This window comes from Xenopus tropicalis, chromosome 9 (assembly GCF_000004195.4).
Source record: "Xenopus tropicalis strain Nigerian chromosome 9, UCB_Xtro_10.0, whole genome shotgun sequence".
Taxonomy (NCBI): Eukaryota; Metazoa; Chordata; class Amphibia; order Anura; family Pipidae; genus Xenopus; species Xenopus tropicalis.
In genome coordinates, this window is record NC_030685.2 from 37,072,583 (window position 1) to 37,144,671 (window position 72,089).

The 72,089-nt window shown below is 39.0% G+C and overlaps 2 protein-coding genes across 4 annotated transcripts; one reads left to right on the forward strand and one right to left on the reverse strand.

The window, feature by feature from the left end:
- Positions 1-3,422: 3,422 nt before the first annotated feature.
- Positions 3,423-18,177, forward strand: atf7ip2 (activating transcription factor 7 interacting protein 2). Of its 3 annotated transcripts, none has more exons than XM_002939188.5 (13): positions 3,423-3,591; positions 4,499-5,243; positions 5,341-5,459; positions 6,912-7,046; positions 7,676-7,777; positions 7,923-8,086; positions 8,437-8,507; positions 9,801-9,847; positions 10,663-10,756; positions 11,143-11,306; positions 12,431-12,485; positions 15,364-15,512; positions 15,928-18,177. In XM_002939188.5, the coding sequence occupies exons 1-13, from the start codon at positions 3,565-3,567 to the stop codon at positions 16,309-16,311; spliced, it is 2,256 nt and encodes a 751-aa protein (XP_002939234.3). In that variant the 5' UTR covers positions 3,423-3,564; the 3' UTR covers positions 16,312-18,177. The 3 variants fall into 3 exon arrangements, with proteins under 3 accessions (XP_002939234.3, XP_012826364.1, XP_012826363.1); XM_012970910.3 differs by lacking the exon at positions 3,423-3,591 and adding an exon at positions 3,631-3,833; XM_012970909.3 differs by lacking the exon at positions 3,423-3,591 and adding an exon at positions 4,043-4,339.
- Positions 18,178-29,680: 11,503 nt separating this feature from the next.
- On the reverse strand, positions 29,681-56,043 carry emp2 (epithelial membrane protein 2). The gene is given in 5 exon segments (NM_001030386.1): positions 29,681-33,061; positions 33,719-33,865; positions 34,506-34,605; positions 36,462-36,577; positions 55,946-56,043. Coding segments are annotated over 4 exon segments (498 nt in total). The 5' UTR covers positions 36,540-36,577; positions 55,946-56,043; the 3' UTR covers positions 29,681-32,888.
- Positions 56,044-72,089: the final 16,046 nt, after the last annotated feature.

Sequence of the window (72,089 nt, forward strand, 5' to 3'; positions counted from 1 at the left end):
TAAGATGAAGTCACCCAGTGACAAACAGTGGGCACCCTGGCGTAAATAGTGTGAGAATGACAGCATTTTAAATTTAAACCAATAAAATTCAATGGATGAAATTTGATTGGCTGTTAGTGGCCCAACCCACTTTTCCTATTTTTGAACTGCAGTCCCCCATTGACCAACTTTGCAAAGTTTGGGGACTCAGGCATAAATATTTTGAGACTGACAGCATTTTACTTCACCATTGAAAGTAAATGTTGATCGCTCTGCCCACTTTTTTCTAACTTTTAACGACAAATACCCAGTGAGTAACTCTGGAAGGTTAATAACCCTGGAATTAATACTTAAATAATGGCACTAATTTAAATATAAACCAATGAAATTTAATGGGTGGAAATGGATTGGCTGTTGGTGGCTCCGTCCACTTATTCTAACCCTGAATACGTAGTCAGCCAGTGACTGACTGTGCAAAGTTTGGGAACTCTGACATAAATAGTGTGAGAAAGGCAGCATTTTAAATTTAAACAAAAAAAATTCAATAGTTAAAATCTGATTGGCTGTTTGTGGCTCCACCCACTTTTTCTAACTCTGAACCGCAGTTACCTGGTGACTAGCTCTGCAAAGTTTGGGGACCTTAGTATTAATATTTAAAGAATGGCAGCAGTTTAAATGTAAACATATGAAGTCTATAGGCAGCAGTTAAAATTTCCCCACTGAAAACAATGAAAGAAATGGGATTGGCTTTTGGCGGCCCGGGCAACTTTTTGCAACCTTGAGTATGTAGTCACCCAGTGACCGACTGTGTAAAGTGTCTGAACCCTGGCATCAAACCAATAAAATTCAATAGGTAAAAATCTGATTTTGTTGTTGGTGGCTCCGCTCACTTTTTCAAAACTTAAACTGCAGTCCCCTATTGACCAACTGTGAAAAGTTTAGGGACCCTGGTGTTAATACTATGAGAATGGCAGCAGGTTGAATTTCCGTTTTGAAAGTCAATGGGTAAAATCTGATTGGCTGTTGGAGGCTCCCCCACTTTTTCTAACCTTAAACCGCAGTTACCTGGTACCTAACCCTGCAAAGTTTGGGGACCCTGGTGTTATTACCGTATATACTCGAGTATAAGCCGATCCGAATATAAGCCGAGGTACCTAATTTTACCTAAGAAAACTGGAAAAACCTATTGACTCGAGTATAAGCCCCTCAATGGTGCAGCATGAAAAGCATCCATATATACAAAATCTTTAATCCCATAACTAAATATGGCATTTCTGTATTCTTTAAATACAGAAAAATTGCTGTTCTGGATGTCAATGAATACAAAATTATTCTATATAAATTTGATAAAACAACTACTGTGCCACTAGCCATAGAGCTTAGCAAGTTATGTAAACCTCTCATAATATAGAGACCAGTACATCTCTCTCTCTTTTTTATTTTTTCATTCGTGACTGTACATAAGCCTGAGAAGAACTGCATGTGGGTACTTTTGATTTAATTAGGTGAGCAATAATTATGTAAAGAGTTTCAGAGGGGCCTCTTGTGTCAAAGACATCAAAGCTATAACTTCATACCAAATTACACTGTGTGAGGCCTCTTTTTTATAACCCTACCTGCTGCTCTCCAGCTGTTGTTACACTACAACTCCCGATTTGATGAGGTTTTGGCAGTCAGTGGATTACAAAAGTTGTATTCATAAACAGTTGGAGGCTGCATGTTGGACATTTGCTACCCCTTCTCAGAAAATTTTGGATGCAATGAAGTTACATTCTTGACTTTCTTTAGAGCCTTAAGTGATATATTTATTTTATTAAATTCTCTATACTATAAACTTGTAACAGAATGGACTTAGATTTCAGTCTTCCCCCAATATTAATGTAAACCTTGAGTTTTATTATTTTTTGTTACTTTTGGATCTCTTGCCCTTGGACTATATATGACCTGTAACCATGGAGCCTGACTGATTCAATCTGCAGCATCAATGGTTGTTTGCAATGTGACCCTAAAGCAAGACATTGCAAACAACACAAAAGTGAATATAACCAGCACGGCAGGCAAGGTCTTCCCGGGGGGGGGGGGGGGTGCTCAATGGTGCACGGCGTGACAGCAAGGCGGGAAAGGTCGTCGCTGCTTAAGGCCGCCCACGGGGGGGGGGGGGGTGCGCAACGATCGCATTGCATGTAGTTTGAGTGCAGTTACCGTATATATCCGAGTATAAGCCGAGGGTTACTCTTTAAGCACATTTTTAGTGCTTAAAAACTCGGCTTATACTAGAGTATATACGGTTCTGAGAACGGCAGCAGGTTGAATTTCCACCAAGTTTGGGCATCCAACAATCATCATATTTTCATTCAGGCTGACCCCATCACTATATGATTCAACTTTGGGGAGTGTAGCCTCAAAGCTGTAAGATTGGCAGCAGTTTAAATTTCCCCAAAGGGTGAAATTTGATTAGCTGTTGTTGGCCCCTCCCACTTTGGGGTCATCCAATAAATGTTGCTATTTCATTTGGGGTAACCCCATGATTATGTTATTCAAGTTTGGGGGGTGTAGCTTCAAAGCTGTAAGAGTGGCAGCAGTTTGAAAATCTTCCCTGTCAAAGTCAATGGGAAAACTGGGGTGTTTGGAGCGGTGCCACAAAACAATGGGTGTGGGATCGCTTAGAAAAGCACAAGCAACCTGCTCTGCTATAGAGAAAAGAAGTGTGGAGAGTTTGGGTGTTGTACCCCTAAAACTTTACAGTGGCGGTATAGCGGTATTTTTCCGCTTGCCGAAAGTATATGCCATAAACCACGTCTGACACCAGCCTAAATGCACATGCTAAGCCGTAGTTAATACTAAATGGCTTTGCCAGAACATTTTTTTTAAAATAAAGTAATAATAAAGTTTAAGACACCAGCACAGGCAGTCCTTTGGTTAAAAGAAATTGGAGGCAAATATAATGTAACTAAACAAGAGCATACAATGCGCAGGTGCATTTGGGAGTTCAGGGCATAACTTTGGGGTCCCAGCCCCTGCCAGAAATCTTAGGTTTAGAAAAAAATCCAAGACTGGGTTGATAACACCCTAATGACACAGGGTTAGCTGACATCTGGGCTTGCTGCTAGTCTTATTAACACTACTGCACCTCACTGCATTTGCTCTAAATATCTCGGAACTGTTCCAGCTTCTGCAACACACTTGTGTATATAACCAGGCGTTATGCAGGATATAAACATGTATTAATAGTTTTTGTTATTGTCTCGAAAGCCTGCTGTTCCGTTCTATAAAACAATAATATGGTGTAATTTCTGAAGAGCGATTTCCGACCGGCAAAAGACCGCAACAGCGCAAACCACACATTCCTTTTAACTCCCTTCAAATGCCAAACTAAACCCTAACTCGCGTTCAAGTTAGAGATCGAAAGCGGCTTTCCTATTGGCTGGCGGGACGGAGCTCTGATTACAGTGGGCGTCTCAATTCCCTTGCCTGCCGAAACAGTAGTGCGCAGCGATGCCGATTGGTTAGACGCGGGTAGAGGGAGAAGAAGCGTTTCCCGGGGAAACATTACTGATAGAGAAGGGTTCCGTAAACAAAATATTTATGAACTTGGCGCCTGAAGCAACAGAGGTAGGTTCAGTAGACATAGTGCAGTTTGTTTAACTTTTCTATAGTACATAGAGCAGGCACCGGAAGTAGTGTCGGTGCATAGCTGAAGCGTGCGGCTTCGTCTCAGTTGCAAACTCTCTCATTGCTTAGTCTGTCCGTGTCGCCCCATGAGGGAGAATGCTCAAGCGTATCTTTAACTGCATTCCCCGATTTTCAGCACTTGGTTGTGTTGGAAGACAAGAGGCTAAGGAGAGCTTTAAGTGGTCTGTCTGTGATTAGATAGAGAGTACTATACAGGTTAATTGAGAGAGAAATTGCAATCTGCTCACTGCATTTCCTGATGCAAATTACTCATACTATACAGAACATAGCTTGCAAAACTGCAATCCAAAGTCACCAGCTTGTAAGCATACCCCACTGGGTCTAATATATATATATATATATATATATATATATATATATATATATACATACACAAGAGGAGTAATTTGCATCAGCAAATGCAGTGAGCAGATGGCAATTTCTAGCTCATCTGCCACGTTTTTCCCCACTATGCAGCATTTTTCTCAGAATTCCAGCATTGTTACAGTCACAAGGGGTGTTGTTTGCAGGCGATACGTTAAAATTAGCAGAACCATAAGTGCACTGTTGGTGTTACTTCCAGTGTTTGACGTGTGAGTGACCTGTGCACTGGAGTCCTTGGATGCATCTGCACCGCGTTTCTGTTTGCTGTGCTGTACAACATTTAATATTTCTCTTCTCATGCTCTGTGGGTTTGTTATTGTTATGTGTGCCTAAAAGCAAATCAGAATCATCTGTAACATTATAATGCTTATTATGACCCTAGGTTTACTAGTTTGCTTACATTTTGGATATCGAGGTTTCATGTTTTTGAAAATTAACCTTGGTTTTCATTTTCCTCTCCAAGGTAAAAATGGCTGACTGTTCAAATACCTCAGTGAAAAAGATTTTTAGAGCCAAAAAGACGATGACTGCAAGTTGTCGGCAACAGATAGCCATCCTTAATAAGCTAAAGAGCTGCACTAAAGAAGGTATCGCTGTAGAAGGACTTACTTCATTATTACCTACAGATGGAGTTCAGCAGTCGGAAAGAAGCAGCAAAGCAAACTGTCCTGAACAAACCAATTCCAAATTAAGTAAATCATTGGAGTCTCTTAATCAGAACATTTTCTCTAATGAATTAAAAGTTTCAGTAGCACAAATTAATTCCCGAAGTAATACTGGATATTCCTACAAAGAAGCATTTGGTATTTCTAGTGCAAGTGAAAAGAGCCATGGTCATTTTTCAACTTCTATGGTGACTGCTGATGTTTCTCACAATGCAAATTCTGGATTTACAAAACAAAAAGCTGATTATTCATCCCCTAAAAAGCCACCCTTACAAAGCTCTCCAGTATCTAAAGGACTGCAGCATTTAAAAAGCTTTTCTGAAAAAATAAAAGAAAACAGCAATTCTAAAAATGATCAGAATCCAAATTCTGATCTTGCACTGCCATGTCATATAAAGGATAACACTGAAAACATTAAAGGTCAATCAAAAAAAACCTTCAGTACAGTCCATGTTCAGAATTCCACTTCTAGCATTTTTGGGTTGAACAATTTGAGTGAATCTACCACACAAGATCTATCAAATAATTGTGATACTAGTATTGGTAAGTGTTGATTTAATGTGTGCTGGTTCTTTTTCTAAAAATTGGGCAAGCAAAGTAATGTAGAATTCTTGTCAAAAAATTTGTGTTTTGTATTTAGGTGCCAACCAAAGGAAGAGAGTTCATTCGGAAAGCAATGATGTTTCATGCTGCAAACGAAACAACGCTTCATTAAATGTCTGTTCAGAGCCTGAAAAAATTAATGTGATTTTAGAAAAGGTATGTGATCATTCTTATGTATTTAGAAATACTAATGTAGGTAATTTTAAGGGGGCTTACAAGGTGTGTCCCTTCTGCATCTTCATGTTCTTGGCATTGTGGTGCATGCAGTTACATTGTGACATGCATCTTATGTCTGCAGCATTTGTGAGCATGGGGGGTTTTCTTTGGTTCTTTTGTATTTCCCTCACCTTTTTGTACCAATTTTCCCTTTACATTTTGCTTTGGATTTCTGTGCACATACTCCGTAGCGTAGTAATTTGTGATAAGCTTTTGCATACAGAGCCCCCTGTCAGCGTATTATGTGCCGTAACCCCCCCCAACTCTACAGAGGCCCCCTGAAAACCATATATTTTTGTTAAGTACACATTCTGATGAATTCAAAATAGGTAAAGTTATTTTTGTACACCAAAGTTACACATGGCAAAGCTATGCTAAAAACAGATCAGGAACACTAATACAGGGATAAAAATGCAAGAAAACCACAAAAATTGTTCAAATTAGTGAAACGACAAAATAAGTCACACAACAGTGTAATTAGTGATCAGAATATCTGATCCAATAGTCACGCTGTCAAAATAAACAGTTTTTAGGGAAAAGAAACTAAAAACAAAGTGGTAAAAAAAAAAAGTGTTTGTGTGAACATGTGTAAAAGTTGTGTGACAGTTGTGTTAGTGTGTATTTTAGTGTATATAGGTGTATATAAGTGTGCAAAATGAAAAAAAAAATTGTGCTGTAAGTGTGTGTAAGTGCAAAAAAACCCCACCTTACCTGTCCTGAAGCGGGGATCGCAGTCCTGGTCCTCCTGCTGCAGTCCTCATCCGTGGGCCGGCACTTGGGGGGAAGCAGGAAGCGAAGACAAAGCAGCAGACGCGATTCAATCGCGTCTGCTGCTTGGGGGTCGGCCCTGTGATGGAATCGTTGCCCAGGGGGCATCCCTAAAAACTCTCTGCAGAAGCGGCATGTGCAGAGAGTATCTTTATCTGCCAAACAACGTACGGCGCACGTCAGATAAAACCTTTTACTGCAACAACGTACACCATACGTCATTGGCAGTAAAAGGGTTAAAGTAAAAAGTTCTGTGGCACTTGGAGTCATCTGCACTTTTGTTGGAAATGTCATTGAGCTCAGTAAGAATGGATCAGCAAAATAAAGACTCTTTACTTAAGAGTTTTTCTGATAAAAAGCCGAACATATAAATAGTTATATGAATGTGTATATGTAGGGATCCACCAAATACATCATTTGTATATTCTGTGATTCACTTATCCTAATCTGAACCATAATTTGCATATTTAAATATTGTTATACCCTTCAAAGATTTTTAAATGTTTAAGAAAGATTTGATATTCTTATTATTTTTTTTTTTTTTATAAAGGCTTAGTAGTGGTAGCTTTTTATATGCTGTGTGACAAAATGAATGAACATTTTTTCACTTCTATTCGCATACAGATTCAATGCCTAATTGAAAATCGGATACAAAGCTTCTTCAAAGAATCTCTTGATCAAAGAATGGAAGATCTTAGTCGGCGTGTTAGTCTTATTAAATGCATGGGAAACCACGGGAATGATATTGCTCGATACCGTGTAAGTTTGGTATAGGTCTATGTTTGTTTAAAATATAAAGCTGCCTTTATGCAAAATGGATATATGTATATATTAATAAATTGGATTGCTTTGCACCAATATGGATGTATACTGGTTTAGTTACTATGTTGTACATGGTACTTGTTTTGTTGTTAAAGATAAAAATAAATGATTCTGTGAAAGAGGAGAGATCCCATATCTATTCATATATTTTCTGCAAAACAGACCTTTGTTAGTCATGAGACTAATATAAGGCAGCAATGTAAAACCCCAAAACACCTGCTTCCCCCATTGAGTATAATGGAAACTACCTGTTATTATTGGCACAGTTGGTCATTGCTCTGTGAAGACCTTAATGTGTTTTTTTTCTTTGTGCATTAAGGTGTCCATACACGTAGCAATTACCATAGGTCATAGGGCAGATTTTGCTTTTTACCCAGTTTTAATTTATTTTTTAAAATTATTTCTACATGTATATACCTATGTAGCACAAAGCTATCCCAATGTATAGAAATACTGCTGACACACAAATTCATAGTTGCCATGCCATGACTCAGTGTTGTTATGATGCTGTGATACTTTTTATTCTGTGAGTGACAGAAATGAAATTGTTATATTTGCTTTTACAGAGAAAAGCACGGAAACTCGAAAGACGCATCAAATCAGTATTGAGTGTTCAGAAAGAGGCAGAAAAGCAACGCAATAACTTGCATAACATTAAAAGAGAAAAGGTAGAAGACAAAATATTTTTTAAAAATTGCTATGCTGCAATGTCAGTATTTAAATTTCACCTGACTGCTGTTTCATTTCTTGGCCAAACACAATATATCTTCCTCCGTAGTAAGTACAAGAATGAAGAATATATTTTCTTTGCAGGTTGCCACTGTAAATGACAAATTAGCATCTGATCAGAAACTGCTATCAAAAGAGTCTCTAAGCTCATCCCCTAAAACAGTGATCACAACAGATTCACATGAGAAGATCTCAAATATATTAAATACCAAAGACATACAAGGGACAGAATGCAATTATAAAACAAGGTAATCTGTTAGTATTCTTCTTTTGGTAAAACTATAAGTGTTCACTAATGTGCATGGACAATAAATAAAACAGTTTTCAGGTCAGATGTGTGTGTCAGCTAATTGATTTTCTGTTTGTCAGTCCATTGATTTTTCATTGACTGTCAAGAATGGTTTGATAAATAGGGAAATATTGTTGAGTGCTGAGAATCCTTCAGTATTCCTATATTTGATAAATCAACCACTAAGTAGTAATATTATTATTTTATTGGCATGTCGACCATATTCATTAGCTGGTAATATAGGTCCATTTACATAAATGCTCCTTCTACCTATAATTCATTTGTGTATTTTGTTTGATTTTATGACAGCGCAAAAAAAGAAAGTTCTTCACTATTTTCAGACAGTGTTTTACATGCATCCGAAGGATCAGTCTCTTTAGGTATGTACTAATGTATTTAGCACACTCAGTACATTTTATTTTTATTACAGTACTGCTAGACTGTGTTATGCCCTGCATTCTTAAACCATTATATTAATATATACAAGAACACAGCACCTAGAAGTCCATTGTCATGGGGCAGTAAACTATTTTTCTCCATTGTCAGTGTGGACTGCTTGTTTTCAGTTATCAATTTACACCCCTTTTAAAGAAAAAGATACACCTCTTTAAAAAGCAAACACTACATCCTTATTCAAGATTCATTTAATATAGTCCCATCAAATGTAAAAGTAGCATGCACCTAAAATAATTAAAATTTAGCTTTTTGTTGCCAAAATACTGCCCCTTATCTGTCCAGAGCTCCGAGCAAAGATGGTATATGTTTAATGGAACTGGTAATAATAATAATAAAGAATGGTGTACGTTGCATGGACTCATGCTTCTACACAGCTTTTTATTATCCACATACAGTAGAACCCCCATTTTACGTTTTTCAGGGGACCATGGAAAAAAAATTTTAAATCAGGGAAAATATAAAATCAGGGAAATGTGTTAAAGACACATAAATGTAAGCTATTTAAAGGAAATAACTACAGTAACCATTTTTTATTTGCAACTGACACCCCATTGCTACATGACACTGACATAGAGGCACCCCTTCCTCCCTTCTACCCAAAGAGCATTCAGCACTGACACCCCATTGCTACATACAGTAACACTGACACAGAGACACCACATAACATCGACTTCAAAATGTACATCCATAACTCAGCACTGTATTGTTCCTAAAACAAAAATCTGTACCATTTTAAAGAAAATCCGCACCTTGTAACTTGTACCTTTAATGAAGGACTGGTGTTTCTGTTTCCCCCATGCTTGTGCAAATCTCGCAATATTTTGTAAGCTCCCGGATAGGTGCGCATGCGCAGTGTGTATTATGAGGCGATAGTGGTGACGCTGACCTTCCCAAGATGGCGCCTGCGATCGCAAGACATGGGGAGACTTTGCTTCCTAAAATAAGCACCTTTTTCAGATTAAAATGAAGCGATTTGCTAGGGCGAGGCATGTTAAAAACAATGTAAAATGCGGGAAATACAAATGTAAAATCCGGGAAGAGAGCCCATAGAAATGCATACAAATTGGTGGGACCACAACAAAATGGTGTAAATGGCGGGAAAACGTTAAATCCAGGGACGTAAATTCAGGGTTCTACTGTATATGAAAGCATTATTAAATTCAATAGTTTTCTATAGTTTTATGTTTAATTTTACTCTGTCTCTGTGTCTCTGCCAGTTCCACCGCTGAAACCTATCTGTCGGAGGGAATGTTATCTAAAAGAAGTATGTATCAAACTGAACTACGCAGGTTGTATCCATGCTTATGCAGAAGTTACCTGGAAAAGATAAGGATCATGTTGAACATGACTCCTAGAACAGTTTTTAACACAGCCTGACTTTGACTGCTGTATGCAATGGGAATGATGTATCAACTGGATGTTTACAGTATTTTGTTTTATACTCTGTAATTCTGTTTATCTGGAGAGTCCATACCGTAAGACATCAAGGATGCTTTCTGCTAGGCAGGCACATAAAAATATATGAATAGGAAGAGCACCTCTATGCAGTGTTTCAGTATAAAAAGTGTCAAAAAGTAGTACAGGTATGGGATCCCTTATCCGGAAACCTGTTATCCAGAAAGTTCCGAATTACAGAAAGGCCATCTCCCATAGGCTCCATTATAAACAAATAAATCTAATTTTGAAAAATTATTTCCTTTTTCTCTGTGATTATAAAACAGTACCTTGTACTTGATCCCAACTAAGATATAATTAATCCTTATTGGAGGCAAAACGCCTTTTGCGTTTATTCAATATTTAAATGATTTTTAGCAGACTTAAGTTATGAAGATCCAAATTACAGAAAGATCCCTTATCCGAAAAACCCCGGGTCCTGAGCATTCTGGATAACAGGTCCCATACCTGTACTCGGATCATTGCAAACATCTTGGGAGCCTTATGCCTCCGTGGGCATAACAGACAAACCAGTCTGGGGTAAACTAAAATTTACAGAACCCTTGTCAATGGTTGGCTGTGTGTTGGCTTATTTATCATGAATATTTTGTATTATTGAGGCTCCATAATTTTTTCTTTTGGCAGAATAAGAAAAGTAAAAGTATAATAGATCTGACTAAAGATGAAGAAAATGATTGCAAAGAACATAATTCAGTGTGCTTGTCTCACCTTACCAGAAGTAAGTGCAGATCCCGTTAAAGCCATAGATTGTTAAAAGCATATTTTGTACCCTATTCATCTCACTACTTTACCATCTATGTATGGTTGCACAGGTGCCATTTGGGACACATGTTTGCATATCTCTAACCACTAGAGAGGCAAACAGAAAAAGGACCTTTAGGGGGTGATGCAACTTCTGTACCTCCAGCCTTCTGCCGCTTCCCTGAGAATGAGATGCAAACTCTGGGAAAAATTGGCTACTCAGCTTTAGTTGCCCTTCAACAACATTTTTCAAAATGTTTTTTGTAGCTATTTAATATGTTATGAACAATACACTCACATCATGGGTTGTTTCACTGATCTCTGTAAAAAGGTTTTGCTGAGAAAAGCATTCTTTTATTTTAGCACCAGATATAAAGGATATTAAATTAGAAGAATGCGATGCCTGTTTGGAGCAAAAAAATCCAGCATTGTCTGACACAGTGAAAATGCCATTTGAAAACAAAGTTTCTGGGATATGCAATGAATCTTCGGCGATGGAGCTAAGTCCTAAACCTTTGCACACACAGGTAAGAAAAGGTGAATAATTTGTTATCTGGGTTTAAAGGAACAGTAACACCAAAAAAATGAAAGTGTATAAAAGTAATTACAATATAATGTACTGTTGCCCTGCATTGCTACTACTGGTGTGTTTGCCTCAGAAAGACTACTATAGTTTATATAAATAAGCTGCTGTGTAGCCATGGGGGCAGCCATTCAAGCTGGAAAAAAGGAGAAAATGCACAGGTTACATAGCAGATAACTAGTAGATAAGCCCCATATAATGGGGGTTTATCTGTTATCTGCTAAGTAACCTGTGCCTTTTCTCCTTTGAATGGCTGCCCCCATGGCTACACAGCAGCTTATTTATATAAACTATAGTAGTCTTTCTGAGGCAAACACACCAGTTGTAGCAATGCAGGGCAACTGTACATAATATTGTAATTACTTTTATACACTTTCATTTTTTGATGTTACTGTTCCTTTAAGACCCTGGCTTTAAGGAAGTGATACAGTAGGCGATTTATGATGTTTTGTCACAGTTTCCAGACCAGCAGCCAACAAAATAGTTCCTAATGATTTCAGTGGCAATCGTAGGTGTATATGTCAGACTTATGATGCGCAAAAAATATCATGGTATATTGCGGTAAATGGATTGTCCATTTACATCAGTGGCACAAAAGGCAATTTAGGGCAGATGATGAAAATGTCACTTGAAAAGCATGAAGTACACTGCTGCAGTGGTAAGTGTTCCTTAACAAGTACAGAATTCTGCATCAAACAGACCTCTAAACCTGTCTGTAAGGCACTAAGCACCCTGACAATCATGCACTAAATATTGATGAGATTGGTAATCAATCTCATCAATAGATAATAATAAGATTGGTCCTTGTTTATTGCTACAGCTATGATAATTATGTCTTAGTTGTAATATAAATGCTTGTTACCTTAAAACTAGCCAGTACATGGGCAGCTTTGGTATGTCAGTAAAGATACTCTGACCCTGCTAAAATAAGTGCGCTATGCATTTCATTAATTTTGTACAATATGACAACCACTAGGTCCAAACAGTCCAGCTGATCAGAATCTGGACTGCCCCAATCGTATATTTACTTAGTGAGTCTCAAGAGATTTTTTTTTTTTAATTATTCAGTGTAAGAAAACAAAGACTGGTCCGATAAAGGCTGAAGAGCAATATTCTAATAAAGGTAATTAAATTAAATTATGTATTATTTATCTTCTTTGGTAACAGATGTTCTTTAGTGTGAGTGCAACATATAAAAGCACAAAGCCTATAGAAACTTTGGGTGATTTTACATACTTGGATATGGCCAGGAAGAGGAAATGAAAAATGTTCATTCCTAACATTATAATGTGATTGGGAGTAACTGTCAACTCTTTCCCCACCAGGATGCTGCCCCTCCTACATGAATATCTGCCAGTGCCCAACATGGGCACTAGCAAACTGATTTTATCTACCTCTTAAGTTACTTCACATATCATTGTCCATTTTCACATAGGAATTATTAATTCAAGTAACAAACATATTAATAGAGGGCTGTTCACTTTACAGACACTTCGAAACAGTTTTCGTAATCTTTTTCTTAATCGTAATTTTCAGATGCACCAGAAATACTTTTTTCAGCAGCCTTTTATAAAACTCAGGGATTATGCTCCAGAAATAGTGATGTGGCGCTCTGGAAAAACTTAACCTGCACCTGACTGTAACGTACAAAATCTTAATCTGCACCTGTCGCTAACCCACATTGTAGTACCCACACCCAACTCATACCATGTCTTTTTGCTCGTTATGCTACTTCTGTGCATGCCTCTAGTTCCAAAAGGGAATCTTTGCCAGATACGGAGTGTACTTCCCCGGTCCGACATACACCCAACCTGAACCCAAAATGGTTGCCCCAAATTTTAACCCAAACCACCTGACCAATATAAAACAACAAGTCTAAAACGCAGGCCCTACCAATCAATCTACCACCCCAAACTGATTACCAAAAATGGAAATCTCAGAATATCCCCTGGTTGGGTAGAATAATTGCTGCTAAAATGAATGCATTACTGAGAATATTATACTTGTTTAGAACAATACAAATCCAGCTTCCCTCAAGATATATTAAGCTATAACAAACACAGATGAATGCCTTCATCTAGCAAGGGAAAAACCAAGAATAGCGAGTAAAGTATTACAACAACCAAAACTGCATAGCCCTATTAAACATAAAAAGTGGATAACAATAGAAACTAGCTTTCTTCATAATTTGACACTGTCAAACCTGCTATGGCTACCACCGAAAAATAGACCAAATAACTCATTATTGCTGCCTACGACCAAACTAATCCTACTAAACTGGGACACTCACAACAACAAAGGAAAACTAGGCAAATTTCCCTCACTAATGGCTCCAATTACCAACTTACAGCTATTAATACAAGACCTCTGCCTACAAAACTGGTCTGAAAAGGGCATCAACACAATTGCGGATCTATATACAATTAGATCATACCAAACATTTCAAATACAAGAAAAATATCAACTCTCTGATAAGGAGCACTTCACATACCTCAGAATCACAATTTTTTTTAACAAGAACATACCGGATTACAAAACGCCAGCTCACTAGAATTGAGCAACTATGCAGAATTACGGAAAGCGGAGTAAAAGGAATACTATCCACATGCTACTGCTTCCTATTGGAATAGCCACCAGAATATAAGCATCCATTCATGAAAAGATGGGAGACAGACCTGCGAATGGACCTAACTCCAGAGCAATGGACAAATATCCTAGAAGTAAAATCAGGAGCAACAAGATGTACAAATCATTTGAAATCACACAAAAAACTATTCTACAGATGGCATCTAACACCAACCAAGATTAACAAAATCTCAAATACACACTCCCCTCTATGTTGGAGAGGATGCGGTCAACAAGAGATGCTCCTACACATGTGGGGGCATTACCCACCGGTTGCTGAACAACAAGTGTTTAAACTAATAACAAAAGATCTCCAAAGGTCATTACCAAAACAGCGCTACTTTTACATTTCTTGGAAAAGACTTCTGCTCCCTGGAAAAAACTTTTATTCCATATATTCAACACTACGACAACGCATATAGCGAAACACTGGAAAACAGGAGGCCTTTATGATATACAACAAATCATACAAGGATTAGACTTGAGAGCAGCAATGGAAAAAATCGTACCAATAGGCTAAGGCATAAAGCCTTATTAACCAATAACCCTCAGCAGAATATGTAACTGACAAACCTGGTGTCTGTATAAGATATGCATGTTTTAATCTTATTACTATATACTATTTTTGCTTTCACTTCTCTTTCTTTCTTTTCACCTTCACTTTGTTTTCGCGGTAAGGTCTGTACTGTGATATCTTTCCTTCTTCTCTCTCTGAAATGGTTATAACTATTGTTATAGAAAAACAAAACACGAGCTAAGAGCAATATCATTGTTAGCTAGAGCAGTGTTTTTCAACCTTTTTTGGGCAAAGGCACACTTGTTTCATGAAAAAAATCACGAGGCACACCACCATTAGAAAATGTTAAAAAATTTAACTCTGTGCCCAGCAGCAGTGCCCCCCTAGTACACTGGTGCCCAGCAGCAGTGCCCCCCTAGTACATTGGTGCCCAGCAGCAGTGCCCCCCTAGTACATTGGTGCCCAGCAGCAGTGCCCCCCTAGTACATTGGTGCCAAGAGCAGTGCCCCCCTAGTACATTGGTGCCCAGCAGCAGTGCCCCCCTAGTACATTGGTGCCCTGCCTACGGCACACCAGGCAACATCTCGCGGCACACTAGTGTGCCGCGGAACAGTGGTTGAAAAACGCTGAGCTAGAGAAAAATACCAAAAATGTGATATAGCTGCTTATGATCATTAAAAGATATTATAAAAAAACAAAACAAAAAACAAGTCTTTATTTGTAGTGTACAGTCTGAAAACAACTAAAAAAAGTGTTTGGAAGGTGAACAACTCCTTTAATTATGTGACAGAATGAATGATTTTTGTTCTTGTAAAACAGTATGTGTAAAATATTTATACAAATATTCTATATGTTTCAGCAACAGATCTAAAGTTAGAGGGAAAATGTTCTGTTACTCAAGATAATGCATCATTGTTGGATACAACTCAAATGTTATATAAAATCAAAGCTTCGGGATGCAATGAGAGTGAAATGACAAAGTCAAACACCAACCCTCCACATACTCAGGTAAAACACAATCAAGAAGAGAAAATGTCATATTAAGGGTGCATGTACTCGCTCAGCATAATAACAAGCAAAAGAAGACAACATACAGATATAATATAATATATAATATAGGTACTTTTACATTTAGCGGTTAGTCAAATAAAGTTTTTTTTTTTTTTTTTTAAATGACTTTGCTCTAGAATGTAACCACTTATCTCTTTATTGATCATGTCACAGTGATGTAGAAATAGCCATTTCATGATAGCGTACAGTACATTTTGGAGCCTGAAACTGTGCAACTGATAAGCATCTGCCACCAGCTCAAATTTTGTCCATCAATCACCTGCTGAGGGCTCATTGCTGTACTTCCCATTGCCTTCAATGGCAAGTGACCCAAGGCAACAGCTGTCATTCTTTGTTTATCTTTGTCATATAGGTGACCTCATCAAATTGTGATTCTGGATCTAAGAAGCTTCAGCCTCCTCAAAAGCCTGAACTGCGACTGACTCAAGTACAAAATCCAAAGGGAATTGCCCTGTCTTGGAATATTAACAAGACAGATCCAAACTGTGCTCCTGCTGAAAGCTACTGTTTGTATGTCCATAAAGTGGATGCAAGTGTCAAGAAAGTACTATGGAAAAAGATTGGGGAAATAAAAGCATTGCCATTACCTATGGCTTGCACATTAACACAGTTTGTGGATGGCTCCACATATTCTTTTGCTTTGAGGGCTAAAGATCCATCTGGGCGTTTTGGACCTTTATGCGATATTCAGTCAGTTACCTTACAACCTTCAGTAAAGGCTGCAAAAGGCAGTTAATTCTAGTGTAGATGTCACAAGTATACGCCCATATATGTTAGTACATCCACTCATATTGAGTTTGGTTTTAGGTTCTTGTAAGGATTGTTTTATTCTTTTTTCTGTCTGTTACGCTAAGCATTGCACTTGTTTTAGTGGCTTTTTGGAGAATTGGGAGTTTTAACTTAGTAGGTTGGGGAGAGAGAAGTAAAAACCCTAAGGTGAGGACAACAGTAGCAAACCCCATCAGATGTAGTATTCTAAAAAGCTTTTAAATACCCTTATAGCCTAAGCACTACTGAAAAATAACCACCACTACACTTGATGATTTGCTTCTCACTTGCACCATTGCGGATTAGAAAGCCTAATGCTCTAAACCAGGGCTGTCCAATTAGAGGCACAAGGGCCAGATGTTGGCCCTCCAGAGAATTTCTGTTTATATGAGAAATAATGGGCCCCACCACAAGTAATAAGTTGGACAGCACTGCTCTAAACTGTAGCCTTATCTCCAGCATAAATAGTTCCAGTGAGCCTTCTCTTAACATCCAGTGTTTTGCCGTGTTTGGTGAAGGAGGATTATAGTTTTCCTAACCATCACTGGAAAAATTTGGAGGTAAATCACCATTTGATGTGCAGTGTTACACTCCTGACTGATGTTATATATTATAAGCTGAGTGCTTGAGCACAGAAAATACTTACATGCGAATGGGTGGAATTAACCACATGGTGTGCCACATGGTTTTTAGTAACTGTACAACTATTGCTTATTCATTCTTGTTTTATATTCTCACCCTACATTACTGTTTTAATATTGTTGGCTTTGAACACATGGCCCTAAGGGTAGAGACAAGCTGTAGCTCAAAATTTATGCTGTGTGGTTTTGCTTCTGATCTGCACCTCAGACCCCGCCAAGAAGCTGTTATTTGTTTTAATGCATTCTTGTGGTTAAAGGGGCTGTTTACCTTTGAGTTAACTTTTAGTATGATGTAGAGAGTAATATTCTGAGACTATTTGCGCTTGGTCTTCATTTTTTATTATTTGTAGGTTTTTGTTCAGCAGCTCTGTTTGGAGTTTCAGCTGCTATTTGGTTGCTAGAATACAAATTACCTTAGCAACCAGGGTGTGGTTTGTAAGAAAGACTGACGGATGAATAGGAGAGACCTGGATAGAAAACAAAGTACTTAAAAGTAACAATAACAAATTGGTTTTTGGCTCAGGGGTCAGTGACTCCCATTTGAAAGCTGCAAAGAGTTAGAATACGAAGGCAAATAATTTAAAAACTATAAAAAATAATCAAAAAAAAAATTAATTTAAAGGTGAACCGCCCCTTTAATACTAATCGGAAAACAGACTCACAGATAGCAATAAAGAGTAAGTCGGCTTAGTTCATTTTGAGGAAAACAAGACAATTCAACTGCTTTGATTTACTTATTTAGCTACACGGTTAACTTCATATGTCACTGAATCAATACAATCACCACCCCAGCAAATATTATAAATCTAAAATGAAATATATGTACAGTTCTGATATTTTTATAGATTTTAAAAGGAAAATGAGCATTTACAAGTCATTGATTGCCAAAAGTTTATTAATGAACTCTCTGCTTGTAAAACAATGGTTTTAAATGTTTTTTGTTTTTTTTAGGTAAATCTAAACTAGAAAAACTTTTTTTTTTTTTTTTTAAATAGTGTCTGTATACATGAGTGCATACAGTATTTTGCTTTGTATCACAATATGAAGATAACCTACTACCTGCTCTGGGGAATAAGGTGGGTAGAAATGTATATATTAGCAAGCTTTACTTTGATATACCTCCCTTACAGTACTGAACTTCAGCCAGTTTATATGTGAAAAGCAACATCACTATTTTTTAAGAAAAGTTTGTATATTTCTAACAGAATTAGCTGCATCGATGGTTACAAGTAATGCGGCCACATATCCACACTAGGGAAATGTGAGTTTAGAGCTTTCAAACTTACCCACATTCTATTCATTCGTTGGATTTTTAGAAGCATATCTATCAATGGTTGAAAGTTATAACTCGCCATTTGATAAATAAGCTTCTAAAAATCCCATAAGAATGAATAGATCATGGGTGAGTTTTTATGTATTAAGCTCTAAACTTACATTTTGATAAATCTGCCCTTTGGTCATCAAAGTGAGAGCTGTATGGCTGTTCATTGTTAAACTTTGCATCCCCTGGATATTGTTAGAGATTTGAACCCCTGTCTTACTGAGCTTTTTGAGTAGCAAGAAAACAGGCAGGAAACATTTATTTAAGTTAAAGGGATTTTTAGTTTAGGGGTGAACATTTTGCTTTACCCATCTGCAAGCCTGGAAGGTGGTGTGCACATTCAGCATAATAAGGGATTAATAAGAGGTTCTCTACAAATAAATGTAAATGCTACTTATGTTACAGCTGGGTTCTAATAGTTGTTCAGTATTATAGTTGTGCCTGCATATAACAAAGAAACAAACGAAAACATTTACTTACCTAGCCAAAGCTTAAAGGAGAAGGAAAGGCTAAGTCACTTGGGGGTGCCAAACCTTACCTTTTACCCCGGGCTGGTGCCCCTGTACGGAGAGAATAGCACCAGCCCGGGGTAGCAGCGAGCGCTTCCTCTTTCCTATTCGCTTGCGCGCGCATGCGCAGTAGAGTGAAAAGCTGAACTTAAAAACAAAGTCGGCTTTTTACTCTACTGCGCATGCGCCGGCCGACGGATTTCGCCAGGAGAAGAAAGAGGAAGGAGAAAGCGCTTCCTACAGGTACCCCAGGCTGGTGCGGTTTTCTCCTAACAGGGGCACCAGCCCAGGGTAAAAGGTAAGCGATCTAAGTCACTTGGGGGTGCTTAATATTTTGGCACCCCCAAGTGACTTAGCCTTTCCTTCTCCTTTAAATGCTTCCAACAACTCCATTACAAACTCACTGCCAATGGTATGCCTCACTCACTCCATTAGACCTACTTGCCCTATTTTTATACTGTACTACACATTGCATAGAAGTGTTTCAGGAAACATTGAAACTTTTTTTTAATGTTCACTGTTCCATAGCTTTAAAACAGTTGGGGGAAACCATGTGTTGGAGCGCTTTTGTGAATGTACAGAATCAAACTAGTATTGTGACATTGCCCCTTTTGTTTCTTTCTATCTCTCATCTCAGGTATTAAATATTTAAGTTGTATGTACTGATATGATTGTATTTGTTGATAAAAAAAGTTATTTTAACTACTGCTTTTTTTCTATAAAATTTCCAAGGTTATATTTTAGTCTCTTAATTAAATATTTCTTTTTAATTTAATGTCTTTTGGGTTTTAATAAATAACACACAGAGAAGTACTGCAGGAATCAGTTTGTTTAAAAAAAAACATATATTATAAATGTTCGATTCGGCAGCTAATCGGCCTGTGTATGGGCACTACCAATGGGACTGCCCGACTGATATCTGGCCTGAAATCGGGCAGGTTTAAAAATCTAGTCAGATCAGGGACCGCATCATCGAACTGACTTTGCCTATACCCGTCGTTATAATTTGATCGAATTAGCCTGGATTCTCCTAATATCGCTCACCCGTAGGTGGGGGATCTTGAGGTGTATGGGGACCTTTAGATCAGCTGCCAGTCTCCCTCCTGCAATTTACACATGCAGATACAAATCTTACTTAAATAGCCAGATACAGGTGCAATAAAAGAGTGTATAAAAGAGACTTTCTCCATACCATTGACACATCAGTTCCAGCAATATTACAGACTTCTGCACAAGCAACTGTGTGTGTACTGGCACATAGATTCCTGTATGTTGGATTCACAGACACCTGTCTCAGTCAGAGCTCTCCTGTAGACTGACTAGCCAGGCTCTCAGGCTTCTTGATTAGTCAGCTGCATCTAATCAGGCCCACCCGGTCAGTCTGTAGCATTTCATTTTAAATAGAATAAGAGTTTGCACACAGAAAACACAAGCACAGTGGTAGTATTAAAAAAGTAATAATTCTTTAGTCTGTAGCATTTACTCTGCTATAGCCAATCCATGTATTCTTAAGAAATGGCCATATAGTCTGTTATCGATTAGCTTGCATACATACAAGGAATGATTACAATGTTATTGCACAAACCCGCAGTCACCTGACAGACATCATTGAAATGTGTGGGTCGATGTAAAACATGCAGGATGGCCCAAGAAGATCTCAAAATTAGAAGTGATCTGGTAGGAAAAATGGGCATAAATCCCTACAACAAGAATTAAAAGAGTTGTATCTGGATTAAAAAGGTTTAGAAGCTGTGATCTACTTACTATGGTCTTACTAAAAAGGGTGTCCAAACATTTGCACTTTTTGTTTTTTGTTCCTATGTTTTAGTTACTAAAATAAAAGGTACAATACCATTTGCAAATGTGATTTTGCTGTAGTTTCCTACTTTTCACTCTCATACCTAACCAAATATATAATTTGGTGAGGGGTTCCCCCAACTTTTGCATTCAACTGTTATTTGTGACAAGTATCAAATGGTGAGCATACAAATAATGTCATGTCGGAAGCGCATGGAAAATACAAACAAAAAACACATATAGTGCAGAGTGTAAAAGCAAACGTAACGGTGGTGTGATGTGTGCACAGTGAATCAACACCCACTTGTGCTGGCGTGATATATGCTCACCAGATATCAATGGATACAGGCCATAATTGTAGGTGTAGCCAGAAACCTCAATAGGATGTACCAGAAAAAGAGAAGAAGGAATAGTGTGATAACGTTTATTTTAGAACAAAAGCTGCACAGTGCAGACTACTCACAATTTGGAGAAAACAGCAAGGCAAAAGGAAAACTCTTGACGCGTTTCGCGTGCTACACGGCACGCTTCCTCAGGAGAAAAACAGTTTTGCTCCTGAGGAAGCGTGCTGCGAAACACGTCAAGATTTTTGTTATTTGATTGATCTGGTGAGCATATATCACGTCAGCACAAGTGGGTGTTGATTCACTGTGCACACATCACACCACCGTTACATTTGCTTTTACACTCTGCACTATGTGTTTTTTGTTTGTATTTTCCATGCGCTTCCAACATTGCATCCGTGCATAATTTTGAGACCCAGTCAAAGGGGTTGTCTAAGGGCTCTGGCACACGGGGAGATTGGTCGCCCACGACAAATCTCCCTGTTCGTGGGCGACTAATCTCCCCGAACTGCCATCCCACCGGCGAAAATGTAAGTCGCCGGTGGGATGGCACACGCTGCGCAGGTGATTTGCCGAAATCGCCTGTGCAGCGTGTGCCATCCCACCGGTGACTTACATTTTCGCCGGTGGGATGGCAGTTCGGGGAGATTAGTCGTCCCTGACAAGGGAGATTTGTCGCAGGCGACTAATCTCCCCGTGTGCCAGAGCCCTAAGAGGGGGCTGCATATTCTTAACTGCACTGAAGATTCTGTACAAGACATTCCACCAAGAGCGCTGAGTATTGGTATATGTTCTATATACCACTTGTTTTGGATACAAATAATTTCAACTGCTTGCCTTTGTGTAGCAAAAAGCTTGAAATAACATTGGTAGTCACTGTTATTTAATCAAAATGTAAGATGTAGGGGGCGGAGCTAACCGCACGTATGTGAAGACGCTGGTCCCTTGAGCTCCCGTTCCATACCTCACTAAAGCGATAATTTTGCCTATTTAAACAGCGCTTTTTCCACAAGAGCCGGCAGACTACAACCCCTGCATAATATACAGAGATGGCAACATCCAAATCCCGCTCCCAGCGTGAAGCAGGGAACTTTTTCAAGCGGCAACAACAGGACACGCAGAAAGCCCAAGATGGCGACGAGTCCCCTCCTCACACTTCACGGGAAGACCACAGCGCTTACCTAACGAAGTCTGACCTAGACAACAGCCTGGATAAGCTCTTACAAAAAATCACTAACACATTCCAAGCTGAACTGAAGTCAGCAATTACAAATATAACAAAGGAAATTACTTCCCTGGGAACGCGCACTGACCTCCTGGAATCTAAACATGATGAATTCACTACGGCACATAACTCTCTTCAACAACAAGTAGCATCGCTAGAAAGGTCAGTACATGCTCTTTCTGAACATACAGAAGACCTAGAGAACCGGTCTCGCCGAAATAACATTAGGATTAGAAATGTACCTGAATCCTACACAGACTTACGCAAACTATTAGACTTACTATTCACTAAACTCCTACCTGAATATGCCACAGAATTACTACTCATAGATAGAGTCCATAGATCGCTAAGGCCGAAACCGCAACATGGAGAACCACCCAGAGACGTAGTGGTACGGCTACATTATTTTGAAACTAAAGAGGATTTATTAAGATCCGCTAGAACCCATGAGGCAGTAGAGATCGATGGAGAATCTATCCAAATGTACCAAGATTTATCTCCTATTACCCTGCAGAAACGTAGAGATCTTCGCCCGATTACAAGCTCTCTAACCAAAGCAGGATACAAATATCGCTGGGGATTCCCATTCCGCCTAACAGTGGTCAAAAACGGGGTCATACACACTCTCACAGATCCCACAGATGGCGAAGCTTTTTTAGCTAAAATGGGACTACCTGACTCGCCTCCACCTCCCAAACTAGCCAAAACCACAACTACTCCACTACAACCTATATGGGAAAAGGTAACAACGAAACGCACCGTAACCAACAAAACCTCACAACAACAGGGGTCCCCTAAACATCGATCTCAAACTCCAGGATGATGACACTACCAAAAATTTTACACGAGACTCACCTCACCATTGCCTTGCATCTCTCCACAACCATCCGGTTATGAAACCGGACCGACTCTTTGGATATGTCAGTGAGGTTGGATGCGGGAGAGACCACGGACCCGTTTCCCTTACAAGGCGCCTTACCCGACCCCCACAAGGATCACCCTCTCCAAGCACCTCGCTCTTCTGAAAGAAAGCTGCAGATCCTCCTGAGGAAAAACACCTCAGGATAGGAATTTTTCCTATACAAATAATGCATACCTCAATGTATACATTTTGCTGGTTTGTTATAGTTATAATTTCGTTTTTCTTTATGGTTACGACCTCCAACAACTCTAGAGGTCATTTTTATGTTGGTTTATATAAGTTAAGTTTATTTCTGATAGACATGGGTAACATGCTACAATATAACTCTAGCCCTGATCGACCCCACATGAATGTATATACAAAATTACTCCAATTATTCAACTGGGATTACTACCCAGTTTACCCCTTTATAGAGCAATCACCCCTAAGTAAAAACTATGAAACTTAAATTTGTATCCCATAACGCTAAAGGGTTAAACACCCCGGTAAAACGAAGAATGGCAGGCCAATACTTCCATAAGATACAAGCAGATATAGTGGCGTTGCAAGAAACTCACTGGTGCGATAAAGGTCCACCCCCCTATATTCACAGATACTATCAACAAATCTATGCTACGACCTATCACACTAAATCTAGAGGAGTAGCTATAGCCTTTCGCCCGCATGTTCAATTCATACTTACAAATTCTGTAATAGATACTGAAAGCCGATATATACTGATAAACGGCACAATAATGGGCAATCCGGTAACATTCCTTAATCTATATGCACCACCTACAGGGGCTAAACAATTTTTTACTAAAGTGTTTGAATTGTTGACGTTACATGCTCAAGGTACTATTGTTGTTATGGGGGACTTCAACCTGGTACTCGACCCACGCCTTGACCGTTCACAACACACAACTAACCCAATATCGATTCCTCCGAAATTTCTAAAACAACTCCTTCAAGAAACATCCCTAATAGATATCTGGAGAATCCTACATCCAGGTGATATAGATTATACATTCTACTCTCCAGTGCATAACTCATACTCAAGAATAGATCTAATTTTGATCTCACAGTGGCAGCTCCCCAATGTTAAGGATGCTTCCATTCTTAACATAACTTGGTCTGACCACGCACCAACTACCTTAACCCTACAATTAACACATACACCACAGCCTATGTATTCCTGGCGCCTGAATGAATCATTGCTATCGGATCCTACTATAACTACATCCATTACTGACGATCTACAGGAATACTGGCTTATAAATCTAGATGAGGAATTGTCTATGGGCACGATTTGGGCAGCACACAAAACGGTCATAAGGGGGTCATTTATCAGGTTGGCGTCCCACAAAAAGAAACAAAGAACTGAAACAATTGTTAAACTTGAAAAAGAATTGAGAGACTTGGAGGCAAAACATAAAATATCTACAGAGCCCAATATTTCCCAGAAACTGACCGAAACTAGGTCAGAACTACAAAAACTTTTAGTTAACAAAGCGGAAAAAGCAATAAGGTGGTCCAAACACAAATTATTCCGCCTTAAAGACAAACCCAACCAACTACTATCTCAAAAACTAAGAAAAGCCCAGGGCTTTAAACAAATTTCTCATATAAATAACTCTAAAGGAGTAAAACTAGTTAACCCAGAGGACATAATACAAGAATTCCACAATTTCTACTCCTCACTATATGACTCTCCATCCCTAACATCTCGGGAAAAAAGAGATGCTTTCCTAGAAACCATTCCCCTGCCCAAATTGACTCAAAATGAAAGATCTCTACTTAATAACCCAATTACAGAAGAGGAAGTCATTACAGCCATTAAAACCTTAAAATCTAGTTCTAGCCCAGGTCCAGATGGCCTTCCAGCAAGCTATTATAAAAAATTTAAAGAATTTTTAACCCCTCACTTAACCACCCTCTTTAATGATATGATGCAAGGCCATTCCCTCCCAACTGACATGCTCCAAGCAAATTTGTCCCTCCTTCCGAAGCCAAATAAAGATACAACAAACATACAAAATTACCGGCCTATTTCGGTACTAAATGTAGATATTAAGCTGTTTTCCAAAATACTGGGCTCTAGACTTAACAAATTAATGCCTAAACTGATACACCCAGATCAGTCAGGCTTCATCTTGGGACGTCAAACAACTGATGCAATCAGACGACTCCTCAATATAATAGCAGACACTAATACCTCCAAGTCTCCCATTCTTGTATTGATGCTAGATGTATATAAAGCTTTTGACTCAGTAACTTGGCCCTACTTATTTAATGTTTTACCCCGCTTCAATATATCAGGAGCCTTCTTAGAAGGACTTAGAGTAATATACAATAACCCAACAGCTAACATTAGACTATTTCATAAACCATCTCCTCCTATACAGATTAAAAGGGGGACCCGCCAGGGGTGTCCATTATCACCATTACTTTTCGCACTGGCTATGGAGCCTTTGGCACAACTTATACGAACAAACACAGATATCTCGGGCTACACCAAGGGCTCCAAAGAATATAAGATCAGCTTATATGCTGATGATATATGTATGACACTAACTAAACCCCTGACAGGTCTCCCTAATCTGTTTCAAACCCTAGACCGATTTCACCGCATCTCAGGCCTGAAGGTCAATATATCTAAAACAGAAGCATTGCCAATCAACATCCCCACTTCACAAAAGAAACTACTGGAACTTAACTTCCCCTTCCAGTGGAAACAAAAAACAATAGCATATCTGGGGGTCAATATAACCAAGACATATGAATCGTTATATGCAGCAAACTACCCTTCCATTCTCAAAAAATTACGTGGGAGACTGGCCGATTGGACTAGACTACAGATTTCACTGTTTGGGCGTATAGCAACAATCCATATGATAATCCTACCTAAACTTCTATATTTATTTAGAGCCCTCCCCACCCCAATTTATGCCAAAGAGATTCATACATTCCAAAGGGAGGTTATGAACTTTATTTGGAATAGCAAAAGACATAGAATAAACAAAGACACTCTTTTCAGAGCCTATACTCAAGGAGGACAAAATGTCCCCCACTTTCTCACATACTATAGAGCGGCAAGACTTACCCAACTTGCCCAATGGCAGGCAGCACCTAATACAATCCCTTTGGTTGATTTTGAAAATACTTCTATTTCCCCTTTACAAACATCAGCCCTACTTTGGGCAACAACACGGAACACCCAGCACCACCACATATCAAATCCCATAGTCACACACCACCTAAAAATCTGGACCCTACTGAAACCTAAAATCTTAACACACCAAAGAAATAGTAACCTACAACCACTGGTGGGTAACCCAGACTTTATACCAGGACTGAACGCAAAAGACTTCTTATGGTGGACACAAAACAATTTTCATAAACTAGCAGACCTCATCACCCCCAGGGGGCTGAAAACACTAGATTACCTGAAAGAGAACAACAACATTCCTCCCTCAGAACATTATAGATATGCACAAATTCACCACTTTTACCTCTCACAAAAATCTATACGCCCAACCATGGAAATGTCTGGTTTTGAACTTCGGTGCAAGACCCCCACACACCTATCAGGGTTAATAACTCAAATATACCGTCACTTAAGGACGGAACCTCCAAATAACATGTGCAAATATATGAGAGAATGGAATGCAGATTTACCAACTCCACTCCCCCCCCAGAAATGGGCTCAAATTTGGCAATCTGCAAAGAAAATTTCGCCAAATATAAGCGTTAAAGAAACTACATATAAACTTCTCGCTAGGTGGTATGTTACTCCAGCCCTAAAAAACAAGTTTAATCCTGAGTCCTCATCACTATGCTTCCGAGGCTGTAAAGCACAAGGAAATTATTACCACTCATGGTGGCTTTGCCCAATAGTAGAAAAATTCTGGTCCCAAACATTTCAACTTATCTCTCAAGTATTGCAAACAGAAGTAACTATAGACCAAGAACTAGCACTATTTTCACTACCCACCACAAACCTAACAAAAACCCAGAACAAACTGACCATACAATTTATAGCGGCAGCACGCTGGGTTATTGCTTTAAACTGGCTAGCCCCACACTTATCCATCTCCCAATTAAAATCTCGTATAGAATATATACAAACTATGCATTACCTTACAGCTACTTTATCGGACTCGCTGGAACAACATCATGAACTCTGGGAACCCTGGACAACTTTCAAGACACTCTCAATAAGACAGTCCACAGAATAAAAGAGATTACCCACGAATACGGACACTAACCGACACCTTCTTAATGAAACGTACGATAACCCATGTCACTGATATTGTTACCTATTAATGTAAAATTGTTTTTTTTTTGGAAAATTGATAAATAAAGAGATTATAAAAAAAAAAAAAATGTAAGATGTAGTATAGCTTTTAGCCATAATTAACATTAAAGATAGGAAGTCTTAATGTACAAGGCATTTCTTCACTTCATAGTTTGGCACTGGGGTACAGATAATAGGATATGAAACAACAGCTCCCTGCGGGTGCAGGACTTCTTATGAAGTTTCCTTGTCTTGGAACCTAAGGTACACACAGTAGAAGTGTACAGATTGGAAAGACAGGTATGTGTTGGGAATAAAAGCTTTATGAGCTGTAAGGTATCCAAGCTGCATGTATCTAATGAACTCTGCCTCCCCAAGAGAATCATACTGTAATGGGACTACTTGGCCACTTTACATGCCACTAATTTTTATAGTACACATTTGGTACCCAAGTAAGTGACTCAGGACAAATTAGATCCTTATCTTATCAGTGTTCTGTTTTCCTTTTATCTACTTTTTATTTCTGGCCCATGTCAAAACGTATATATGTCTTTAGTTTCTGCTCCAGAAATTGTAACAACCATGAAAATTCCTTATGATAGAATTTCTAATTTTCTATTTTTCTGAAAAGCACACACTATTACATATATCACTTAGCCAATTCGCTTTTGTTGTTCTATCTCCACCTAGCTAAAGAAAAGCTAATCACTCTGCACACGCAGCTTTGTGTCGGAGTTGGTTATGAAAGACAGCTCTATTACATTGTCTCCAACTCCTGCATGAACAGAGAATGAAGAGAGGCAGATTCTGAGGGAATAGTGAATTCACACCAATGTATTTGACCCGTCAAATACATGAGAGGGGCATAATGAAGAGTAACTTGATTATTTCATAAACAATACAGAATTTTAATTGATTATATTAAAAAAGTTTCTTATTTCCATGACATGAAGAATATATTACATTTTCATATTTGCAATAGTTCCCTATTAAACAGCAAGTTCGGTAATGAAAAGAAACACAATTGTTTGCATAAATGTAAGCAGTCTGTTATTGTGATTTATTTGCAAAAATGCAGAAACCTGATAATACCAAACAGGTCACAAAGTTTTTGTTTTTTTTTTGCAACTGTACTGTTTGTAGAGAACAGGGCCAGAACTAGGGGTTCAGGGCATGTACCTCTTCTGCCAGTATCCCCTAGCTCCGGCGCTTCAGTAAGTCCTGCACTCTCCCTTCGCTTGTGATTCTGTCTTGCTCTGGAGAGTTTTGGTGTGCAAATGATAGGCTGTGGTGGGGGGAATTGCAGTGGGGGCAGGATGTTGATGGCCAAATGGAGCTAAGTTGTTGAGGGGGGAGATCAGTGCTGTCAGCTATAAGCCTGGCACTGATAAAGAAATAGCTGAAAGACTGCAAAGAGTGTTAACCATAGTTATTAGTGGTGTACCTCAGGGGTCTGCTTATGGTCAACTGCTTTGTTATTTCCTTTCTGTTTATATAAATGATCTCAATGTTGGCACTGTAAGAATAGTCCCTTTACTGCCTTCTAAAACTAAACAGTGCAAAACAATGGGTTCCAAGCAGGATTTTTCCCACTATTCTAAGTAATTAAATACATTGGGGAACTGGGCTATCACGTTCAATGTTCAAAAAAAAATCAAGGTTTTGCTTTTGTCCATCACTACATACATAAATACCAGTTATAGACAAATGTAATTGTGTTAAAGAGACCCTGACACTTGAACTAAAAAATCCAAACTGGTGCAGCAGAGCCATTCCAAGGACCCAATGTCCGGGGATGGCAATTTGTGTTAGAGATAGAGCTGCACTGTTGTGAGCAACCTAATTTCTGGTGCTTCATGTGTGTTTGTGCTATATTTTCTGGCTGCTGTAGCCCCATCTTCCCCTATAACTTGAAGTTTGAATAGATATTATGAGCTTTGTATGAACAACCTCCTCCTATATCCATTATTCCAACTGCAGCCTGTGTCAGGCTTTTCGAATTTCTGTGTGAATCCACACTCTTGGCTCTACCTACGCTGATCAGAAAACTACAGCATTAAACTGATGAACCCCAAGAAGGGCGAAACCGGTCTGTAGTTGAGAATCTGATCAGATATTACCCTGGCTCCTGCTTTAAAAACCCAGTGGGTGAGCTTTAGCCTATAGGATAAACCCATGTAAATTTTGGAATTCATTCCCAGAATTCCTTTTGTGTCTCTGTATGAGGCAGTCTCCTCAACTCTAATTATTTGTTTGTTAGATAAGGAAAAATTAACAAAAAAATGTAAAATATAAGTCTTCATTGCAATATACATGTTTACTGCAGGATTTTAATTTTCTAGATACAGACATACAATACAATCCCCATTTTTTGTGTAACCCCACCTCTGGACAGCATTACATGGAAAACTGAAAGACAGCTGGAGCAAATATATTTACTTATTAAAGCAGCTATTTAATCTACTTGAATAACAGTAACATAATTATAGTCATTACATAAATGCTAATACTACATGCAAAAGAAACATCTATGAACAACTTACATATATGTACAGCTTGGAGTGGGTTGTGCAGGAAGCCAAAATTATCCTTCACCACAAATGCAAAGGAGAGCTCAGTTACACCTATATTACTTTTAGTAAACAGGAAGGAGAAGTTTGCCTTTATATTAACTGTTCTTATACTGGACCTATTCTAAACACCTTTCCATATAGTGCTCATTCTCTATGGTTACAGTTCTACCTCTTTTCAGCCTGCAACTGAAAAAAGCTATCACATTGTCAGGGCCACTGACAAACAAAAAAACCCACACTGACTATGAGGCTTTTAATACTATTCTCATTTTTTACCGCTCTCAAGTATGATGTGAAATACAGTACAGCAACAGAGGAAACTATTTACCATTATTTAGATATATTTTTATTTCTAGATGTTGACTAACCATTAAAAGAAACTGGTACTTATTTGTATATCAGCCTGATATACAAATCCAAATGATCGGAAAAATTAAAACCTATTGTTTTCAAATTCTCCATACATTGTCCAAAGGGCCAGTAGAAATGAACTAACATATCAGTTGCAAACTATAATATTAAATTGGTCCTTAACCCCCCCCCCCAATACAAATATCTGAGTGTCATGTGGTGCTTGATGGTTACCAACATAAATTATATGTTGAAAATAAGAAAAGACAAATTCAAAGTAGTACAGGTATGGGACCTGTTATCCAGAATGCTCCGGACCTGGGATTTTCCGGATAAGGGATCTTTCCGTAATTTGGATCTCCATAACTTAAATCTGCTAAAAATCATTTAAGTATTGAATAACCCCAATAAGGTTGTTTTGCCTCCAATAAAGATCAATTATATCTTAGTTAGAATCACGTACAAGGTACTGTTTTAAATTACAGAGAAAAAGGAAATACTTTTTAAAAATTAGAATTATTTGCTTATAATGGGGTCTATGAGACTACGGCCTTTCCATAATTCGGAGCTTTCTGCATAACGGGTTTCCGGATAAGGGATCCCATACTTGAACTCAGATGCTTTTTATCCAAATAGGAGGATTATCTGCACTGTGTCACAATAAAGTGGGACAGTATATTTTGATAAATAGGATTTGAGTGCAACTTTAAATTGATCTTTTTTGAGACATATTGTGGGTATTGGGTCTTACTGCTACATGGTTTCAATGGTACATGTAGTCAGGATCAGCAGTACAGGTTATGGTACACTGCAATTCTATTTAAAGATAAATATAAAGCCAAGTTAAATGTTTCAATAGTGTGTGTTGGAGAGTTGCATTCAATTAGGTTGACTGAAAAGTATATTTTGGTTTATTTCCCCTAAGAAACCTATTGGATCAGGTTGCACTAATATATATATTTTAAGTCACTGCAGTCATATAGATGATGGAATTCAGTGCTGGGCCCAGGTTAAAGGGGAGAATTGGGTTGTTGGGGGGTGTTTAACAGGAACAGTGATGCATGATGGTGATGAGTGGGACCCTGACACTGATGTTTTGCCAGCCAGGGAGCAGAAATGATAGAAAGCTGAATTAGGGGAAGGTAGATGAGGTACATGGCTAGCTCCCCACCCACTGTTGCACCCTAGGAACATTCCTCTTCTGCCTACCCCTAGTTCCAGCTATGGAGGAGTTTCACATGTAACAGTTTTTTTCCAACATTTACCTAACCAGCCTTTAATACTGGGTGTGGAGTTGGGGGTATTTTAGACAGTGATTTAAAGGAACACAATGGCTACACGGTTTATCTGAAGTTGCTTAGAGAAGAAAAGCAGTGTTATTTAATTAGGACAGTGACTGCTTTAATGCACTTCAGTTAGGAATTCACCCAAAATCTATTATTATGAGATATCCGATAACACTGGTGGGGGCTGTTGGCTAAGACAGGCCACACTGAGTGACTTTAGGTGCCTAATGTAATTCTAGCAGGAATGTGGCTCCTGTCACTCCTGTACTGGCTGGACCCTTTAGGAAGACTTTTGTAGAACAGATCAATCCAGAAGCAGTCAATGTTTCTGAGCTGACACTAACTTGTGTGACTTACTACATGGGAAGCATATAATCAGAACTTGGGTCAATTCCCTTTGTGGTTAAAGGAAAAGTAACAATAAAATTTCCACTATGCAATGATTGATCCTAGCCTTCCTTCTGTATAGGAAGGAGTCGGGCTAGGATCGATCAATTGATTGTCGAATAGTGGATTCTGCCCTGCATCGCCGTATCGCCCTATTTCAAATGACCAGAAGCCAAGTTTTAGCAGGTGTTTTCTAATAAAGCATTCAAAATAATAAATGGTGTGCAGGATAGGGCAATTATTGGGGCAGGGTAGAATAGATTTTTTACTTAAAAATTTTTAGTTTTACTTTTCTTTTAAGTCTTCCAGTACGATATTAACCTAGCATCACCAGAGCATACCTGGCTTTCTAGAGTAAGGCAATGGGGAAGTTGACATTACCAGCCATTGTAGCCTTTGAGATGAAATAACCTAAAATGTAATGACAAGCCAACGTTTTAATATACTCTATGGAAAGAGAAGAATGTGGGGCCCATAGACTCCCAAATGACTAAGTCCATATCTATGTAGAATTTACTAACAACGTAGGAAACATATGCAGTCAACTCACATTACACAGAAAATGTCTGATCTATTTTTGCTTTTTCACATTCAAACCCACTAACTATATTTTGTTACACCTATATTTGAAATAAAAATATATTTCTACAAAATAAAAAAAAAATTCAAGTTATAAAACATTATACATGCATTATAATTTTCTTCATCCTTCCCATTAGCCCCGATGAAGGCAAATGTTGCAGGATACATGTACAATGTCAGAGTCTTTAGCATGGATGCAAAGAAAACAGTACATTTTGTTTTAAGAAACAATACCTTTACTACAAAACCACAATGAATGGTTATATACAAAATGATTATCTGGTTTTGGTTTCTGTAGTGATAGAAATGAACTAGCTGCCACTGATGCTAATTATTTGCGTTTTCTTAGTATAAGATACATGATGCTGCTCATTAGTGTGAAGGCAAAGGCGATCCAGGCGATGACGAAAGAATACCCATATCTGCCATCACCAGGTACAGGCGCTGGGTGGAACTGGTCGTGTTCAGAAGTGTAAATAGAGGCAGCAATCATGACACACAGGCCTACGGAAATCAAAATCAAGAAAATATATTACTAAAAGGCAATGATTACCAGTTTGATAAGCAAGTTTTTCCGTAATGACTTTCTAGACAACGATCTATAGAGTGTTGTAATGTGCCTTTTTTTGCACTGTGTATGAGGCATGCAGGTGTCAGCGTTCCTTGCTGCACCTCCCGGCACTGCTCTCTGCAGCAAGGGCTGGATTTCTGATCTGACACTCAGTGCAGAGATCACCAGGCTCGTGGGCATAAGTGCCAACAGGGGCACTAAGGGGCATGCTCTTGCTCCCCTTAGTGCTCTTACACTCTTGATACCCTCCTATTACACTAGGTACTTGCATGACAAATCAAACATGGCAGACCCAGCTGGTTAAGTTAAGGCCAAGCATGCAGTGATATTTTATAGAGTACAATAAATTTCCACGCTATTCAGATCAATTGCAGTCTGGCTTACTACATGTGGCCAGTTACCAGCCAGTACAAATATCATATGTAACAAATAACCTAATTACCGATGTACATAAATCTATGTAGCTATAAATACAAACAGCAGTAAATATAGCGGGTTCTATAAGCAAATGCCTTATGTGTTGGTGCCTACTGATATTTAATCAAATGCTAATTTGCCTACCAGTGTATAATCAAGCAGTCATTACTCACATGATAACATCTGAATAATGGCAGTTAGCACAAATCTCTCTCCTTGCTTGAGGCGGAAAAGCTGGAGGACGAAACTCAAAAGCCCAATGCAGCACAAGATGGTAGATAGGATCATTGTTGCCTGGATGGTCTGAATGGTTTGGTATGCTATGGGGAAACATTGTTATTAGAAATGTTTTTAGAAATATTTTAGAAATTTAGAAATACAGCATAACAGTGTAGGTGTCTATTCTACCACAGTACTAAAGTTTTTAGTTAGAAACTATTGTTATTATTATATTGAGTTAGAAACTATTATTATTTACTGTGTAATATCAAAATTATGAGAAATCAACCCCAATTTTATTTTAACACTATTACACTGAGCTATGCAAGGCGTGCAAGGTGTGCACATAAACATTGCTACAAATGTCATGTTCTAGGTCTGATTAATATGAAATAAACAGGGATAAATGTATTACACTATTACATAGAGCTTTTCCGTGTAGGTGCACTATGATAGTGCATGTAAAGATTGCTACAAACAAGTGTCATGTTCTAAGTCAGATTAATATGTAATATACAGATATAAATGTGTTACACTATTACATAGAGCTTTTCTGTGTAGGTGCACTATGATAGTGCATGTAATGATTGCTACAAGTGTTTGTGAGTGAAGGGGCTGATTTGTTGCTCCTTTGAAAAACATAATAAATTAATACCGTTTTGCACAATCTAGTTTAATACCAACAATAACACACACATACAATAGCTAAGCTGTTGCAGCAATCCAGTTTCCAGTACTTACATTGGTTACTGCTTACAATATCTTTGCACACTGTGTTTGTACCATTAGTGAAACAGGATCTCCAGATGTCAACAGAGAATGTATCTCCTACCCACCAGGCCTGAAATCCAACCATACAAAATGTTAATGGAGAAAATAAATATTAAAGGGAAAGTTACATTTTTGCAAGTAAAAAATTCTAGATTGTTGTAGCCAGGCAATAATATCTGTTTTCCAAAGCACACAAAAAGTACACTGGAAGTGCAACTGATCTGGCCAAATTAGCAACAAGCATATAAAAGAGAGGGCATTGATCAATGCATATTCCCTGGTCCTGTAATTTAGTATCTGTGCAAGTGTATATTTATTCATAAATAAATTAAGTTATAAAGTTATGATCATAAAATTGCCAAGCCATACCATGTCATGGTAACTCCCATATGCTGATCTTAACTATTTACCTCCAGACATCTTTTTAAAACCTGGCACCTCCCTGCATGGTAGCATTTCTTGGGATAAGTGTCTCCTGACCTGGGCACTGGTTTCAGTCACAGGGTTTAGTCCTCCATAGCCATTAGCTTTTATAGGAAAGAGAATGGCAAGCAAAAAGCATTGGTTTAACGTGCTTATTCCTTCCCCACTTGCTACTTTTAAAGGAGGAGCCTGCCCAGATTAACAACCACTTTTAAAGGCATAGGACAGCCGCTGAAGGGATAGTATGGAGGGTGTACAACTGCATGGAAGTTTGGCCATTCTTCCTGCAGGACAACTCTGCTAACATACAGAATTGTAGGAAATATATAAGTACAAAGTGCAACTGATCTGCCCAAATTAGCCACAAGCATACAAAAAAGAACAGGAGACAATTTTTCCAAGAAATGTTACCATACAGGGAGGTACCAGTATAAGAAAAATATGAGCAGAAGTAAATAGTCAGGACCACCATATGGCTACTGCTACAATCCAGAATTTAGTTCGGTATTCAGCCTTTTTAGCAGGATTTGGAATTGGCCGAATCCACAGTCCTGGCCAAACCGAATCCAAATTAGCATATGCTAATTAGGATTTGGAAGGGTTACATGTCGCCGCGTGAGCATGGAAGTGGGAAATTTTAACCCTTCCAAATCCTAATTAGCATATGTCAATTAGCAGATTCAGTTTGGTAATCGGCCGAATCCCTTATTTGGGGATTTGGGGGTTTATATCCGAAAAACTGGGTTCGGGGCATCCCTAATTACTAGTGAAACAGGACCAGGAGATGAGCATTGATCAATCCCCTACTTTTCTTTACAGTGGCCCAAACTACAAAGGCAAAATAACAAAAATGTTGGTCTGCTGCCCACTTTTTCCTGCAGGAATGATGCAGGAACCGGAATTCCTAAATTAAGTATGTCAGGCAACAACGTTTTCAGCCAAAACAGGGTGTTGGAAAAAAAAGATCATCAATGTTATAATGACATTCACAGACATGGAAGAACCATAAAACCTAAGCTGTGAGCTGTGAGCTGAGTCTGGTTGAATAGGGGATTAACAAAGTGACAATAAACTAACAGTAAAATAACTAACATAGCCCTGTGCCCTACATTTCTCTAGCTGATAGTCTGTGCTAATGCCACCAGTAAGCCTGAGACAGTCTGTCGCTGTTAGTGTAGGAGTGCTCATTACATAGAAGGACAGAGAAGGGATGGGATAGATCTGTGGCCTAGAGCAGCAAAATGTCCTGAGGCACCCCTGCTTCTCTTCTACAGAATTTGCTTTTCCGTGTTATTGCTATGCAAAGCATTCTGATCCCACAACATGAATGCTGAACTGTCACAGCTCAGCAGTCTCATGGGTGCAGCTGCTCATTAAAAGAAAACACAAGATATGAGCATTAGAGAACAGATTTACTAAGAAATCAGTAGAAAGGAAGAGAGCAGCAGATAAAAGACACAAGGCCAAGCTGTAGAACACAATCCCAGATAATGAGTTACTCACATTGTCTATTGTAGAGATGAAGAGCAGGACTATGGATGTTATGTGAAAGACAATAATGAAAGCCAGGACAACCAGCATCTTTGCACGATTTTCTTTACTACTATATCAAGCTGCAACTGCAAAACAAAAGCAAAATCAAATCATTAGCTTTGCTACAAAGCAAAATCAGTATTTAACATTATTGTTATTTATAACAAGTGCTGCTGCAAGTTCTCCATGGGCACATAGTCTGTAACTCTAGCACAGAAAGCAGTAGCCTTTACTAATCATCTAGGGCGAAAACACAAGGGGAGATTAGTCGCTGCGAATAAATGCAGCAATTTAGCTGCCGAAAGTTATGCCGATTAGCTGCCAGGCTGCATGCCAATTAGTGCCCTGTATGTCTTTGCCCTTACAGCTACATGTAGCACCTACTAGTCTACTGTGTACTATAAGCATTAAAGGAACAATAACACCAAAAAAAATTCAAGTGCTTTATATTAATTTAAATATAATGTGTTTGTAGTATTATTTAAGCTGTTCTGGGCATGCTTGGAGAGACAAAGCAAGGAAACAATGAGACATCCCTGTGCTTTCAGGCCTCAGAGAAAGTTTTGCCAGACCAACTGATACCTAACTGCGTAGCTATTATTATTACACAGGTCCTGGGACTCCAAGGTAATTTCTTATATGCAATACATACTGAATTCTAAGATCTCTCAGTAATATGTTTAACATGTTTTATTAAAAGTAAATTAAAATAATTTATTTCTGTGAATTGCCATGAAACCTTGCAGTGTGCTTAAATGTTTATACTGTAATCGCTTGTGTTATATGCCTGTTTGTTTTAAATGAGTGCAAAGCACTGTGTAACTTGCTGCCATTATATAAATAAATATCATCATCACGGGCTTGTAAATGGTTGACACTGTTATTTTTACAAGGGTAATAACATTATTTACAGTATATTGTAGCAGTACTGATTGGTGATGTCCACACCTGACCCTTACTTTCTCCCATCTCTCTCTCTCTCTTTATCTATCTGCCAACGCCAGACCTAGCCATTGCTAACATAACCATGGGGCGGGGCAAGTGCAAGTGTATAAATTGTCAGGTGAAGGAAAAGATGTGTTTTGCTGGGGGTTTCAGGTTGCCCCACAAATACCTAGTACTGATGCATATTGATATGTAACTACATAATGCTGTCAGTATATATGCATTACCACATTCCACCAATAGGTGATAGCAGAGCTCTACTTTTGATTTTGCCATGCAGAAAAACACCACCTTGTGACACTAATAATATTCCTTTACACTTGTGGACTTGCACAAATAATTCCATACTTTTCAGATAGATACAGTATGTATTTAATAACAGTGAAACAAACCAAGGTTGTTTAGCTGTTTCACTCACAATGGCCATTAGGATAAATCAAGAAAGAAAAATAAACACCCTATTCTGGTTCATTTTTTTATAGAATTTTAGAAATTTAGAAACATGGTGTTTATACCAATTACACTTTCTGAATTTGATATTATTAATTAAATGATTCCAAATAATTCTGACAAATCTGTGTGTTCTTTGACAGTTCTCCAAATGAAAGTGTAGGGCTTATTAACTAGTGGCATAAGCGCAAGAGCTGGAGCGCTAAAGGGTGATATATTTTACCCCTAAGAAACTAAACATAGAGAACTTGTAGCCATTAAAAACAGGCATTCAATACAAGGCTTGCCAACATGTTACCCAAGCTCTACAGGATGCAACCATGTGCCACCCAACTGCTGCCAATTCCTTACTCAGCCCCACATATCGACTGACACATTGAGTGGTGCTTCAGCAAGCAGCACAGATATGCAGTAAAGCTTTCTGTTTGGTAAATAGCCCCATTTTAGTAAATGAGCCCTTGTGCATTAGAAATACCAGTATTAGAAATAATCAACAAATTGATTAAGGTGTGCTACACAATGGACAAACCGGCTAGTTGTAGCCCCAGGTGCAAGCTGAACCCTCAGCCAGGGTAAAATCATATCCAGGATAAAATGAAAAAACAGCAGCACTCCGGAAATGTTGTAGAAAAAAGTGACTTTACTCAAGTGCACACAGCAACGTTTCGGGCTTAAACCAGCCCAGATAAAGGCTTGATAAAGGGCTGGTTTAAGCCCGAAACGTTGCTGTGTGCACTTGAGTAAAGTCACTTTTTTCTACAACATTTCCGGAGTACTGCTGTTTTTTCATTTTATCCTGAGTATTAGAAATAATGTTTCTATTGAACCCCCTTTTAAACCCAAAGACTGCACATTGGCACCCTCTCAAGTTTCCAAAGACTGACTGTAATGTCTGGCTTTTTCCTATGAAGGAGTTACCACTACTAAATAAATAAAATGTCAGACATACCTTTGGTACAGAAATTTAGAAAACATTATTTTAGACACAAGCTTATATTATTCTGTGGTTTATAACCCAATATTTTAAAAAATATCCAGAACAGATTATTGTCATATAATGCAATCACTCAAGTCAACTTAAAAGATGGCCATACACAGTGGGCTGGTCAATTCTGCCGTTTATAACCAAAATGAGAGACTTTGGCTTCAGGCATTGATCCAAAACAATGACATTTCCTGCATACAATGTGCCAGACGTTTGCACATATGTTTCATTAGTCTCTACCTAACAAACACCTTATTACTACTTGCAATGAGCTGGAAGGCAAGTCTTCTCTGACAAACAGGAATGGTAGCACCATGGGGAGGACTCCTACTGCAGTGGGGAGGTTAAAGCAGAGTTTGAAGTTGTTTTACTGCTTTGGATAGTTCTTAGCTGTACTTACCCTGCAGCTCTAGCATTAAGCCAGGCTGGCTTTCCAGTTAGGTGAGGGAAACAACAAAATCAGGTAAATCAGCTTGTGTAAACATTTTAGCCATGGGCTACTTAGAGGACTCATTGTGCCATAAAAACAGGTGGTGCATACACGCATGGATGCACATCATAAAAACAGCACTGTCCCACAAAGTGCATGTTTTATAAAAAAAAATACATTGAACCTGCTTTTCAGTCAGTGTCCCAAGTGTACCCCTATACCTCCAGCAGTCGCAGGATCTGTTCTCTATTGCTATGCCCCTAGATATACATTCTGCAGAGCTGATTGGTCTATATATGTAATAAACACATGGCTGCTTATGAAACAGTGCATTCACAAATAGTATAAGTGCTTGCTTTTCCATGGAAGATAATAAGGTAAACCTTTACTTATTTTAATTAAAAAAGCCTATATGTATATATAGGTATAGAACCTGTTATCCTGGGGTTTTCCAGATAAGGAGTCTTTCTGTAATTTGGATCTCCATACCTTAAATGTCTACTAAAAAAATCATTTAAACATTAAAAAAAAAACAGCAGGATTCATTACATCATAGTTGGGATCAAGTACAAAATACACTGCTTTAAAAAATAAAGGGAACACTTAAACAGCACAATGTAACTCCAAGTCAATCACACTTCTGTGAAATCAAACTGTCCACTTAGGTAGCAACACTGATTGACAATCAATTTCACAATTAGCAAGACATCCCCAATAAAGGAGCGGTTGTTCAGGTGGAGACCACAGACCACTTCTCAGTTCCTATGCTGGAGGGGCTTTCACTCTAGTGGTAGCATGAGACGGAGTCTACAACCCACACAAACAGCTCATCCAGGTTGGCACATCAATGCGAGCTGTGGCAAGAAGGTTTGCTGTGTCTGTCAGCGTAGGGTCCAGAGCATGGAGGCGCTACCAGGAGACGTGTAGGAGGCCGTAGGAGGGCAACAACCCAGCAGCAGGGCCACTAGCTCCACCTTTGTGCAAGGAGGAACAGGAGGAGCACTGCCAGAGCCCTGCAAAATGACCTCCAGCGGGCCACAAGTGTGCATGTGTCTGCTCAAACGGTCAGAAACAGACTCCATGAGGGTGGTATGAGGGTCCGACGTCCACAGGTGGGGGTTGTGCTTACAGCCCAACACTGTGCAGGATGTTAGACATTTGCCAGAGAACACCAAGATTGGCAAATTCGCCACTTGCGCCCTGTGCTCTTCACAGATGAAAGCAGGTTCACATTAAGCACGTGACAGACGTGACTGTCTGGAGTCTGGAGACGCTGTGGAGAATGTTCTGCTGCCTACAACATCCTCCAGCATGACTGGTTTGGCAGTGGGTCAGTAATGATGTGGGGTGGCATTTCTTTGGGGGGCTGCACAGCCCTCCATGTGCTCACCAGAGGTACCCTGACTGCCATTAGGTACCGAGATGAGATCCTCAGACCCCTGTGAGACCATATGCTGGTGCGGTTGGCCCTGGGTTCCTCCTAATGCAAGACAATGCTAGACCTCATGTGGCTGGAGTGTGTCAGCAGTTCCTGCAAGACGAAGGCATTGATGCTATGGACTGGCTCGCCCGTTACCCAGACCTGAATCCAATTGAGCACATCTGGGACATCATGTCTCGCTCCATCCACCAACAGTTGCACCAGACTGTCCAGGAGTTGGTGGATGCTTTAGTCCAGGTCTGGGAGGAGATCCCTCAGGAGACCATCCGCTACCTCATCAGGAGCAAGCCCAGGCGTTGTAGGGAGGTCATACAGGCATGTGGAGGCCACATACTACTGAGTCTCATTTTTACTTGTTTTAAGGACATTACATCAAAGTTGGATCAGTCTGTAGTATTTTTTTCCACTTCTGCTCAATTTTGAGTGTGACTCCAAATCCAGACCTCTCTGGGTTGATAAATTTGATTTCCATTGATAATTTTTGTGTGATTTTGTTGTCAGCACATTCAACTATGTAAAGAATGAAGTATTTAATATGAATTTTTAATTAATTCAGATCTAGGATGTCTTATTTTTATGTTCCCTTTATTTTTTTGAGCAGTGCAATTTGTAAATGTCAATTATCTGTTTAAAATAAAAGATGATAATCTGAAGCTTTCTGGATAATAGATCCTATACCTATATAAATATATAACAGAAGGAAGTATGCCACACTCACAGGTCTTATGGTGCAAAAATAAAAAATTTATTAGAACAAAAGACTGACGTTTCGGCTGTCTCAGCAGCCTTTCTCAAAGAGCATATCACACTCCCACTACATGACGTCACCATGTATTTGGCGCCATTGTTAGGTTTATCAGGGGGGTTTTGTTTGCCACATATGCACTTTGAGAAAGGCTGCTGAGACAGCCGAAACGTCAGTCTTTTGTTCTAATAATTTTTTTATTTTTGCACCATAAGACCTGTGAGTGCGGCATACTTCCTTCTATTATGTATGTATTATTATACTGCACCCAGGCAAACTATAATTTTGTTAGACATGAGTGCCTGGTTCCATAAGTTCCTATATATATATATATATATATATATATATATAAACAGGTATATGACCTGTTATTCAGAATGCTTGGGACCTGGGGGTTTCAAGATAAGAGGTCTTACCATAATTAGGATCTCCATGCCTTAAGGCTACTAAAAAATAATTGAAATAAAAATAATTTAAACATGAAATAGAAAAACCTTTTTTTTAAAAAATCAGATTTTTTTTTTCTTATAATGGAGTCTACAGAAGATGGCCTTCCTGTAAGTCGGAACTTTCTGCATAACGGGTTTCTGGATAATGGATGCCATACCTGTATATATATATAGTTTGAATGTAGATGTCACACCCAGTCTTATACAGAGTTTGCACATTACGTATGTGCAAATGGGTTGCAGCGGGTGCCAATTATTATCATGGGTCAAACTCATTATAATAACCATCCCACCCCTCCAAAAAATGAAAATGTGAGAAAAGGGTAGGGCATAAGTCTTATTTTATTACATCTGTGAATCACCAGAGAAAAAAAATGACTTTGCATGAGTAAAGCCTGGGGATATGTGTGATCCAGTTCTTCCACCTCGGCAGGGAGGGTAAGGCTTGTGTGCTGGGAGAGTAAAGCTGTCATATTATGGAGCCTTCAAATTGGGCACTTATTTAGCAGCCTGCACTATTATTTATTTTATCTATTAGTACTGTACACAATATTTCATGGGCAATCAAATGTAACCACTCAAGGTGAAAATGCTAACGATTTTGTTATTACTTAAAGGCTAATTACATGTGGCTGTGCTATCCCAAGTGGCTGTCTAGATATTAAAAATTATTGGGAAGATAATTAAGTGTGAAACACGCACTCTAAATACTTGGGAAGAATCACTTTAACTACGCCACCACTCTGCCCACCCACTGCCTCTGTCCACTTTTGCGCCATTTATAGACATGCAATTATGTTGACAAGAATGCCCAAAGCAATGTCTTCCGCTTTTCCTTTAGCTCTCTTGGCTTAAATGATAGTCTAAAATCAGGGAAATGATGCCACAACTTGCCCCCATCAAATCCGAGCTGGATAGTTTAAGATAACCTGTGCTACAAAGAGCACCAGTGGTTAATGTTCCTCTTCTATGCTGAAAGGGAGGAAAGGGTGGGGGTACCAATAGGTGGGAGATAAGATTAGCAGCCCCCCCCCCCCCCTCAGCTTAAAGATAAAAAATTAAAATTAATTTTAGAAAATGGTAATAGTTGTTTTGCGGTACCTAAACAACAAAAGGACAATTTTTGTGAAGGCGTACTACCCCTTTAATATGCGCCTATTCCTGTTTGACAAGTATATAATGTATCATTAAAGGGAACCACCCCATGATTTATAAGGATAAGCATGTACACCACAAAGCACCCACACAGCACTAGAATTAATTTGTTTCTACAAGACATTCTGCATAAACAGTGTATATATTTATTATACCTGGTACCTTTTTTTTGTTATTATATTTGCTTTTTACTAGCACCTGGGACAGCTGACCTATATGGTAAATGGTAATGCTCCTCCTTGCAGCTGCCTTAAACTAATGCTTCTGTAAAAGAAAAACGAATCAGTCCTACAATGCATAGTCTGTAAGAGCCATTTGATAAATCATGTGTATGAATACATCATATTGGGCTGTTCTACCCACCAACCAGTCAGTTGTATAGCTCCCAAGGTGGGCTTGTTTTATACCCACCATATGAGATTTTATCATTCTCCCTTATGCCTATGTAAGAAAATTTTACACTGTAAGAAGCAATTTTTTGGGAATGCCAGTGAATTCCACTTTCTATTTGTGACCTTTATCTAAGATTCTAGTCTACAAAAAAAGGAATTCTCAAAATCCATGTCTCGTAAATATGGCTGTCTACTGTAAATGCCATCCTTATTATGGACAAGACATTCATGAAAGACTTTTTTGTACAGATACTTGTATTTGTGCCACTGACATTTAAAACTCCATTCTCTCATTTCAAAATGAAAAGAAGTTGGTTGAGTTACAGTGAGGTCAGTGTTCAACTCAAAGCAGTTGCGTTCTTTGACCCTTAAAATTCCCATAACTCTGTCCATTCCATTTCCTTCCTTGTCAGAATCAAACTGAAGACCCAAGAGCTCCACTAATGGCCACTACCCCATTGCACAAAGTCATAACATACAGCATACAGAGTAAGAGCTAAACGATACGTATCATCCTAGGCATAAACAAAATGTAAATATTTTAGTGCCAGTTTTCAAAACATGAACTAAATTTCCAAAGCATAACTTTACTTCATTGTTATGCTCTAAAGCAAAGCTATCTAGCTATCTATACCATAATATTTCCTAGTTAATTGTGCTTGGCACATGGGGAATACCTGTGCTAGTACAGGCAAAACAGTACCTCTCTATACAGGCTATAAGATAACCCAGTCTGATGTTTCTGGTATGAAGATTGCCATTCACATGTTTTTTTGAATGACTAAGTACCCCTTGATGGCATTCTATGCCCCACTAACATCAGCATTTATGTGCCAATATGCACTACAGGCGTGTGCAAGAGCGAATCTGCTCTAAACCTGACCATGCACAGAAAGATTAATTCGTTTGGATCTCAGGCCAAAAGATCAGATCCACAGGAAATGCAGGCTGTCAGAGTGACTAACAAGTTGATGCAGTCCTTGGCCAACAGGATTTTTAAACCTGCTTGATCGATATCTGACCAGATAGCGGTCAGACAGGCCTGGTGGGCAGGGCCCCATACAGATACTCAGGCCACCTTAAGACAGAACTTCCTTTACAAGAATAAACAGAAAAGGAAAATTCATCCTTCATCAAAGGACTAGTTTTGACCACCCTGTAATCTCTAGGAGAATGCCATGATGGTGCCAGATGTTGAAGTGAGAGGAGCTCTGTTCATTCAGGTGAATGGGCTGATAGAAGGGAGCAATGTTATTTGACCTTCCGTATGTATGGCAAAATCTGCCTATATTCAACCATTCAAACTCAAGATGATTTGTGAACACCATGTATGGACACATTTAGGAAATCCATTGTAAAATGTATTTATTACAAAGATCACTGAACTTAATATGCTAATACTAAAGCCAGTGTCACATGGGGAGGATTATCCGCAGGTTGAGAATCCATCCTGTGAGGTAAAGACAGACAAGACACTACTACCCTGGATTGCTGCATATAAGGGTTGTTACATGTGGTGATTCTAACTGATAAGGAGGGGGAGTTATTTTCAGGCACTTTTCAATCATCTTCCCCAAGCCAACAGAGATTTAGGGCTTCTGGCACACGGGAAGATTGTACGGGGAGATGTAAATCGCAGGTGGGATGGCATACGCGGTGCTGCGATTTCCCCGAAACTTCCCCAATTTCGGGAAATCACGGCGCCGCGTATGCCATCCCACCGGCGATTTACACTTTCGCCGGTGGGATGGCATTTCGGGGAGATTAGTCACCCGTGACAAGGGAGATTTTATCGCGGGCAACTAATCTCCCTGTGTGTCACAGCCCTTACAAAACAGAAAAGATAAGCATAGCTAACATTAACATATTCTGAGCCAGAAAAGTAAATATAATTGACTAGCACACATATTCACACTGTCTATGTTGTCTTTACTGTATCTATTTAAAGGGTGGACAAGCATCACACTGAGATTTAGGAGGAGACCATCTCTTTGTATACAGAACTGCACAGAATATGCTAGGCTGAAGCTCAAGCACTGAAATGTAAACACAGCCAGGGTAGCCTCTAACAGCAAGAACAATGGAATGGCTTTATATATGATGCATTGTACAGGCTGTGTGTTTGCTTCTGAAGCTCTAATAAGTTTTATAAACAAAAACTTCTTTGTTGTGGTGGATGCTTCAGTCAAGGGTCAAGTAGTGCTGGAGGGCCCACTTTACATAGCAGATAACAGATAAGCTGTTTAGCATAAAATATACTGTGGGTGCTTAGAAAGCGATAAATGTCATTTATGTCTCTCTATATATTTGGAACCACAGAGCCTTAAATTACTTAAAGCTCAGAAATAAAGCAATGCCATTTTTCACTGACTACTGAGTAAGCAATCAATGCTTATTTTGTAATGTTTTCCTTTATTGCTGTATAATATCACTGTACCTATCTGAGCTGCATAAACCCATAGGGGTGGCAAAACACTCCTTTTGGAGTTTTTTTACATTAACATGTATGTATATGGTGATCTAGATTATGTAAGGACCCCTTTCCATATCTCATGCCTGTATATAGGCAATAAGTCAAACATAAGCATAGCATACCACTGAAAAGTTCCAGATTGAGTTATTTTATACAATTTATGGAACTCTGCAATGATCTTTCATAGTCTCACTTTAAAGAAAGCTTTACATTATTTTGTTACATCATACGCATTTCAGTGACCCTTAGGGTGAAGAAACATGGGGCTACTAGCTCTCTACGTGTGTTTTAGCAGAGGCAATTCTCAGTATTGTCTATGGCAGAGTATTTTCTGGAGTTTAGTAGCCATGAAAAAGTAGCTACTACTAGTAGCTCTGTGTGTCTTCACCCTTACAAAGCACTAGTTATAACTAGGGACAACAGACACCATATATAAGGATATATTTTAATTATGGCTTGAGTATTATGTAGAGATACATGTATACATAAAGCTATACTGGCCATTTCCTTTTAAGTTTGCCATACAGCGTGTAGCCCCTGATATGCACTTAGCACGTTTATCCTGTGTGCTCCCTAAATCTCAGTGCTATTTCTGTAAGGATGGTTTGTTTTCCATTTTAGTTCAGTTAAAAATCAACTTTTGATATGCAGGAGACAGGAAATCCAATTAGCTTAGCAGTTGGCCTTAATTTATTTTGTATTTATTTTAGTTCTTTATCTTCCTGTTCTTCCCTGGGAATCAAGTATATTTTAATAAAAGGGAGAAAGCCTCTATCCAATAAATACTGGAGTCATATCATGTTAGCAGGGTCTCAGGGCACAGGCACCCAGTGTTCTGGACAGAGCAGTCACAGCTAAATGTGAGCAGACAGGATGACAATGTTGTAGAAAAGGCAGTTAAACAGATACACTGATAATCACTGCTATGGGCATTGATAGAAAACCTTTTTGTGTTTATGGTTTCAGGCTGATGAAAGGCAAGGTCTTACAGTGCTGCTGATAGCTTATCTCTATAGAAGGGATGGCTATTTGTTTTCTCCATCAGTTTAGAAACACAGAGCTGGGATATATTTTACTGCAATGCTGGCATTCTTTCTACACTTTTTTGTATGGTACTTTTAAAGAAATATTGTCTGGAATCCCAGTCTGTTGTACTTTTGGGTGATCGCACGCACCATGAGCCCAGCATTTCCTATTATTTTTAATGGGAAACAGTGTTAGACAGTTGGGATTATGTCAATTTTGTTTTAGTTCTGAGTAAAAACCCAGACAAAATACCACACATGCCATCACCCTTGCACTTATAATGGTGTATGTTTAGCAATGTAGGCCTCATTACAGCTAAATCTTGCTAATTTGGCTCGCTGGGCCAGCACTTTACACCAGCAGCAATTTAACACAAACCATGACTTCTCTGAGAAAGTTCTATAACTGTGAGCTAAAGGAGTTGAACAAAAAAAAAAGCAGTGATTGTGTTTTCTTTGCCTCTGTTCCCCACACAAAAACATCTGAGAAACAGATTAGATCCATGTGTTTAGCAGACATCCTTTCCTTTATACATAGTTTAGCTGCACCACTCTGAGTCAAGAGAAACAAAATAAATCCTGTGGAACTTGGCAAGCTGATCCCAGTCATGAAATTATTCTCTCCTGGTTTTCTATTGCTAACATGATTTAGCTGAAGCTTAACAATAAATACATTATAGCATGGTTATTATGCAAAAGTTTTTTTATTATGCAGAAGTTTTTTTGTATAATTAAAAGAAAATCTTATTCTAACTAATTTTACATTATTGAACTTTTTTCAGTGGTTCTGATGTCAATTGTAAATGCAATTGTTATTTAAAGCAGTATTAGCCTGTCTGTTCATACTCCAGACCTACTTTGCAGTTTACTGGCCTGTGCATGGGGTCAGCCTAACTCATATATGGGTAAAAATCATCCAGATATCTACAGTGCAACTTAGAAAATCAGGTAAGGAATACACTGAACCACTGATGCTGTGATTTCCAGATGGGTTAACAAAGGTCAGAAATGAGTAATTAATGTAATTGCATTTTCCTTCATTATGGGTGAACATCTCATTTAAAGACAGATAAGGTAAGTCTATTTGTAAAAGTCGCAAAGAAAGTTTTAATCACTGCAGTACTCTAAGGACACAGTAAAACATAGTGTATGGTGCCTTGTTTTATAGCCAGGAGGGTAGAAGCGGTTCTGCTCCTATACAGGGCGTGTAGCTGCACTGACAGTCCCAGAACCAGCCTGAGTGCAACGACACAGAGCAGAGATAGGCCTGAAATGCAAAAGCATGCCAGGCACAAAATAGACCATAAGCCACCTGTGATAGTGTCCTTAGGGAGAATGGAACAAAACCACTAAACCACCAACAGCCACATCTCATTGTGCTGCAAAGGATTGGAATGACTTGCCCATGGCATATAGCTGCAGGCAGGCCTGGACTGTGATTCAAAATTTTAAGTATACAGAGACCAAACAGCAACCCACCAGGCCAAAAAATATTGACTGTCTAAGGCAGTGGTTCTTAACCTTCCTAATGCCGCGACCCCTTAATACAGTTGTTCCTCATGTTGTGGTGACCCCAAACATAAAATTATTCCTAAGACCATCGAAAATAAGTGTTTTCCTATGGTCTGAGGCGACCCCTGTAAAAGGGTCGTTCGACCCCCAAAGGGGTCCCGATCCACAGGTTGAGAACCACTGGTCTAAGGCATCTTACAGCAGCCCTTCTGGCATTTGCAAGACTCCACTGATCACCCATCTGGGCCTGGCAGAAGGTACAACAGGAACCAGGAACAGCTACACCATGGGAAGTGGCACAAAAGTCCCATGCAATACACAACTTGCCACTTGTCACTGAACTGGCAACTTAGGGCAGGGGTCGGGAACCTTTTTGGCTGAGAGAGCCATAAACACCACATATTTTAAAATGTAATTCCGTGAGAGCCATACAATATTTTGGCCGCGGATGCCAAGGGTGGATCCCAAGGATGCTGTATGCGGAGGAGGGCATGACCTGCGCTCGGCGGATAGAAGACGTGTTCTAAGGCTTAGAACACGTCTTCTATCCGCCGAGCACAGGCCACGCCCCCCATTATTTTTTTTATTAAAGATTTGCCAGCGAGCCAGATGCAGCCATCAAAAGAGCCACATCTGGCTCCCGAGCCGTAGGTTCCCTACCCCTGACTTAGGGCAACAGCACGCTTCTCCCAAGAGGTCTGGTAGGGGGGGGGGTCTTATAAAATGCAAGTATTGGCCTATGAACTATGCAATTATAGTTAGACCCACTTCACAAAGGAATCTGCACATGGCTATGTGTAACTGGTCATCAAAAACCCCATAAACAAAAGTTTGACCATTACTCCGATGTGTGTATGTATGGATGCCTTAATATATTTCATGTTTAAAAATGCTATTTTGAATGTTCTCTTATATAGAAAATCAGACATTTTACAGAAATGTTATTTTCTACAGTTGCCACACACTTAATTATCTTTTAACATATTTTTTTGCTAAATTTCTGAAAAAAGTCCTAAACTCCCTCATATAGTTAAAAAGGATACTAGAATACCAACCATAGTGGGCTGATTGATGCTCAAAAGATGATTCCACACAAATCTGTCTGCGGATTCTGGCCCAAACTCCTTTTAGCCTGCCTGCCCTTCTGGTGCCTATAAAGGGATGTCACTTTCCTGCATAACATCCATTTTATGCACACACATATCAATTACATAAGCAGTTTCATATAACACAGCTGCAATTACAGATCTATTTTTCCCACTCCCTTTCAAATTAGCATCAGTTTCACAACAGGCAATATATATTCAAAGCTAAAACCTATTTCAATGTGTTGTATAATGTTTGGCTCTAAATAAGCAATATGTAAAATGATTGCATGGAGACACAAAGTTATGCAATTGAAAGCAGTGAACATAGACCGTAACTGTTTCTGAGGAGCATAAAGTTGAAAATATGAGAAGTGGATTACTGGAAAAGAGAGATGATGATTATGATGATGAAATCATTACAAATCTGCAGCCTTTTGTCTGCTCAGCTGCATATTGACAATATATTGAAAGTTGCAACAAATGACCCAGAATAACTGGAGCACTTGAAAGCCACTGTATGGTGTAAGTGATATTTGACAATTAAGTGAAATCTCTCTGCACAAAAATGTGTTTAAAAAAAAATTGTTATTATAAGTCCTGAAGCAGGTTAGCTTGTAAACCCTTTATTTTTTGTTGACGCCCATCTCCGATGGGCTTCCAGTTTGCAGCAACAGCACTTCTGGTTTAATGGTGATCAGTGGTCGGGTTGTGGGTAAGACAGTTGCGGGTCCCAAGTGCGCTTCAAAAACTAGACCTGCACAGGACTCATGTACGATGTAGGCACAGTAGAGCAGTTACAGAGGCATTAAACATTTTACCCACTGTGGATTGCAAGTCAAAAATGAAGTAATTTGTTTCATTCACCCAGTCACCAAACACAATAAACCTGCTGTCATACACATCTATTATGGGGTGCAAACACCTGATAAAGTTGGAAATTACAAGTTGCTACCACCATGTAAGTTGTGGCAAGTGGACAGCCTATGGCAAATCAGCTCTTACTAACAAATTATTCTTGAGGTGCAAGGAGGAGTGCCTGTGGTTACAAGGTGCAAGGTTCCCTGTATTTACTGTCTTTTCAATTCATGTGTTAAGTAAAGGACTCCGTTTACTTTCTGAGCACTGCATTCAGCATCAGTTGTGCAAACAATCACAATTTGCACTGCACCATTAGTAGTGCATGGCAGATTTGAAGAGAACTGAGATGAAAGGGTAGCACTTCTTATTTCTCCATCTGCCACTGCACAGCCCTAAGGTGCAGATTTATAACTGCTCGAGCCTTTTGGATCAAGCAATCATAATAGAAATCCCATATTAGTTAAGAAAACCCTGCATGTGATTCTTATGATACATAGTGAAGGTTCTTTACCTTTACTTTTCATATAACTCCATGGGGCCTGACAAATAGCAGGCCCAGCTTGGTCACCCCTGCTTAAGCACCCCTAAGGCCACAGTCACATGTGGCGTACCAAAAAATGCATAATCGAGTATTGAATGCAGTTTGCTGTCCTGCCTTCCCATTGATAGCTTCAGTGCAAGGTCCTACCTTCCAATTCATGACGTCAGTGGCCTTCCCATTGATAACTTGAGTGTAAGACCCTGCCTTCCCATTCATAACTTGTGTGAGGTCCAGCCTTTCCATTCATAACTTTATTGCAAGGTCCTGCCTTCCCATTCATAACTTCAGTGCGACGTCCTGCCTTCCAATTCATAACTTTATTGCAAGGTCCTGCCTTCCCATTCATAACTTCAGTGTGACGTCCTGCCTTCCCATTCATAACTTTATTGCAAGGTCCTGCCTTCCCATTCATAACTTCAGTGTGAGGTCCTGCCTTCCCATTCATAACTTCATTGCAAGGTCATGCCCCCCCCCCATTAATATCACTTGTGCTGCCATACGTAATCCCCACTGTATGTTCTATAACAGTGTCAGCAAATCCAACAAGAATGGCGCTTGTATTTGTTATTGTGCTTCCCTTTGTGTAAAACTGATATAATATAGAAAAAAATTGACCAATACTAATACAAGGTCTTCAAGCAAGTTGATCTTCTACCAATATGCCCAAAGGGGGATATCAGACTAATTCACAGGGGGAATAAGCACTGTTGGATCGGGGACTGCATGAATGAGCCGATGCGGTCACCAAACCAACAGAAAATTGCTCATTCGAGATCTGCCCAATTTTATGGGGGTGCTGAATCGGTCTACCCAAAACCAGCTGCTAAAATTTGCCTGTGTATGTATTGTTACCTTTAGTTATGTTAGCTTTACTCCTGGGTAAAACAGTTGTTTAACATATATACAATGTCATTATAAAGGAGACACTAGTATTTTTAGTACAGGTATTGTATCCATTATGGTGTCCATTATCCTTTATGGTATGGCGATCTAAATTATGGAAAGATCCATTATCCCTGGAAAAAAAACCCAGGTCCTAAGAAATCCAGATAATAGATCCTGTATAGTGTATTATACTATTACAGCCCTTTATACAATACAGAAAGGGTTATAAATATGGGTGTGTCTTAACCACCCAAGTTTGATGTGTTGTTTTCTTAACCCTTGTGTGGGCGGGAATGCAATAAAACACAAGCATCATTGATGTCTATGGATTTGCACATACACAAATATAAGAAAACATACATTCTTGCAACGCAGAAAAACTTTTTTGCAAGTACACAAATATACATAGAAATACATATGTCTGGTTGCGCATACAAATCCTTGAAGATTAATGCAAGATTGACTTTTTTATTGCAATATTTGTCTATTCATCTTATTAAACAGAATGTCTGGGACTCTACGGCAGATGAACTTCCAGTAATTTGCTTGCTGGATAACAGGTTTCCAGATAATGGATTCCATATTCTGTGATAATCACTGTCTGCATACTAGAGTCAGTGATCTTAGCAACTAGATAGCATAGAAAAAAAGTTGGAGTAGTACAGAATTCAAATGTAGACCCTCAAATCACCATTTTAAAATACAGTAGTCTTTATGATACCCAATAGAAAATAATTATGCACTGCTATGGGCAAGGCCCACATAAAATAAGATATGACCTGCTGTTCTTTGACTAGATTTTTAAACCCAAGAAAAAACTCATAAAGGAAAACAAAAAATGAGGCTAATTAGAGAAATAAATAAAAAATTCTAATGCAATTAATCCACTGGATGCCACAAAATAGATAATGAGCTCCACAGGGTGGGGAATCCATGAACATTTCCATTTAGGGCTTATTTCATTCCAGGACCATTTATTCTGCATTCCTGTTATTCCACATTAGAATGAAATAAATGTCACGCGCAAATGCACTGCAAAGCCATGTGCTACACCTCTAATCTGTCATTCGTGTTGTTTACTTTGGATCACAACCACGCTTACAGTTGGGTCCACCCATATTTAATAGTCACTAGGGCAGGGATAGGTAACATGCTGCACTCCAGCTATTGTAGTATCGCTACATGCTATATGAGTAACTTTTTGAACACTTTCCAAACTTACTGGCACCAGACTGTTTAAATACATAATAATAAATATTTCAATTAGATGAAGGTCTACCATGCTTTGGATTCAGACAAATACAAAATTTAAATGTATACTGAACCGAAAACAAAACTCAATTTGTATATTCAAATTTGAGAAAAATAAAAAAACTGCATTGGTTCAGCTGAACACTAAGGAATCCTGGATTTGATATATCCCTAATTAGATGCAGAAACAATGTTCTACAGGCTCTACAAGATTTGCTTCATCAATGACTTTCTAAGCCTGTCTCCAGTTAAGAGACAAGCCAATCCCACATGAAATACTTACAACAATTTTGGCATTTTTTAGGAATCCACTAATACCTGTAAAGTGAAGCTGAGAATGATTGCTATTCACATGACCCATTACTCCAAATATTTCTTAACGTGCCTGAACAGGAAAGCTAAGTACAACCAATGCAGTGCAAAGCCAGAAGAGCTGCAACTGTTCATCATCAATAAATCCAGCTCATATGGCTTTTCATTCATCAGTTTTAGATTTATGGCAGCATGTCTTTAGATTTATCCACAAGTCAGTATATCGCTACTGTACCAGGCAGCATTTAAAGCTGTCAATTTTACATATAAATTCTTAATTCCTTGAAAGCTGACAGACGAGTATAGGCATATTGATGAACTATCTCTGTAATGTGTCAGTGCTATATAAGATAATAAATTAGTACGATTTACTAAAATCTGTAATAGCCTCAAATAGCCTCCCTTTTATGACAAAGTTATATCAGCATTTAAAATAAAAAATCTAGAGAAACACTCACAACTTGGTTTTAAACCTGAAACATGTGCTATGCTGTAATCGTCACTATCTACATATAATATAAATCTATCATCAGAGGGAGTGTCCTGGAATGGCCCCCCAACCCCCCCACTTAATTTTTTCGCCCAGGTTCACTGAATGGCCTCCAGTTTTCCCTTTACTTTCCTTTTCATGCCGGAATTCTGTATTATATTAAGTATTATAAAATAAGGTATTAAAATGTATATATATATATATATAAAACCCTGTCAGGCCTGTGCTGAAGAAGGGCCAGGGCCACTCATGGGCCTTTGCCTATGGAAGTAGCTTTAGCCAGTCAGCCCAGGGGTGCCTATATATAAAAAAATATAAACTCTTTCCCTCACTCGCTGCCTGACACTTGTCTAAAATCCAGCAGCAGAGCTGAGGGAAGGTATCCATTGCATTTGCAATCAGTGCATGGGCAGTATGCAAACTGAACTGTGTGTGCGCCAATGTTGGAGGGCAGTGGGGGGCTGTTAGAGGCCTGGTGGCATCAGACTGAAAAACAGCCCTGGGTGGGGCAGCTAAACTTTATCTAAAGTAGCATAGTCAAGATAAGCAAAACTACATATTACCAATGTTGCCCTACTGTAACTATACCTGCAAATCACATCTACTGTTCCTTCCCAAAGGCTATTATCCATTCTTTTGCTACATAAGTACTGCTGTGCTATTATCCCTAGTGCTACTATAGGTATTACTACACTACACTAATAAGACAGCTGTGCTATTACCCCCAAGGCGAATACACATACTGCTGCACTCTGTGCTCTGCTACTACAAAAATATTGCTGTGCTATTACAAACTACAAGGCAGCAACTTTTTATAGTTTCTCTACAAGTACATTTACCTGCATTTAAGGTTTGTTTTCAAGCAGGCTGGCACATGATACCCTAGATAAACCATTCATGACTACTTCAAACATTTACACTTTGGCAGTTGTTTTCTGTAAACAATTCAGAATGTAGAATTGAATGGGCTTTGCACGTAACTGAAAAGAATAAAAGACCACTAGATGGTACATTTGTCTCAAAACATTACTAGTAGAGTCTGCAGCCTGAGAAGCAACACGATTGAGATAATAACGTACAGTTAATAAGTATCCAGCCAGATGGGAATTAAATGTTAATTAACCTCATCATGTCTCCTGACATTAGTCCTATCCTGACTAGCTTGCTTAGCCCAGCCTGGGGCTGAATGAGTTAATGAGAGGGAAGAATGCGGCGCGGCTCCCCAGGTTTGAGGCGCAGTGGCCAAGCATCCTCAGGCACATTCCGCGCAAGGGAAACACCACTCCCTTAGCCCAGAGGGGACTTACAAGGTAAGTAAACGTGCAAGCGTATTAGCTTTATCAATTATATGGAAATCATGCCTGGCATCCCAGAAACTAAAACTTTAAAGAAACTAAAAAAGTCCAAGAAGCCTAAATAACGGGTAGAACAGGAGTCTATGCGGAATGGCGCGCAAAATCGCACGCCCATCTCAGTACAGCGAATGATAAAGCATACACAAGCGGAGGGACATCTGTGCCACACGTTAACGCCCAGTGCCACAGCCTTGTATAAGCGGTACTGTTGCATAGGGCGCCGTGTAAGTTGTGCCATGAGTTATGCCAGGACAGTGTATAAGTTATTTGTGTAAGTTGTGCCATGAGTTGTGCCAGGACAGTGTATAAGTTATTTGTATAAGTTGTGCCAGGACAGTGTATAAGTTATTTGTATAAGTTGTGCCTGGACGCTACATAAGTTGTGCCTGCACAGCGTATACGTTATTTATACAAGTAAGTTGTGCCAGAACACTGCATAAGTGGTGCCAGGGAGCAGCAAAACATCTAAGTTCCCAAAAGTTACTGCGCACTCCTGCATATCGACATCGTGCAAAAGCCAATTGAATGCCAATGCAACACCGCCACCTAACAGCCCGTAACGCGGTCAAGCCAGGCGGCAGCTGGCTGCTCGGATAGCACAAGGTGGGCAGCTCCCCTGAGCATCTTTCACCTCAAAGGTTGACTTAAGGCGATGAGGGATGAGGTACTTACATTATTTGGAAGGCAGAGTCTGATCCAGGCCAAGGATCCCAGGAATAGAGAAGCAGAGAAGGAAAGTATAGCGCTTCGGGTGCAAGTGTCAGTGCCTGTGCGCTATGAATCTGGCACTTGTTTTGAACCAGTCTCACACCACTCCTGTGCCCTCCCCTTCTCTCCTAGGAGTATGAGGTCACAAGCAGTCTGGGTGGGGACTGAAATAGAATCCACTCTGTCTATACACACCAAGTTAAAAAAACACACACGCTCTCTCACATACGCACACAGACACTTGAAAGGGGATCTTTCCCACCCCCAAAGCACTTTTCGAATTCGAAAAATGCACTCACTTTAAAGCGTAATGTAGGATTAGTATCCAGTCCTGATGCCAAGCTCCACCCCGCCCAACTCTCCAACTCCTGGCTTTACCTGTTTATTTTTATTCCAGCACAGAACCCACAAACACATGGATGTGAGAGCTGAAACTATAGGGCATGTTCATCTAAAGGGGAAATATTCCTTCTGTATAGAATTGGCATACTTTCACTTTGGTCTTTATTTAAAAATATAGTTATCTGTTCCTTCTGTCCTTTTAACATTAAGAAACTTTTTTTGTTAATTTATTTTAATATTGTAAATCTCTATATATGTTTCCTTAGTATGTATAAAATATTGCCATGGGCTATTTTGCAGAGGCAACTATAATCATCAAAATATTTGTTAATAATTGCATGATTGGGGCTTTTATACCCCCAAAACTGATTTGCCAAAGGAAAATTATGTGCACTGCAGGCAGTTATTTCCAGCATTTTCAAGCTATATATGCTTTCCACTGTATAACAATTGACAGGTTAGTTAACATACTGCTAAATTCTTGCAGTTGTATTGCTTTCAGATATATGGTTGGGCTGCTTTAACAAGTCTGGATCTTGCTGCCCATCAGTACATATGTAGAGCACACTGTGGGAAATTTAGGCAGTTTTGTAGTGTCACTGAAATGAAATCAGAATATCTGATTAGCACTTCAGCCGTCAAGAAAAAAAACACATCAACACACTGATGTTGTCCTCTCCCTGATGGGATTTTTAAACTTGCCTGATAGATATCTGGCCACTTTTTGGGTTGATATTTGTTATGGCTGCTACTAGTAGCTCAGTGTGTCTTCACTCTAAGGGCTGTGACACACGGGGAGATTAGTCACTGCACTACAAATCTCCCTTGTTGCGGGCGACTAATCTCCTCGAAATGCCATCCCACCGGTGAGAATGTAAATCGCCGGTGGGATGGCATATGAGGCGCCACAATTTGCCGAAGTTGCTTTGTGAGGAAACTTCCACAACTTCAGCAAATCACTGCACCGCATATGCTATCCCACTGTCAATTTACATTAGTCGATTAGTCGCCCGCGACAAGGGAGATTTGTCGCGCAACGACTAATCTCCCCGTGTGTCACAGCCCCAGGAGTGATTCTGGACATTTCGCCGCCTGAGGCGGTTCCTGGATGCCGCCCCGCTCCCCAGCGCTTACCTTCTGAGCGCAGGAGCAGGTCCGGGGGCGGTGAGATCGCTAGTGCAGAGAGCGCAATTGCGCTCTCTGCACTAGAAGAGCCGAATTTCCGGTTTAAAAACCGGAAATTCGGCTCTTAAAGTTACCAGGAGCGGCTTTTTGCCGCCCCTGGTAACTGGGGCGCTTCTGCCCCATGGCAGAAGCGCCCCTGCACAGTCCTTAGAGTGAAGACACGCTGAGCTACTATTAGCAGCTACTTTTTTATGGCTACTAAACTTCAGAAAATACCTCGCCATAGACAGTACTAAGGCCAAAGACACAGGAGGTAATACATTGCCACAACTTTTTTAAAAGTCAGTTGCAGCAACCTTCTCGCCATTATTATAAAAGTCACTGCGACTAATCGTGCTGCGGTTTCGTTGTGCGAATTAGTTGCTGTGACTTTTTAAGGGCAGTGGCACATGGGGAGATTAGTTGCCCGTGATAAATCTTCGTTACCTCGGGTGACTAATCTCCCCGTAATGCCATCCCACAGGCAAGATGTGTCACTTCGGTTTCCCAAAGTCGCCTGAAGTTGCCTCGCAAGGAAACTTCTGGCAACTTTGGGAAACCGAAGCAACATGCATGCCATCCCACCGGCGATTTACATTCTTGCCAGTGGGATGGCATTTAAAGGAGATTAGTCACCCGCAATAACAAAGATTTATCGCAGACGACTAATCTCCATGTCACAGCTGCTAATCGCTGTGTGTGTCTTCCCCCTAAGAACAGCGTCGGATTTCAAATCCAGACACCCCGAGGCCGCCCCACATTCGCGCCCCCCTGCGCGCATGCGCAAACAAACATCCCCCCGCCGTGCCGACACAAGCGCGCATGCATGTCATTTTAACTCCCATACAAAGCAGTGGGGAGAAGTCCCCATTGCTCCGTGTGGGAGCAAATGTAAAAATTTTGTTGCGGCGGGGCTGCATGCCGCACTTAAATTTGTGCCGCCCTAGGTCCAGCCCTTTGTGGCCTCGATACATATCTGGACCTGCCTAAGAATTGTCTCTACCAAAACACATGTAGAGACAATTATCAGTATATGATCAACCTTCTCTATTTTAGTAGCAACAACAAGTAGCTGCTACTAGTAGCTCCATGTGTCTTCACCCTCAGGAAGGAAATTGAAGAAGTCTCATGGACAAATAAGCTGCCAGCTTGGTACGATGGGGCAGAATCAGCAGCTCAAATCTGCAAGTGTATGGCCAGTTTTACTCTGGGACTCTAAACCCCTGCCAACAGACATAACCACTCCCATATCCTGGTATAGAGGTGCAGTAGGCTAACAAAATGGTAAAAATGGTGATTATATTACATAGTAATATCTCATAGAAAATGAGTGCAAAGGACAAAGGAACATATGTAACCATAATATCCTAAAGTCTGCAACTACATTTTTAATAATGTGTGGTGAAAAGCAGTACCCCAGGACAGCATAAGACCCATGGGGCCCTGGATTACACAGGGCCCAGAAGAAGTCTTGTCTAATGTCTGGTATCATAAATGTGTGTGAAATAGTGCATGCTTTGTATATAGTTTGATGGGAAGGGCCTGCCACCCCACCTTGTTTTTTTTAACTGGGCCCAATCTTCCTGCTCTCCCAAAGCTTACTTCATTTGATCAAACCTGACTACATTTTGCCAAAGTGTAAGAACCTTAATTTTAGAAGTTAAGATCAGTGACGTGTGCCGGATTAGGTTGGAGGCTTCTAGAACCTGTTTTTACAGCAAGATAGCAAAAGTTTCCGTGTTTAAACTATTAACTATAATACCCACTAAATAGTGAATCCACTAATTACACAGTACTTTACCACAAGAGAACATCTACCGCAACATACATAAAGGGTATTGTGAGTTTTAATCATGTCAAACATATCTCATTATCATATCTTATAACTTATTTTACTGCCAGTCTGTCCCTATTCAGTGCACCTGCCATGATATCAGTCACTTGTGAATGCAAGCAAGCTTTAACTACTAATACTAATAGGACTGCCACCTGGCCATTATTTTACTGAAATGTTTGGTAAAAATGTTGCTTGATGCCAATGGTATTATTATGGGAAACAGATATGGAGAAAGTATAGGAAGGCCAGTATTTTTTTTTCTCAGTGATTCATGTTTTTTCATGCTAAAACTCACAATATTTTATATTTAAATATCATGAATGTTTTGCCATTTATTATGTAGAAGTCAATGGGAGCTGTCCTAGGCAATTTTCTGAGGTATTTGATTTGGTATTTCAAATTTTTTGGGGGGAACTATTCGTGCTATTTATAAATGTAAATATGGAAACATTTGTGCTTTTTTAATTTTTGAGTTTAGTCATGGTAGAAAAAACCTCTAAAACTACACAAATCCTAATCTTGACAAGGGCTAAGGGGCAGATTTAGAAGAATGTGAGATTAGTGTTCACCAGAGAAAAATTTACCCCCTTTCTATTCATTTCTGTGGGAATTGTAAAGTCTAACTTACATTTATTGACAAATATACTTCTAAAAATGCCATATGAATGAATATCAAGGGGCTGAATTTTTCTGTGGTGAGCTCTAATCTTGTACTGATGAATCTGCAATTTTGATGAAGTTTACATATAAATGTTTTTGCTAATACAAAGGTTGTTACTTTTGAAGAGTCTTAGGGCAAAGACAAAAAGAGCTACTAAGTAGAATCTACTTGTCATGGGTACTAAACGCTAGAAAATACCCTGCCATAGACAAAACTATACTACCATTTACTGATAATTGTCCCTAAGTGTGTTATAGTAGAGACAATTCTCAGTATTGTCTATGGCAGGGTACTTTTGGCATTTAGTAGTCTTAACAAATAGATGTAACTAAGCAGCTCCATGTGTCTTCACTCTTAAGCTTGTCTTTAGCATAAAGAAGATCTGATCTGTTTGCCCCTGTTTGTCTGCATATATGCTGAATAGAAGGTGGAATAGAGGAATTGTGATGAGTTACATCACTGTCATTGGTTTCTTGTCCAGTGGTTCTGGGTGTGATTAACATCCAATCCAATGAGCTTGCTTGTCTCCCTTAGAAAAAAATATAGATAGTTACTGTCCAAGGATGTGGTATGGTTTCTAGCACTACTCTGTTACCAAACTCTTCTATCATTGTAGAGAACCACCGTCCATCCACAACAAAACTAGACTAGGCCACCTGATCAGGTGTGGTGTGCATTTGTCCAATCAATGTCCCTGCAGGCTGAATTGCTAGATATTAGATAGATTAAAAGACATGCATGGTGAAATAGTGCTGAACTACCAAGTCATGTGGAAAATCAGGGACACTTATAGAAAATTAAACTTAAAGAGCTGCACTGTAACTTCAGTCAATTTGCAATCAGTGTTGGGAAACACCTTGACCATCCCAAAGCACCTGCAGGTAAGGCAATTACTGTTTGGAAATTTGTCAGTAAATGTTCATTGATGGCTCTCCCTGTGGTGCATGGAAAAGACCTCTCACGCACACCCTGGCTTTTTGGGGGAAGATGTAGCCTATTGCACATTGATGAAGGATTGGTACCCTCTAAATCAATGGAAAGATTTACTGGCACACATAAAAAGTTCAAGCTTGGATTGATTGATTGAATTATATTCAGACCTACTAATTTTGCTGCTTATGTATAATATTGCATTTCCTACTTATGATGTCACTAATTATGCTAATTGGTTAACCATGTTATTTTTTCATCCACCAATCCTTATGCTTGACTAGGGGTTTACCCCAAAACTTTGCACCTTTGAAATAAGAGTGTTAAGGCTTGCCCTGCTTGAACTTGCTGTGTGTGCTGGTGAATCTTCTCTCCCTGTGGTTCTAGCCAAATATTGTAGGTCTAATGAACATTAAACACATGCTTTGTTGTTTCAAAGCCTTAATTCTTTCTAATAAAATACTAACTGGATGACTAATATCACTTGTTTGTTCTGTATGTAACAGAGGATACCACTTATTATGCAATAAAGTGCTCACAAAGATGATGCAAGGAACTGTATGGTGTTAAATAATATGTGTTGTATTTTCAAGAAAATATCATTATTCTATGATACTGATTGTTCTTGAAGAGTGGGCATTAAGTAGAAAATTGTAAAAGCAAACACGTTTGCACTGCACATCAAAAAAATCAATTGTGCATACAAAGGGTAAGCTATCACTACAAACAAAGATGTGTCTAAATGTAATTCAGCATAAAAATGTATGTATGAGCCGCCGCTGGCATAACTGATGAATGAACTGATTCTTGCTGCACAAAGCAGTAGAAGGGAACTTTACCGAATGAGTTAATAAATCTGCTTTCTTATTTCCACTGGAAAATAACTCAATTCTATACATTATGGCACTCACCATTTAAAAAATATGGGCTGGGTACTAACCATCAAAATAATATTGTAACAGAAGAAAGCACCCACGGTAACCAAGTCTGCAAAACAGTCATCAAGCCTTTTTTAAAGGAGACATATCCTATAAAAATTATGAATGTATCAATGAATTATACCCCTCTAGATATAGAAGGATTGTGCTTAAAAAAGTTGTGTTTCTGACTGATTTATTGAGAAATTCGCCCAAAATCCCACTAGCCCCGCCCATCTGTTCCACTTCCTGCTGGCTGAATTCTCTGGATGAGCTGGGGAGCCGGTGGCCCTCCGTACTCTGCACTGTAGGATAGGAACCAATCAGCAGCTAGGCTGACCTGATAGGGAACTGAAGCCTGTCTTTGCTTGTGTGAGTGGCTGTGATTGGCTCTCCCCCTCCTACTGTGCTTCTGGCAGGGACCGTTAGGACACACCCACTCTCCATTTCAAACTCGGGCAGAGAAGAGATAGGATCTATAGGGAGCTCCAATAAAGGTGCCATTGTTACAGATAGGGTTAATGTTTAGCCCAAAGGGAAACCAGCACCGGATATTATTCATAATTGCCTACAGGGTTAGGGGTTTTCCCATTTATCCAATATTTCTCCTTTAAAAGCCTTTAAATATATAAAATATATCAAATTCTTAATGGTTCTAAATATTAGTATGGTAGCTGAGTTTGCAACCTTTTTTCAAAATCTTTATACCCCTACACACACATTTACTGAAGACATTGTTGGTTGATGAAATAGCATGAATGTCCCAAGCTCAAAAATCATATTGCTATCAGGTCTTTACAAAATTCTAATACTTCCAGTCTGAATGGATATTATTCCTTGTATTATAAAAAAAATTCTGACAATCCATACCCCACACCTAAATAAAATGTATCAGAATGTACTAATGGGAGGGAGTTTTAGACCAGCTTGGTTGGAGGGTTGGTGGTAATGAAAGGTAGTTGGGGGTAGTTTGGGGTCCTTGACTGAGTTATAAGAGTAAAAGAGGGTTTACGGAGACTAACTTATCCAGCATTCCCTCTCACATATCTTAAAGGAACAGTAACACCAAAAAAATGAGAGTGTTTTAAAGTGATTAAGATATAAAGGATAACAGGTTACACAGCAAAAAACAGATACATTCTGTAGTATACAATAGCATTTTACAAAGCTTAAGGGCTCTGGTACACGGGGAGATTAGTCGCCCGCGGCAAAACTCCCTGCTCGCGGGCGACTAATCTCCCCGTGTACCAGAGCCCTAACTGTTATGTATCCTGAGCTTGAATGGCTGCCCCCATAGCTACACAACAGCCTATTTATATGAACTATAGTAGTGTTTCTGCAGCAAACAGCAGTTTTACCAGTGCAGGGCAACACTGCATTATATTGTCATTTATTTAAAACACTTTCATTTGTACATGTTACTGAGAGAGTAAGGTATTTATGGTGATATGGCTTCTTTGTAAACCATGTTTTTGTTTTTTGTTCATTTTCTCTTCTTTTTTCTGTAAAGACCATATTTCTCTTTATAAAGGTTATGTTGGCTAATCTGATGGTTGTTTGCTTGTGGATAAAGCAAAATACTGATATTCTATTTGTAAGTATCTGATAAACACAAATAAATAAACATAAAAAAAGGTACAAGTGCTTTCGTACTATTATTATTAGTAATACTTAATGACTTTATGTTAGAGATGCTTTGCTGGTATCTGAGTATACAAGCAGCATCTTGAAGAGAACCCCACTTTACATATTGTTCTCTATTTGGATTATAGTATCGTGTTGTTTGCTAGACGTGAGCAGGTGTTTCCCTCAAGCTCAGTACAGCATTGAGTCCCAGATATTTGAGAGGGTCCTGGAATTTTTAAGTTTCTCACTAGCAATTTCTCACCTTCCAAATTGAGAGAATTGATACTGAACCTTAGCATTCCCTAAATGACCTGATTTAGATAACACTAAAACATTGCTTTTCCCATGTTAAGATCAGTGATTAAAAAAAATGCGTTTTGTTGCCTTTTTTTAAATTACTCAACGTGTGAAGTTTGGGAATTCTTGGCATTATTGGTAAGCTAGTAGGTAAGGCTGCTTATCATCATTTTCTTTATTTCCAGATTCTTGAATACATGGCTTTTCAGATGAGGCAGGATGTAGGCATACTGTGGTGCAAATGCACCTTTCTAGGCACCTTTTTCTACTGCTCTTCTATTTTATTACTTTTCTTTTTACGTTTCCTGTTTATACTGTATCAATTAGATGGTAACATTGTGACACTATCTAATCTAGCTGCCATGTAGCCACTGCTTCGGTATCCTATTTTGCTACGAATTTTGCTGCTTACACTTTTCACCCTGTGGAATTGCTTTTAACCATGTCTCTGCATTAATGATGGTTTAAATAACCTATAAATACACGTGATGGTGTTATGTTTAAGTGTTCTCTGAATCTAATGATTTAATTAAATTTAGGGTTCACAAACATAATTTCAGGCTGAAGTGAAAGTATACATTTTGTAATATTCTCTACAGGGAAAGATAGTTTGAACTTCCTAGGAAATATGACTATATTACTAATGCTTTTTATTTGCCTCTTTCTAACCTAGAATGCTGAAGTGTGCATTTGGTACTTCCATCCTTCCCTCCAAGTCAATTCTGTTTGATATCAATTGTGTGCACACACCCTTCTCTGTCTGCACAGTTGAAATGTGTGTCCTGCTGTTTGCTCTTACCAGTTAACATTTGCATAGATAGGACTCTCAAGTCTTTTTATGTGTGCATAAGCTTCTATTTTAGCCTTGCCTTAGCAGCCATTGGTTCATAGCAGGCTGGCCACAAGATGCTTATCACTCCACTCAGGGCTCCCACTAAGCTCATAAGAAATACAGCAATATTAAACCGTTATAAACTTCAATTGTAAATAAAACCAAAAATCTTATTACAACTGATAACTTAACTGCTGTGAGAGGTTAATATAAACCCTTTCCAACAATACCATTTCAGTCTTTCAAAGGAAAGTAAAAAGGAAAATTAACCATCATCTTTCTTCATACCAATAACAAATTCTTGACAATTGGGGGTCCCTGGATGGAATATAAACACCCCAATTCAACATGCAACTGTCTGTGCTCTCTGTGAATGTATGTACCTGAGATCTTCAGAGCTGGCCATCCCTCTTTAACAGATAAGAAAACCTTTTTACCACCACAATGTACGTTTTTATTTATGAAAACTGTGCTTTCACAAATCCTTACCATATAAATTACTTGCATTGTTTTTTACTCTATTATCCCTCTTGTCTTTGTTTTCTTTTCATTAAATATTATCTTATGGAGGCCAACAGGCTCAAAATGTACAATATAGGGTATATCTTGAAAATTTTCATTAAAAAATTGTCCACTCACATTGACAAAATACTGAATGAGACCAAGTTCCTGATCTGAATGAGGACCCATATGACCACCTAACATTTCAGACTGGCATCTGTAGTAATTATCACCCAAGAAATGCTGATACGTATGGACTTCATTATCTGGAAACCCATTATTCAGAAAAATCTAAATTACAGAAAGGCTGTCTCACATAGACTCCATTTTAATAAATAATACACGTTTTTAAAAATTATTTTCATTTTCTTTGTTATAATAAACAGTACCTTGTGCTTGATCTTAACTAAGATATAATTAATTCTTATTGGCAAAGCAATAATACTGGGTTTATTTAATGTTTAAATAATTTTTTAGTAGACTTGGATAACTTAGACTGGATAACAGGTCCCATACCTGTAATAGGTAGACTTCTGGATAGTTTTACATCTCACAGCCACCACCTCAGGAACACTTTTTTATCTGGAAAATCTGAATTGACTGGTTGCAGTCTTCTGTAGAGTCCTGTAGAGTCAGAAAAGCATTCAGAGACACCTGAAATGCCACTGGCCCACCTGACAATAGACCTAAAATAATAATCAATTCTATGATTAAAACTTTAAAAGCATGCAGAAAACCCCACGTTTTGGACACAAAAATCACAAAACCCAAATATTTTCTCTCCATGTGATTTCTCTGTCATGTTTCAGGGTGTATGGGGTTAGGAAGCGAGACTGGAAGGCCCATGTTAATTGCACAGTCCTGGGCAGAAGGCATTCTTAATCTACTCCAGAAATGCATCTTATACATGTTGAGGCTTCATCCAAAATTTCCAAGTAGCATAACAATCCATTTATGTGAAATTACTATGAGAACATGGCTGTGGCTCAGCTGTGGCTCGGCTGTGGCTAAATATGTCCAAATACGAGACAGTAACAATAGAAACAATCTTTGAGGCTTACTCATCATTTGCTCAGAAAGATATTTAAAGCTATGTTTGTCAAATGCTTTCCTTTCCCCTGTACTAAGCATCATTAGGGTCAAATATTTTAGATATTAGTGTCCCAAAAGCCATACCTCCCAACATTTTGAAAATGCAAAGAGGGACAAAAAGAACATTTTTGACTATGCCCATTTTTGTGACCACATCCCCTAAATACCACTCCCATTTGACTAAATTTGGCAGGTTATTTCTGGTGGTTTTGGGGTCTTATTTTATGTGTTATTACAGTTTTGTTAAAAAAAGCTAAAATTTCCCTTTAAGCTGCAAGTCTCAGTTCCCCCAAGAGACCTGTTTAGCTTATTAGTTACAGCTGTATCTAAGTGCAGGTGGAGCTTGTTTAACTTTCTGGGCTCTCTGCCAAAAGCTACTTTTTAATTAAGTTTCTATCTTTTTTAACGGTTCAGTGCAGGAGATCAAAGGGAAATGAAGGACTTTTCAGTAAGAATCCGGGACTGCAGGTTGAGCTGTCAAAAGATGGACTGTCCCGCGAAAATCGGGACAGTTGGGAGCTATGCAAAAGCTTGCAATGGAAAGTAAAGCAATTAATCTTAGTCTGTGCAGTATAGTTTAAAATAGAAAGGGACAAAAAACTAAAACACTATTTTTTGAAGCAGTTCTTATTTTATGTCTAAAGTAGTTAAAAAGAACTGGATTTTTTTAAACGTAGAAGTCTCTTCTTCTGTTTCCATGTTGCAAATCTGACTGTACAATAAGGCCGGAGTCCTTCCAAAAGCCTCATTTCCTATGGAACATTTTTTTTATCTTTACGTTTGTCCTGTATTTGGCTTTTTTTATATTTATTAACAGCTGATTTAATTCAGTGCCCACCTGGCAGTGAATAGGTGGGAAGGTGCAGGTTACTTTCTGTTTAAATGGGTTCTTTCCATCTTTTAGATTGCAAAAAAAGATATATATATGAATATTTGTGTATTCAGTTTATATTATGGTATTATGATTGGTATGATACATTCATAAATGCATCACTAATTTTTTTATATGTAGTATTTTCACTCACATTTATCCATTAGAAATTCTCTGCATGGATCTATTGCTAAGAATACTTGTAAACTGTGGAAAACAAAAGTTATACAAACTATTAAGGAGTCACTCTTTTATCTAAAAGGAAGTGGATGCTTCCGGCCTATAACATGTGCTATGTTTGATAACCAGCATGAAGAAAAGGTGGATTGTAACCATAAAAATGTATTTTGGTTGCTTGTGTAATTTGTGTTGAAAGCACCAAGTCAAAAAAGGGAAATGTGGCGGTTGTGACCATTTGAATTTTAATGACATCTGAGATGTAATCATAAAGGACATATGTGCATCAGCTGTACAATGAGATGCATAATGCTACATACCCAGGAGCATTTGTAGACACCCAGGATGGAATGCAATGAAACTGAACAGATCAATAAAGACATTATGGCAAACACTTAAGAACAACCCTATGGGGGGAATTCACAAAAGTGGTGATATTCAGATAAAATAAAAGTGGAGATAGATTTGTTGGATTTTCCAGCTAATTCACAAACATCTATCTCCACTTTTGTGAATTTGTCTTTTAAACAGACAGTTTTCAGATTTTGTCTTTTTACCGACATTTTTTTTATGAATTTGCTGTTAGCTCTTAGTAAATCTGTCGGTGCCATCAAACCCAGTCCCACAGCTACAGGGGTAAGGATTTTCTAAAGGTCTAAATACCTTCTCCTCTAGCCCCTACTTATTACTTTTCAACAGCAATCCAACCCACACACCAACAAGCCTGGTGAAAAGAGGTCCAACAGGACTAGGACCCACTGGGTTTTTATCCTGCGCCCTGTTGGGCCAGTCCAACTTTGTACCCCAGTATCCCAGTTTGGGTGCCAGTATGTATGTGCTGCTTGCTGATCCCCAAGATGGCTGCTGGGAACAGAAGGGGCACAGCTCAAGGTGGGGGGGGGGGCAATGCTGTTAAGCAGGTCTGTAGTTCTGGACATGCTATGGGGGCACAGATAAGTTGGGGCAAATGTCAGTGAAGTGATTAAAGAGACAGCACTGCTGCTAAAACTAAAAATTTGCCTGGGAGGCTTTACTTTTTCTTTAAATAATAATGTATACAGTATATTCACTGCCCCATTCATTAAGCTAAAACTAGCATAATCATGCAAATTTGAGGCAAAAACTTTATATATATATATATATATGTATAAAATTTCTTTCACCAAAAACTGAAAAGTGGTGGTTGAGTCGGAATTTAGGTGGATTTCTGTTTGTAAATCTGAGAAAGTGGTTTCCACTAGTTTTTCCACCACTTTTCCACCAAAAAAGGGCTATCTGAACTTTTGTAAATTCCCCCCTATGTGTTCTGTTTTAGAGTAACAATTCATTTGATCTTATGATTCCTGCCAGTCTCTAACCAAATGAGCTGATGCTAAGGTTGAACACAGAAGAATTAGTTCTGATCAATGTCTGTGTTCAGTGCTTTGAGAGAGACAACAAACAGTTTACATTCAAAATTAGTTATTTTTACCCCACCCCAAACACAGAGGACATAAAAATGCTGCAAACTATGTCACTTTTAGCATATAATTGACCAAATGGAGCTGCAAATGTCACTGATTGTCTGAACACTTAGCAACCATTATTAGATGTCATTTAAAAACTGTTTATGCACTCGTGTTATTCAGTGCCATATTCATAACTGGTTACACAATAACATTGACTTAATTTGATTGGATACTGGTACCCTAATGTTTACCCATCCTAGTGAACCTATGTTAGGCTGACAAAAGCAGGTAATTGTATCAATGTTCAAGAACATTTGGTTATGAATTAAAGTCATTGTAGCAGATGTGATGTCACGCACCCGGTAGTGAGGAACATGCTGCTGACATTGTGCATTCGGCATTCTAATTAAAGAAGGTATTTATACACCGCTTAAAGGACAAGGAAAGTCAAAATCTATTAAGCACACTATTAAATAGAACTACTATTGCTGTGTAAAAACGCTATATTTCTGGCTTGCCTAATGAAAGATTTACAGAGGTACACCTGCTATATTCTACATACTTGTTTCAGTGAATGGCGCCGCCATCTTTAATAAGGCATGCCCACTCCCTTTCCCACACTGTCTCTACTGCGCATGCGCCCCCCAACATCCTCCCTGCGCCCTCCCGCGTCCTTCCATGTATCCCACCCCCAGCAGCTGCGTACTTATACAGTATGTATCGAGATATCTGTATCCATAACATACATCCTCTTCTGCACAACCCCCCCGCCGCCCCCCCTCTTGTCACACACCACCCGCTCTGGTCCGCTCACTTCCTTTTGTCAGTAACCCCCCCCCGTTCACTCTCTCCAGTCTGCTCCCCCCTTGCCTCTGCCCCCCACCAGCCCCCCGCCCGCTCAGAACTCTCCCCCCTTGCCTCTCCCCCCACCAGCACCCCCCCGCCGCTCGTAACTCTCCCCCCTTGCCTCTCCCCCCACCAGCAACCCACCCCCGCTGCCGCCGCTCGGAACTCTTCCCCCTTGCCTCTCCCCCACCGGCTCAGATGGTGCTGAATGGAGACTCACTGATAATGACCCACTGATTATCCACATTGCACATGCGCCGCCTCTGTTCACAAGTCGTCAAGTCTGCGAAGGAGAGAGGCATCATGGGAAGTTTATTCACACAGCTCTGCGGTTTTTTGTCCGGTATGGGAAAAGAAAAGACCGTTTAAATAAAGTATGTTATTTACTTTATAGAAAAGAGCAGAAGCCCTTAAAAGGGGTGATTCACCTTAAAGTTAACTTTTATTATGTTATAGAACACCCTATTCCTAGCAACTTTGTACTGGTTTTCATTATTTATTTAGTATTTTAATTATTTGCCTTTCTCTTTTGCCTCTTTTCAGCTTTCAAATTGGGGTCACTGACCCAACAGCCAAAATCTATTGCTCGGTAAGGTTACAATTTTATTGTTATTGTTACTTTTTATTACTTATCTTTCTATGCAGGCCCTCTACTATTCATATATTCCGATCTCTTGTTGAAACCACTGCCTGGTTGCTAGGGTAAATAAGACCATAGCAAGTAGATTGCTGCCAAAATACCAAATACACAGCTGCTGAACAATCTAAATAACTGAAAAACCATAAAAAATGAAGACCAATTGCAAATTGTCTCAGAATATCTATGTCTACACTATTTTAAAAGTTAATTTAAAGTTGAACAACCCTGTTATTTAGATGACTTTTATTGCGTGTGTGTGTAAATGGCTAACCTATGAAAAACATGTCAGTAAAACTTTTTACATTTTTTTTTTTTTACACAGCCTGTAAGTTATTTTGTATGCAAAGTGAACCCTTATAGCTGAAGGCACTTTCATCAGGTTTCAACTTTTAGACTGTTGCACTTTTTCCCTATAGCAACCCATCATCCATTAAAATTTATTGGGACTTTGGGAAAGGCTATTGTTGTAGCTAAAACATCAGTCTCCACTAATAAATGACCAAAGTGTTTCTTCGTAAGACCTGTGAGTGTGGATCTTTCCTGGTGGATTTGTTATCTGCATACTAGACTGCACCCAGGCATCCTACTTCCGGTATACGTGAGTGCCGGCTGCATTGACTGTGAATTATATATATATATATAGTTGCTTAGGTTATAAGCACCAAAAAAACCACATCCAGTCAATAGCTTACTGTACTGAGTTTAAGTGGAAGAGTGGATCCACGTTTTGCTGTTGCTGCTGGACTAGTTTATTTTATTATAGTGCAGTGTTATATTAATCTGCACATAAATAGCTTATGGGACCCTGCATGGGGCCAAACTGACAACTTAATAGAGTTCAAAATATTTATTTGGCAGAGGCCTGCTTTGGCCGGTTGGCGTCTCTATCCAATATATATATAATCTTACCATTGGCCTGGAGGTCAAACAGTTGGATCATGCTAACTGGCAACCTCACCAACACATCTTGACAAAAATGGCCAGAAAATGCCATACTAGAGGACATATTTGGGGTGTAAAATATCATAAACCAAAAAATCTTGTCAACATTGTGTATTTTTAAAGCTGAGTTGTAATCCACAGAGGATGCAATATTAAAGCTGGGAACCTTAGGTTTTGGTACCACTTGAGTGTGTTCCAGCAGATCAATAAATATGAACAAGAAATAGGTACATATTTATTATGCTGTGTAAAAAATGGAGACAAAATTTGCCTCAAATTGCCAGGCTTCACTGTGATTTTTCTTCCTCCAGAACTTACGTAAAATAACATAAACATAAAATCAGGCGTTTGGTGAATTTCATTTTACACAGCATAATAAATAGGCACCATCATGTAAAAGTCAATGGTAGATATCCCTTCCCTTTCCTAAAAGATCCTTCTATTGCCTCAAAACTTTAGAGGTTTCCGATTTTTCAAGATTTCAAGGTTTCAGGGCGACATTTTGAAAAAGTTGCAGTTTCCTACACTTTTTTTCCACACAGACCTTTTCAGTTTGGATTTTTTAGTAAACGTCAAACATCAGTGGAAATGAGTTTAATAAAATTTTTAAATAAAAAAATGAGAAATGTTAGAGTTTAAGCAAATCTGCCCCACAGTTAGACAGAGTTAGACAGCAGTTGGATCAATAGTTGGCTTGGAAACCCCAACGAAATTGGACCCTCCCAGCGAAATTGGACAACTCATCCAGACATCACTGCTCATCACTATTTTGTAAACAAGATAAGCCTGGTTTAACCATTTGGCTATCTTTACATTATCTCTCTCCTCCATCATTCTCCATATATCTTTTGCCCTCAAACACCCATCTAACTATCCTGAAATTCTAATCACCTCTTCCCTGCTTCCATTGCCCTCTTTCAATCTAAACACAATGTCTTGCATTGTCAACTCACTAAATCCATTTCAACCCATCAAACAACACTAT

What these genes read in the sequence shown, in the direction of transcription:
- atf7ip2 (XM_012970909.3), top strand. Translation starts at nt 4,274, where the DNA reads ATGCATCTGCACCGCGTTTCTGTTTGCTGTGCTGTACAACATTTAATA. An exon ending in CGAAGGATCAGTCTCTTTAG is followed by an intron (nt 8,508 to 9,800) that starts GTATGTACTAAT and finishes TGTCTCTGCCAG; the next exon opens with TTCCACCGCTGAAACCTATC. An exon ending in AGAGCAATATTCTAATAAAG is followed by an intron (nt 12,486 to 15,363) that starts GTAATTAAATTA and finishes TATATGTTTCAG; the next exon opens with CAACAGATCTAAAGTTAGAG.